At 47.3% G+C, this 71,045-nt stretch overlaps 4 protein-coding genes and 2 pseudogenes across 9 annotated transcripts in view; all 6 read left to right on the top strand.

The window, feature by feature from the left end:
* The window catches only part of LOC146182457 (dnaJ homolog subfamily B member 4), a 5,852-nt gene extending 2,085 nt beyond the window's left edge, over window positions 1-3,767 (top strand). Inside the window, exons 2-3 of the mRNA XM_084577579.1 lie at window positions 1,251-2,126; window positions 2,882-3,767. Coding sequence (XP_084433705.1) covers window positions 1,257-2,126; window positions 2,882-3,118 — 1,107 coding nt within the window. The 5' untranslated portion in view covers window positions 1,251-1,256 and the 3' untranslated portion in view covers window positions 3,119-3,767. The remainder of the gene's footprint in view (window positions 1-1,250; window positions 2,127-2,881) is intronic.
* A 9,341-nt stretch (window positions 3,768-13,108) lies between these two features.
* On the top strand, window positions 13,109-21,616 carry LOC146182456 (uncharacterized; annotated as a pseudogene). Its single transcript, XR_014700351.1, has 2 exons — window positions 13,109-17,118; window positions 20,415-21,616. The product of XR_014700351.1 is annotated as an uncharacterized LOC146182456 (transcript).
* Window positions 18,448-29,070, top strand: LOC146182455 (dnaJ protein homolog 1-like). 2 transcript variants are annotated; one of them, XM_084577576.1, is made up of 4 exons: window positions 18,448-18,660; window positions 18,895-19,242; window positions 23,898-24,685; window positions 26,326-29,070. In XM_084577576.1, the coding sequence occupies exons 1-4, from the start codon at window positions 18,459-18,461 to the stop codon at window positions 26,512-26,514; spliced, it is 1,527 nt and encodes a 508-aa protein (XP_084433702.1). In that variant the 5' UTR covers window positions 18,448-18,458; the 3' UTR covers window positions 26,515-29,070. The 2 variants fall into 2 exon arrangements, with proteins under 2 accessions (XP_084433702.1, XP_084433701.1); XM_084577575.1 differs by having other exon boundaries at window positions 18,448-19,242.
* A 2,931-nt stretch (window positions 29,071-32,001) lies between these two features.
* LOC146182454 (dnaJ homolog subfamily B member 4-like) lies at window positions 32,002-33,018 on the top strand. Its single transcript, XM_084575956.1, has 2 exons — window positions 32,002-32,301; window positions 32,641-33,018. The coding sequence occupies exons 1-2, from the start codon at window positions 32,002-32,004 to the stop codon at window positions 33,016-33,018; spliced, it is 678 nt and encodes a 225-aa protein (XP_084432082.1).
* Window positions 33,019-53,305: 20,287 nt separating this feature from the next.
* LOC146182453 (dnaJ protein homolog 1 pseudogene) lies at window positions 53,306-56,012 on the top strand (annotated as a pseudogene). The gene is made up of 2 exons (XR_014700045.1): window positions 53,306-53,776; window positions 55,532-56,012. The product of XR_014700045.1 is annotated as a dnaJ protein homolog 1 pseudogene (transcript).
* A 9,118-nt stretch (window positions 56,013-65,130) lies between these two features.
* Window positions 65,131-71,045, top strand: part of LOC146182452 (dnaJ protein homolog 1-like) — a 33,576-nt gene continuing 27,661 nt past the window's right edge. For 2 of the 3 annotated variants that reach the window (XM_084576002.1, XM_084576003.1), the window contains exon 1: window positions 65,131-65,364. In XM_084576002.1, the coding sequence (XP_084432128.1) occupies window positions 65,229-65,364 (136 nt within the window). In that variant the 5' untranslated portion in view covers window positions 65,131-65,228. Of the gene's footprint in view, window positions 65,365-65,920; window positions 66,055-71,045 lie in introns of those variants that run through there. The other variant, XM_084576004.1, reaches the window with a different exon arrangement.

Raw genomic sequence — 71,045 nt, 5'->3', positions numbered from 1 at the left:
GACTGTTGTTGCATTTGGCAGTAGTTTTGCGATGTACCAAGCCACTATGCCAGGCACACAACCTACCCAGAGCGTCGTCGCCGTTTCTCGCAGTTCGCGCAGTCGCGTGCATGCGTCTTCCCCAGTAGGCGACGGAGCGAACCATGATCGCTTTTGCCACGCCGCCTTGTCGTGTCGCTCACTTTTTCGCTCACATGTGATTCCCGCTGAAGCTGCCCCAGCCCCGCCCAAGTACATGTTTCAGTTATTGTAAACTTTGCTTCTTTTTTTTTAATTGGTTCACAGGAAGGGAAAGGTGCAGTATCAGTCAAACGTGTTTCTGTGGACACCTGAACCGCGCCGTAGGGGAAGGGAGGAAGGTGGGAGTGAAAGTGGAAAGATAGAAAGAGGAACCGCAGTGGAGGGCTACGGAGTAATTGTGTGAACAGGCTTGTCTGTTATTGGTGGCAGAATTTGCCGAGAGAAATGATCCAGGCATTCGGCTTTGATTGGCTACAGAAGGATGAGACATTTTCTATTCAAACAAACTCACTCTCAGGTTTTCCGTACTCGCGGCCCTGTCTTCCGACAAATGAAACGCTGCTAAGCGATCCATGCTGCGTGCGCCGCAGTGTTGAAACGAATGTTCTTTAGCCATACTGCAAGCAAAGGGTGCATCAGCTTGTAGGCCAACAAATATCGCCTAGCTTTCCGACACAACGAAATGGCGTCGTTAAATTTCAGCCCATTTATAGTAGTAATAGTATTGAATATTAATAACACTAAAAAGACAGAAAAAGCGAACAGGTGGGTTCGCCACGGAGTCCAGTACACAAGTGCGTTCTCTCAGCAAAGCTTACCTTATTCCTTGTGTTGCACTTTGCACACAATTTAATTCGTTGTTTCCGTTTTTGCTTATGCCGAGGAGCGTGGAATTTTCGTTATCCAAGAAGGAGATACCAAAGGGAACCGCTTTAAAGCTCGCGGTGCTCTAGCCATATTGTTGAGAAGTTTCACCCAGATGTGACCAAAATGTGTTTTGTGAGGCTGATGGCCAAGAACAGGGGGAATCTACTTCCGTCACCCTCCAAACATCGGGAGTGCGGGGACCGGTTATCGGCGAATGGTAATCATGATGACGGCTGTCCCCACTTTAACGGGTCGCGCCTAAAGTCTTAAACACAAATATTGCCTCCACACTGCACGCAGTCCAATGCGACCACTCTACACGCAGGCTTACCTCGTTCTGTCTTCTTGCTCGACTTTTGCAGGACACCATGGGTAAAGACTATTACAAAATTCTCGGCATCAGCAAAGGTGCCTCCGAAGATGACATCAAGAAGGCCTACCGGAAGCTCGCCCTCAAGTACCATCCCGACAAAAACAAGACTCCCGAGGCCGAAGAGAAGTTCAAGGAGGTCGCCGAGGCGTACGAGGTGCTGAGCGACAAGAAGAAGCGGGACATATACGACCGCTTCGGCGAAGAGGGCCTCAAAGGAGCGCCCGGCGGAGGTGGCGGCGGCGGCACTAACATGCCTGGAGGCCAGTCGTTCACCTACAGCTTCCACGGCGACCCACGCGCCACGTTCGCGCAGTTCTTCGGCACCGACAACCCGTTCGAGAGCTTCTTCAGCTTCGGTGGCGGACCCGGCGGGCCCGGGGGGATGAACATGTTCTTCGGCGGGCCCGGGGGTGGTGCCGACGACGACATGGACATGGACGGCGACCCCTTCGGCGTGCCTATGGGCGGCAGGCCCGGTGCCAACCCGTTCCGGTCTCAGAGCTTCACTGCGGGCGCCAGGCCCGGCAGCGGCGGAAAGGCTCACGGCCGCCAGGACCCGGCCATCGAACACGATCTGCACGTGACACTCGAAGAGGTTCTCCGCGGCTGCACCAAGAAGATGAAGATCAGTCGGAAAGTTATGTTACCGGACGGCCGAACGACCAAGCGGGAGGAGAAGGTTCTCACGATCAACGTGAAGCCCGGGTGGAAGGCGGGAACTAAGATCACGTTCCAGCGCGAAGGGGACCAGCTTCCCGGCACCATCCCGGCGGACATCGTGTTCATCATCCGCGACAAGCCGCATCCACAGTTCAAGAGGGAAGGCGCGGACATCCGGTATACGGCCAGGATCACGCTCAAGCAGGTGAGTTTGGCCGCCCTATGCTGAGACTCGGATGGCATTTTAAAAGCAGTAATATGTCCTTAAATGAGTATAGACATCATGTATTCATTGCGTTTCCCTTGTTAGTACTGTGGAAGGTCACCACATGGTGTCAACTAGGTAATATTTTTAAAATCTATTTTCAGTTTCAGCAACTGTGCAGTGGCTTGTGATGTCAAGTCTAGTCAATTTATTCCAGTGAATTAAAACGACACAGTACTAATTCTCTTGCCGTTATTTATTCTTTTACCCTTACGGGACATAGACTCCACTTCGATGTCACAGCAACCACTCAGCTGTGGAAACTGAAACAAGTTGGAAATGAAACTCTGTGCTAAATTGTTTAGCTGTTGTAAGCAAATGTTGTGGTGACCCATGTACAGTAATGTATTGTGCTATCGTTCATTACAGAGGATAAATTATGAGCCCAAAATTAGGGTGTCTCTATACTTCTTTAAATATACCCACATCACTGGGATGTGGATGTTTGCATATTAGGTACTAATAATGTTCGGTCACATCGGACAGCTTGCCAATCTAAGATGCTAGGTTCATCCTTAAATTTGAACTGCCTCTAGTTATATTTCTTATTAACTGATGATTGATAACATTCCTCAGCTTAGCCAGGAAGCTGTAGACATGTTTCTGCCATAGCACAGATGATGTATCCCTTCCCCATTGCCCTGTTTGCCATGCCACAGCTGTACTGAATTCCTTTTTCCTTATTCTACTTGCAGGCTCTGTGTGGAGTGACGATAGAAGTGCCTACCCTTACTAAAGGCAAGATCTCCCTCCCACTGAAGGACATTATCAAGCCAACAACAGTGAAGCGCATCCAGGGCCAGGGCCTGCCTTACCCCAAAGACCCAACAAAGCGTGGTGACCTCCTAGTCGGCTTTGACATTCAGTTCCCTGAACACCTGACCGAAAGCGCGCGGCAAATACTGTGGGACACATTGCCTCCCCACGTCTGAGCTCAGACGATTATGGGAAGAGGATTTTTTTTTTTTTTTCCTAAGTGAAAAATTTGCTCGGTCCCGGTTTTAGGCATAATCCAAGGGACATGCCGCTGGGAACTGTGTGCGACGACAAAATGGACTGGAACAAATTATTCTGCTTTTTAGTATCCACAAAGAGAGGTTTCCACATGAAGCTGCCAGTCTTCTGCAGGGGATGCAGACAAATCAGAGTGCAGCAAAGCTTGCCTCTGGCCAATCATTTCAGGGTCACCTGACCAGCTCACAGGGGAAGTGCTGGCATTAAAAGAACTGGCAAGTTCAGTAGTGTGACTGCACTCTGCCCTTTTCAAGGGTTGTGCTGCATTGTCACTATGAGATCTGGATTTTGTCTGTGAACCTCTCTCATGGGCACTGCCATTCCGGCCAGGGCCCTGGCAGATGCGGCAGTTTTGCATTTCATGACAAAGCAAGCTGCTCAAGCGGTAATGTTCCAACCGGCTGCCGTTGTCTGCCCTTGTACATAGTGTACATAGACATACGCGCGCGCGCTTTTTTTTTTCTCTATTTTTTTTGGCAGATTTGGGCGCCCACAAAGTCTATGCCATGCTTGCAAGCAACGTGATTTGTAAGAGTACTCTGCTGTAAATAAAACACTTTGCTATGATGTGACTTTATCATATGTCTCTGATCTTTTCTGTCACCACGACTCGGTTCTTTCGCAGTAACGCCGCGCGCACCTTTATACGTAAGTACTAAGGGTAACAGGGGCGCGAATCAACCGGTGGTTTTCGCTGACGAAGCGTGTGGCAGGATTTAATTTGCTTCTGGTTCTCACGACGGTCTTCCAAGGGCCCAGCTCGCTGCGCTTGGAAACGTTTGTGAATGCATTTGAAGCAGGCGTTAGCTGCTCCAGCACAATGCGATTCGCTTGCGACCCTTTCAGAGCTGCGCGCAGATAAGACCGCGCAGCAGGCAACTTCCAGACAGCACGAACAATGTTTTCGGGGCTCTGGACGTTCCGTGTGTAGTGAAAATCAGGCGAAGACGCATGATTCAAACGTCACACAGCTGCTTAGAGAGCTTGTATACTTGTTTAGCGCATGATATCGTATGTAGGAACACGAAAAGTACTCTGGGTCGGAATGAGCTTGGACCGTCGGCCCTAGTACTTGTGGCAGGAGCTGGACAGGGCTTCTGGGCTTCCCCTGGAAAATGAACGCCGGACACCTGTCGGCAAGTAGTCCTGGGCAGAGCATCGTATGTACCCACTGTGACTACAGTACTAACTGGAACAGTTTGTTGTAATGTATTGCGAAAAGCAGACATGGAATAGTGGATTCGGTAGTGTCGTACTGTAGAAGCAGAGATGTGTGCTTGCCTGAAAGTATGACACTTCCAAAGCTACTTCTCCCCTTGGTTTGAAGTGCGGATTCCCTAAATAACTTCACATATAAAGAAATGATAGCGTAAAAAGAGTCACAAGTCCTATTCAAATACTTTTTTACGAGATGTTTTGTAAAATTCAAATGACACCTGAGATCTTTAAGAGCAATGTTGCATAGGTGCAAGTAGCATATTTAGTAAAATGATATGTTGAAAAGTTGCATCTGTCAACAGAATATTACAGCAATTTGGCTCTTTTAACATTAGGATGTTTGAAATGATTCTGCAAACTAAAATGTAGCGTTCAGTGAGGGCATACTATATCGTGTACATAACATGCTTTCGTAATCTGCGCGAGATAGTGAACGCATTTGCCACGCGAAATTCGGTAGAGCCGTCTAAACCAACCGTAACAATGCATGTTCCTGGGTGAGTTCGTTAGCAGACATTTTGAAGATAGATATATGGATTTATTGAAAGGAAAGGCAGAGAGGTTGGCCGGAATGATTAAAATCTGGCCTGCTACTCTGCACTGAGGAAGGGGAAAAGAAAGAAGATCATGGTGACAATGTGGGAGAAGGCATATGAAAAAATTACGAGGGACTTTAGCGTCTAAAGTATCGAAAGGCGGAAGCCTGAAAAGCCTCATCTTGTCTAGCTTTCCTGCAATCTGCAATCCCACACTTGAACAAGCGCCAAGGAACGCCACGCGACAGCCGCCGCAAAAGCGGGACACACTTTGTCCAGAACGTGCAGAGAGCTTATTCTATTTCTGTTACTTCTCATTTCTCGTTCTGTTATTTCTCAACAGCAGCAAACGGATACAAGCTGGATCATAACATGCCAATTTTCATTTGGTTATGGAGCTTAGCGCAGGAAAGCGACATTGTCTACGAGGTACGCCGTAGGAGATACCTCTGGAAATTTCGACCATCTTGGTTCTGTAACGTGCGCTGATATCACGCAGCACACGGGTGCATTGCGTTTCTTCAATCGAAACACGGCCATCGTGGCCGTGATTGGACCCACTTCCTCGAGCTTATTAGTCGAGCGCCCTAACAACAGAGACACCCATATGGGCACAAAACAGTTTTGCACATTGCGTTGGCTCGAATAAATATTAACAAAGAAGCCAGGTCTCACGATTTGTGCAGCCAGATAAATGAGTGTAGTTTATTTCGTTTGAAAGCGTCGCGTAGCCGCTTGGGTCAGTGTCACAGAATGTAATAAAACCCTGTTTGTTTTGCTGCGACTCAGGCAAATACTAACAGCAGAATGTTACTTCACTCAGCCATTGTGCACGCCGACTCTGCTCTGACATACGGAAATACCAATTTTTATTGCTGGCGGTCGTTCTTACATACCCGTGCAATAACAGCAAAAGAAAGCCGAAGGCGAACCAGTGGCCATCAAAAACAGACTATTCGACCAATCAACCCAACGTCAATTTGGCCCAACGCCAACCGATCCGGCTATCTCCCACACCATGAAGTCAAATCAATAAATTTACTTCCTCATGCGCACGCATTGGATGTGTGTGGCCTGGGGAACGACGGATGCGCCACGGACTTGCCACTAGTGACGTGTGTGATGGCTGTGGCGCGGTAGAAACTCGAACATCTTCTACTGCGCTGCACCGCGCTAGCCGAACCACGATGTGAGTTGCTGGCGGCTTACAGAGCGCAGGGGATAATTCCGGACAGCGTAGCTGTGCTCCTGTGGCCGTCGGGCAGTGCGCGCGTCCGCGGGCGAGCTCACGTGAGTCTCAAAATAACGGCTTGAGGGGCAAGTTGGTGCATCATCGTATTCAGATATGTGGCGCAAATAAACACAAACACGTTTGTGTTTATTTGCGCCACATATCTGAATACGATCACGTGAGCCTGTGTGAGTACATCGAACAGGCGGGCTTGATGACCCGCCTATTTCACCTCGCCAGTTAGTGCGCACTGTGACTGAACGCTCCACGTGTGCTGTTTCCCACAATAACGGCCGATCGCCCACGACAGCCGTCAGTGTTTTGTACAGTGGGCCAGTGCGTGCGTCGTGAACAGTTGCCTGGACGCAGAGCTATTGCGGAGGCCCGCCCGATGTGCCGAGTGCTCAGTGAATTAAGACATTTGCGGGTGGGCCTCAAGCAAACTACTGTATACTGTACCATAGTGTATATATTTCTTTTATTTTTACCTACCCTTTTCTTTCTCCCTATCACTCACCTCTTTGATTTCATCTACCTTCTCCTCGCTATCCCTTTATTTCCGCCGCCCCAGTTCAGGTGCTGCAGATATAAGATAGCAGATACCGGGGCTGGCAAACATCTTTTCTTTCCTTTTGTACATACAAAAATAACCACAACAACAACAACAAATCAAAAGGTGAAAAACAACAGCCGTACATGCATTTCCGCACACAATGAAAGGAACCAAAAATGAAACACCATTCGCATCAGCGTGCGATTTCCAGTTCCAGTTCCTAATTTCCCTGATGGATTACGCGCGGATATCGCATCAGTGAGGAAACAACGTACTTACTTCAAATAGCCGTAGAACTTATTGGCAAGGAAAAGAAAATTAAAGTATCAATGGACAGCACACATCTCAATTCATAAGCGGTGCAGCTTGTTAACGACAAAATTGAAAAACATTTGCACACAAACACGCATTCACGCGATGCCCGCGCGACCCGCAGTCCCCTGACCGCACGCGCCGACAGATGGCGCCTGATTTCGAGAGTATTTATGCCCGCACTGGCGGCGGACACGATAAAAGCAGTTACGAAGATTAAGCGGCAAATATTTATTATAAGAACTTTCACTGCAATTTTTTTTTCACTGTTATATTTCTTTAGAGATAAGTATATATGTGCATATCTCAGTCAAGGATATCATGCTTGGACTTTCCCATTTGGGAATGTTCTGTTTAGACCAGTTAGAACCAATGGGAAGTCTAGTTGGAAGCCCAAATGGTTTTTTCACTCCCAATTGGGGTGCCCATTGATTTAGTGACTCCAAACTGAAAGTAAAGAAACCGATTGGGCGCCCCAATTGGGAGTGAAGAAACCATGGTAGGGTTGGACAGGATCCATTGGACAAACCATTTGGGATCAGCAGGAACAATTTATCCCGACTGGTCATCCCAATTGGACCTACTGTTTTGTTTTTTTTTCTTTTTTGACTGGTATGATGGATGGATGGATGGATGGATGGATGGATGGATGGATGGATGGATGGATGGATGGATGGATGGATGGATGGATGGATGGACGGATGGATGGATGGATGGATGGATGGATGGACGGACGGACGGACGGACGGACGGATGGATGGATGGATGGATGGATGGATGGATGGATGGATGGATGGATGGATGGATGGATGGATGGATGGATGGAGTGACGGACGGATGGATGGATGGAGTGACGGACGGATGGATGGATGGGATGGAGTGGCGGACGGATGGATGGATGGGATGTATGGACGGACGGACGGACGGACGGACGGATGGATGGATGGATGGATGGATGGATGGATGGATGGATGGATGGATGGATGGATGGATGGACGTATGGATGGATGGATGGATGGATGGATGGATGGATGGATGGATGGATGGATGGATGGATGGATGGATGGATGGATGGATGGATAGATGGATGGATGGATGGATGGATGTTAAGAGCGTCCCCTTTGAAACCGAGTGGTGATAGCCATGCTCAACCTTTCCTTTTTATGCTTTTTATTTTGAAAACCCTTCTACTTTATGGCTTTAACTTCAGACACCGGTTGTCTTTAAATACCATCGTTTAATTTCGTTTTAGCTTCCTTGTGTCCCTGCCCTGCTATTTAACCATCAGTTTTCTAAATGCTTCCTGATTACCTCTACTGCCGATTCGTTCACGTTTCCTTTGTTACCCCTAAACCCCAGGGCCTCGGCTAGAGTGACTATGTCCGCATCGACATCTGGATGGATGCTGCCACACTGCAGTATAAGATGTTCAATTGCTTCTGGGCATCTACCGCACATATGACAAGTTTCATCTCCTTGATTAAACTTCATTTTGTAGCTTCGGGTTCTAAGACTGTCTTGATCTAGCTTCAAAAAGAAGGCCGTTGCCTCTTGAGTTGTCATCCGTGGTCTCCGCAGCGCCCCGGGTGCAAGCACCGCGTGGGCGAGCACTTTACAGGCGCGTTCGATCGCTACTCCCAGAAGTTAACTATTCTGTATTAGTTAGCCCGTCTTGACTGCATTGTGATGCATTATGCCGCTGACTATGCTATGCCGAAGCAACTGACCTTCTAACTCATCTTTTTTTTTTTTTTTTTAATTGGGGAAAGCATTCGGTAAAACACCCTGTATTTTAGCACATTGGGGCTGGGTGCAATAAAATGCTGTAACCAAGGTATTCGGAACGAGTGAGAAATTAGAGCTGTGTACTCTCGGCTCAATTCCATCGACAAACGTCGCTGCAGGGGGGCGGCGAAAAAGAGGAGACTATATTCAGTTCTACGAAGACGCTGGTCCAGCTTGTGCAAGATGACGTGTTCGCGCATCGAAAAGAGATAAACCAAGTAAGGAAGTTGGTCTCGCAAGCTTTCCGCAAACTGCGTATGCAAACCGCTTATCTGTGCGCCGGAGTCTGTACGAGACTCCTGGGACGCAGCCAAGTGTCGTCGGCAGCCTGAAAGGGAAGCATGACGTCAGGACCGATAACAAGAGCTGTGAAGTTGAATGCCCATCAGTCGTCGACAAGATGTTCTGATGGAGGCGAAAGGTTTATAAGGGCGCTTTGCCGCTGGCAAATTACATTACGTCAACTCGTTCTTCGCTGGCAACGGGGGTAAGCTAACGGTACTTCCAAGTTTGTTTCTGGTTTCTACAGCATTATCTAAACAGTATGTTCATGTATGCAGCCTTAATCATACCTTTAGCCAACCAAAATACCCTTCTGGCTTACGTTTTCTCCTCTCTTTTGTTTCTTATCTCAGCCGAACCACACCGTGCCTATAACCTCATTGAGCATTGTCGCGTGTTCGCGACCTGCAGTGTCAACAGATGGCATAGAATTGACAAGTCCGTCAGGACCAAAGAAGCAAGCGACAAAGGTTTGCTTTATAGAGTGAAACGTTCTATTTCACTTGCCGATAATACCTGAAGAGTCTAAACGGATGCTTGCCTCCGTTAATGTCCAAATAAGGTAATTCGAATCCTCTGTTTCGAATCCTTCCAATGAACCGATAGGCCATGATCAAGGCAGCTTTTTTATATCTTCCCTTTCGCGTAAGTTTCCGCATTATATTATTAAAGGAAGCCAGGTAAATGAAATGATGCAAGTATCGCTTCTGCGGGCAGAACAAATATTGAACTGTCGGTTCATCGCGCAACACTATATCCTCGTTATAATACGACCGTTATAATTTAACCTTTAAACCTCGACGAGCCGGTAGATAGAGACATATATTTTGTATTAGATGGACTTTAGGGTTCGAGGTATGGGGTTTCAGGTTAGGAAGACGCTGATTGCATTTGTAAGCGACATCGTTTAGTTTACTGGCGCATAACAGCGCTGTTTAGAGGTAACTGCAGGAGGTTTTTGTTTTTTTTTCGAAGGGACCCAATGTGTTCCATGATGGGGGTGATGAAGCATGGTTCTGCACGACTTCGAATCGTACATTGTAATACTATTGACGACAGCTGGACGATCGGGCGACGCCAGACGTACTATCCAACCCACCCGCGGAGATAATCATGGGGCCTCTTAAGAAAAACAGCGATGGATTTGAGCTTTCAACTGCAGATCCTTTCTTTTGCTAGCGTCATCTTCCTCGCGGAAGTTGTCAGCACATCACCCGACACCCATATGGGGCTCAGGTAGGACCTCAAATGTTTCAGCTGCGCCAAAAAGGACATTTTTGATTTTACTCCTGTTGGGAGTCCTGTGATTGGTCCTTCCTGATCACGTGACTTGTATGAACTCATCATTGTCTCGACCAATCAGGGAATTATGTTTCTCATGTGTTTTATATCGGCGGGAACTCTAATGTTACTTATTTTGTACATATATGTAACTGATACATTTTTATTTATTTTTATTATTTATTTATTTATTTATTTCGATACCCCCAAGGCCCGCAAAAATTAGAGACGAGGGCCATACAAAACCATAGGCACATTTCTTGAAGGCGTCAGCTTTAGCTATGGTAGCGATGGAGACAGGAAGGTCGCCCCACACGTTGCAGGTGCGAGGAATGAACGAATTTAGCCGAGAATTGGTGCGGCACGACTGAGCCCCTACTTTTTGCTGATGATCGATGCGGGTGATTGGTATACGACGGTGGAATAAACAACTGTCGTTTAAGAGTGTTGTTATCGTAAATTTTATGAAACAGACAAAAATGAAAGTTTCTGCAGTACTTGAGGAACAAGAGAAGGGAGAATAAGCGCCATTTATATTGTAAAATACACTGGCAGTTCGAGTAGGTGAAAACACAAAAATAGAACAAGTTGCATGGATCTGAATATATTCAATGGCTTGTGATAGAATTAGGTGACTGGGGCCCCAAACCGAGCATGCATATTCCACTTTGGGCCTTATAACAGCTGTGTAAAGATGCAGTTTTACAGGCATGGTGGAAGATGAGAATTGACGGCGAAGGAATTCAAACATGTGGTTAGCGTTATTACATATATAGTCGGCATGCATTAGCCATACAAGCCTATAAGGTTATTTGTTATGTAAACGCCGAAATATTTGCACGATGCTAAAGGCTTTAGCGAATAATTACAGTGGAATTAGTTGGTGGGGTTTTTAAATAAATGACAACAAACCCGCACGTGTTTACATTTGGTAATATTGTCACGGGTTCTATCGCTACCCGGATGGCAGTCCAGAAGGACAGGGTCAAAGGACGGGGTTGGGGCGCTGAGGCACAGGAGGCAGAGAGCAGGCGCTTGACCAGGCAAAAGCAGCGGCGGCCCAGAACCACGCGCACTCCGCACGATCTTCGTCTTCTTCCCCCTCCAGAACTGACACAGTTAGCGCGGGTTACAATATTAAGGTTCACGACCTATCTATGCATCGGGAAGTAATTGAAATAAGGTAATCTTGTAGAGTAACAACGTCATTGGGAGAGGAAATAACTCGACGAAGCACACAATCATGTGAAAATAATTTTAGTTTAGAGGCAATTGCTTCTGTAAGTAGATCATTTATATAAATCAGGAACAAAAGTTGCCCAAAAACTCAACCTTGAGGAGCAACGCATGTTACGGAAATGGTAGAGGAGTTGTGGTCATTAACATGAACATTGAGAACGATTTCAAAAACAGTTCACCCTAAAATGATAAAAATGGTGTGGTAGATGTTAAGAGCACATAGTTTTATAAAGAATAAATTATGAGAAGCAGTATCGGTGAAATCCAAAATATGCTGTCTATTATATTTCATTTGTCAATCTTTAAAAACAAATCAATTGTAAAAGATACCAGTTGCGTTTCGCATGAAAGGTATCTCCTGAAACCAAGGTGGCATGACGTGAAGAATGAAATAGACTCAAGGAAAGACGCAAAGTTGGAATAGATGGCATGTTCAAGAGGCGTACATGGAACACTGTTTCATGAAATTGTCCTATAATTCAAAAGTGAATCAGTACTTCCAGATTTATGCTACGGTACTATTTTTCCTACTTTAGAGTCACTTGGGATACTGCCAGATTGCGAATATTGGGCATATATTACACGCAAAATCAGCGATAAATAAATTGTTACGTGGAGACTCGATGTATCTAAATTATATTTACGATACAGCTGCAACTGTCATAACAACGAACAGCACCAAGGAACCAATCCCACTTAATCGTCATCCATCTGTCTTTTTCCTTCCGCGAGGTAAGAGAAGGAAACATTTTGTCCTTCTCTTCTCGTAACAATATGTAGCTATTTTTAACTTTTTTTAAATTGTTATATTAGGTAATGTCGTCAATGTCACCAGAATCAATATCTACAGAACACATTGGGACAAGTTCGGAATTGTGAACAATAAGGTGATTTCTCATGCAAGCGGTCGAAAAACGCGATGCAAATACATCATTCAGGATAATACGGTAGTCATTATATTCAACAGGGATATTGGAGCGATCATAAAGAACTACAACATTATCTTTAGTAGCGCTGACCACACTCCAGAATTTTTCTTAATCGCCTCTAAGGACGGACGGTAAAGTTCTCTGGAAAATTTCATCTTCACGTTCCATGATGATATCCTTATACGCTTCATTAGCAACAATGCAAGAGTCCCACGCATCAGATGTCTGTGCTAGTTTGGCACGCCGAAATAACATTTTCTTCTTGTTAACAAGACGTTTTAATCGTGCATTTAAACCGTAGAGCAATGGAAATGCGTTTATTGCGCTTTTGAGGAATTTCTGTGCGTTGAATTGTAATCTTAATATGTATAAATAGTCTGTGACGAGTTAACACAGATACATGTGCATTTGTCACATCAAAACTATTTCAGACATAGCACCTGTCTTATTGTACATTCCTTTGCATACTTTTTTTCGCTGGTTCTAAGTTCTGCATGCATGCATATATATATATATATATATATGTACATATGTAATAACGGAACAGTTTGTTGGCGGAAATTTGTGCAGTATATTTTTTTAACAAAGTCCAGTTTTGCTCGACAGATCTAGTTTCCAAACTTGGGATATAATCAGCAATGAATTTTTTTATTTCATGGTTTATGGCAACAAAGGCAGCATTTCTATAATCGCAAATAATTTCAATGACTTCTTGGCTGAAACGGAAGCTTGAATTTCAAAGTTAACAAAATAGTGGTCATTCAACGCAAGTAGGCCAAAGAAAAAAATTAAATCAGGTGCAGTTGTCAGAACGAGATCCAGAATGCTAGTTGAAAGTTTCGCAGGTTGGGCAGGCTGAAATACGAGCTGCTTTAGGAAGAAGTCTAGACAGAAATTGCTGAAAATAGTGGTCTCGGATGAACAATCACAACTAGGAGGATGATGATCATGATGATGATGAAAACATTATTGACATTGGCTTAGATTAAGGGATGGCTTGTCGGGTCTCTAGTCCGGGACGCCGTTGGTAAAAGCCGCTGCTCGTGCTCTTTCGACGAGGGTTCGTTGTTCCTCGAGGTCCGAGCTGGACAGGGCCGCCTCCCAGCCTTCCCACGTTGGCTGATTTATTATGTCAATACTGGTATTTTGTTGACAAGCCCATACCATACGGTATAAGTTTGCCTTCTGGCCACAAAATTTGCACTGCGCCAAAAAGGATTCGGGCTCAATGGCGTGAAGTGTTGCTGGATTATTAAATGAGATAGTTTGTAACCTTCGAAGGTGATACTCTTCTGATTTACTAAGACCCTTAGCGGGCTTCGGGAATGTCTGCCTTTCAAGACGCAAATGCTGTAATATCTCTGAATATGTTGTTAACGGAGATGGGGAGCCTAAATCAGCAAAGGAGGACATAGAAGGATTCCGGGGAAAAAAAGCTCGAGCCGAGGCGTGTGCGTGTTCGTTTCATTCAACTCCCTGGTGACTTGATACCCATATTAGCTCCCTCCGTGCAGCTGAAGTCCTACATTGACTCAGAATTTTGCAGGCTAGCGGCGTGATTCTGCCACGCATATAGTTTCTATAAGCTGTCTGGGAATCTATAACTATGTATTTCGATGCGGAGTGCGTTGCGGCTAGGGCTATCGCCACTTCCTCCATAGCCTGCGTATCCCCGTTACGAACTGAAAGCTGTGGGGCCCTTGGCCCCTCTGTTTTGGAGCATATCAATGCAACAACGCAGCCGGCCGCACTCGGCCGGCGCCGACGCTACTGCGCATGTCAGGCAGCCTGGACTCTGACGCGTAACGTTGCACGTGACTCGCCGAGCGTCTAGATAAGCGACGAGCAAACAGCCGCAGGGGGCTTTTTTCCCGCTGGACGGCCCGGGCAGCGGCGTTCGCTGGGAGCTCTACGTGAGTGTGTGCGTTTTCGAAGCGTCGTGTCGTGTTCTTGTCCGGCAGCGCAGGCGTTTTCCGGCCCCGCCACATGCGGCTTGGCTCTTGTGTTTCCACCTGATTGTGTGGCGTGTTATCGATGCTCGCTTCCTTGTACGGTGCTGTGCAGCTCGCAAGATTGTTTTCTTTCACCATGCGTTTCACCATGCCTTTCATCATAGTTTATTTTTGACTGCTCAAATTAAAGCGGTTTCTTTTGTTCACGTTGTTGCCGGTCGTTTGTCGCATGGGTGGCGGCTCACGAACCCCCCTGAGTGAGGGCCCACATTTGGCGCCCAACGGGATTTTTTCTGAGCTTTCAGGGAGTTGTTACCCGCCACTTTGAGCACGCACCCGTGCCGCGAGGACCGCCAATGCAAGAGAACCACCCCCGTCCGGAGCCAGCCCAGTAACTTGCCGGATACAACTGCGTCAAGGAACGTAAGCTGTGGACCAAACATTTCTCCTCGGACAGTTCCATTTCTAATGCTTCTACGCTCAGGTAAACTTACTAATCGTAACGAGCCAACCAACCACACGACTGACAGAATGCCTGACAACGAGGAAAAAGGGGTGGCCGCGGCAGATATTACCGACGTTTTGAGCCGGATAACTACGCTGCTTGAGCGACAGGCACGAACTGAACCACCCACCTTCCGTTTGCAGCTCGCAGTGCCGACATATGAAGGGCACACGGACAAAAAATCTGTAGCAGACTTCCTACAAGAAATGCTTGACTACCGTAACGCGGAAGCCCTACCAGACGACATTATTTTACAACGCGTTTTGCCAGTGGCCCTGAAAGGCTCCGCCGCACGCTGGCGGCGTCGACAGACGTTTCAAAACTGGACTCATTTCGAGCAGTTGCTAAGGGCAGAGTTCCTTCCCCCCGACTATGCCGTCCGCATTAAAGATGAATTGTACACTCGCAAACAGGCAGAAGAGGAAAGCCTTTTGGAATATATACACTCATTTCAGGAACTTTATGAGCGTGCCGACCCCTCTGCACAAGAAACAGAGAAGGTCACACGAGCGATACGCCAAGCCCACCCACGCTTTCAGGCCTATTTGCGGGGGCGTAGCTTTTCGTCACTGGACGATCTCGCAAAAGCGGCTTCTGATATCCAGGCCGCCATGTTAGCCGAATTGACCTATCGGCCTCCGCCCCCTCCAGAAACCTCCCTGGAGCCCTCATGCGCGTGGCCTGGTGCGCTCACTGCAAATGGGGGACCTCGTTTGCCTCCGCCCCTGCCTCGCTCGGTGGACCCGTTCAGCTACCAAGCTCTTGGATCACCGGGCCCCTTCCCACTCCGAGGCCGGAACCCGGGAGCACCCCCGCGGCGTACCCAGGGACGCGGCAAGGTATGGACGACACAAACACTGACTTTCCGGTCTGTTTCCAGTGTGGTGGTCGAGGCCACTACAGAGGCCAGTGCCCAAGTCCCCGCGGCTCTCGTAAGCAGGGAAACGACGACGGCCGGCGGTGGTAAGCAGTTATGACCACTTGCCGGCCCGCAACCTACCGGTCTCGGGCGCCTCCTTGCAGCCGCCCAGCCTCCTTGCAGCCTGCCATGAAGTGCCGGTAGGCGTGCCGTGTACACAACCTGCAGCACCTGCCGACTGCCCCGCGGTGTCAGATGCAAGTCGTCGTTCGCCCCCTCCTGCTGACGGAGTTGTGAGTGCAAGTCGTCGGATCGCCCCCTCCTGCTGACGGAGTTGTGGGTGCAAGTCGTCGGATCGCCCCCTCCTGCTGACGGAGTTGTGGGTGCAAGTCGTCGGATCGCCCCCTCCTGCTGACGGAGTTGTGGGTGCAAGTCGTCGGATCGCCCCCTCCTGCTGACGGAGTTGTGGGTGCAAGTCGTCGGATCGCCCCCTCCTGCTGACGGAGTTGTGGGTGCAAGTCGTCGGATCGCCCCCTCCTGCTGACGGAGTTGTGGGTGCAAGTCGTCGGATCGCCCCCTCCTGCTGACGGAGTTGTGGGTGCAAGTCGTCGGATCGCCCCCTCCTGCTGACGGAGTTGTGGGTGCAAGTCGTCGGATCGCCCCCTCCTGCTGACGGAGTTGTGGGTGCAAGTCGTCGGATCGCCCCCTCCTGCTGACGGAGTTGTGGGTGCAAGTCGTCGGATCGCCCCCTCCTGCTGACGGAGTTGTGGGTGCAAGTCGTCGGATCGCCCCCTCCTGCTGACGGAGTTGTGGGTGCAAGTCGTCGGATCGCCCCTTCCTGCTGACGGAGTTGTGGGTGCAAGTCGTCGGATCGCCCCCTCCTGCTGACGGAGTTGTGGGTGCAAGTCGTCGGATCGCCCCCTCCTGCTGACGGAGTTGTGGGTGCAAGTCGTCGGATCGCCCCCTCCTGCTGACGGAGTTGTGGGTGCAAGTCGTCGGATCGCCCCCTCCTGCTGACGGAGTTGTGGGTGCAAGTCGTCGGATCGCCCCCTCCTGCTGACGGAGTTCGGGGGGCCAGAACCACACCACGATGCAGGATATTTTGGTCGTCGCACCATCCTGCTGCCACAAAATACAACCGTGAACGACCGCCGGTGAAGCAGACGAGAACCGCTCACCCGGCCCAGATCAACGTGGGAGCCTCCGGCATTACCCAAAAAGCTTCAGGAACAAACGGTGAGCGCTGTTCCCTCAACATCTCGTTGTAATGAGACCCACCTTGACAATATGCCGCTGGTTGCGGTGAATGTGGCCGGAATAGAAGTGCCTGCGCTTTTAGACACAGGCTCTACAGTTTCAATTTTCGGCGATAGAGTTAAAAACGCCTGTGATGCGAAACACCTCCGGTTACGGAGTGTAAGCACCAACCTGCGTATGGCGTCTACTCACGTAGCATCTGCCACCTCGGCAGCCCGTTTAACAGTCACTATCAATGGGCGAAAGATTAGACAGCGCTTCCTACACCTTCCCGGCCTTTCCTGTCCAGTGATATTGGGCCGTAACTTCATAGCCAAGGCGGGAATCGTGATAGACCTTCGAAACCAAACTTACCAGTACGGCATGAATACTGCGGCATTTAAGTTCACAGCACAACCTGGTGCTTTGCATTCACGGTTACTGGCCACAAACAGCCATTCGGACACCGTCATTGGAAGTGGTATTCTCACGGTTTGGAGTCTTTCAGGGGATCACCAGCCGAAAGGTGCAGAATCGAGAGGACACTGAGGCCCTTCGCAGCAATGTTCACGGAGGCCCCTGGGAAGGTCAACGTTCTGACTCACAGGATCGACACCAGCAGTGCTCGTCCGATCCGGTTCAACCCAAGGCCCTTGAGCGTCCACAAGCGAGCACTGTTGGATGGTGCCCTCAACGAAATGCTGGCCACTGGTGCGGTGAGACCCTCAGAAAGTCCTTGGGCATTCCCTGTTGTTCTCGCGCCTAACAAAGACGGCACAGCACGGTTGTGCGTCAATTATCGGCGGCTGAACGCTGCAACAGTTCGAGACTCCTACCCCTCCTTTCCATCTGTCGAATCGGTCATGTATTCACTTGGATCAGCAAAGTTTTTTACTACTCTTGACTGTAGCAGAGGTTTTCTGCAGATCCCGATTGACCGTAATGCCATTGAAAAAACTGCCTTTACTTGCCATCGAGGACTGTTCGAGTTTGTACGGCTACCCTTCGGTTTGTGTAATTCACCTGCCACTTTTCAGCGAGTAATGGATATTGTGCTCGGAGACGCTAAGTTTAACTACGCGATGGCCTACATGGATGATGTAGTAGTGTTCTCGGAGAGTCTAGAAGAACACCTCAATCATCTAACCAACGTTCTTCACCGAATGCAGAATTCAGGTATCACCATTAATCCCAGCAAGGTCCAGTTGGTGGCAAATAGAATCAACCTCCTTGGTTTCGTAGTGGAGCAAGGCACAGTCCGCCCAGATGAAGAAAAACTCCAGGCCATACTCAAGTTCCCACCGCCGACAGACGTCAAGAGCCTCCAGCGCTTTTTGGGCATGGTAGGATTCTACCGGCACTTCATTCCGAACTGCGCCGACCTAGCACGACCCCTCCATCAGCTACTTCGGAAAGGCGCCCGTTGGTCCTGGACGGACACTGAGGATGGATCATTTCGAGCGTTGTCCGCAGCGATCGCGGATACGGCACGCCTACGGCTTCCCGACCTCAACCTGCCATTCACGGTGCAAACGGACGCAAGTGAGTACGGCATAGGTGCCGTATTGCTTCAGGAGCATCAAGGGAAGCTTTGCCCTTTGGCATTTGCGAGTCATACCCTTACTGGGCCAGAGCGCAACTATAGCGTGACAGAGAAGGAGTGTCTAGCGATAGTTTTCGCACTAAAGAAATTTGACATGTATTTGGATGGAGCCGAGTTCACCATTCAAACAGATCACCAGGCATTGTCATGGCTCTCAAGGTTGCAAAACCCAGCTGGCCGCCTGGTCCGCTGGGCTCTCGCCCTCCAAAATTACCATTACAGGGTGGAATACCGCAAGGGAACCTTCAATAAGGTAGCAGACGCCCTGTCCAGAGCTCCACTTCCCGGAGAAGGGGGGCCAACACCTGCAGTCCTGGCTGTAGCAGCGCCCGCAGACGCCTGGGGAACATTAGTCTCTAGGCAACAGCTCCTGAACGCCCAGAACACTGATGACCAGTGCATCCAGATACGCCAGTGTCTGAGCAGGCCCAGCACAGTACCAGCCGGCAACTACGACAGCTACCTGGAAGCAGCTGACGGCCTACTCTTGCGGTATATACCTACTGCTGATGCGGACGGCGGTGAGTCCCCCTTTCGGGTCGTTGTCCCTAGGAGCCTTCGCAAAGCCTTCCTCGAGTACTACCATGACACATGCCTCGCGGGTCATAGCGATGGTAGGAAAACGTATGACAAGTTGTGTCGTATCGTGACATGGCCTCAGATGAGAAAGGACGTCCTCAAGTATGTTCGCGCTTGTCACACTTGCCAGATCGCGAAGCCGAGGGGAGGGAAACCACCGGGCTTCATGCAACCCGTAGAGAGTCGATACCCATGGGAAATTGTGGCCTGTGACGTAATGGGTCCCTACCCCCGATCGCTGAGAGGGAATCGCTATTTGTTAGTGCTCACTGATCACTTCTCAAAATGGGTAGAACTATGCGCATTGCGAAAGCTCGACTCTAAGCTAATTTGGGATAAGCTGCTAGAAACGTTCACCCGTTTTGGCTTCCCAGCGCAGCTTATAACTGACAACGCATGTTATTTCACGAGCAGGACATTTACTGACTCTTGTAAAACTCTCGGAGTACAGCACAAAAAAACGACACCCTACCACCCTCAAGCGAACATTACAGAGCGGGTCAACAGAAACCTGAAGACAATGCTGGTGGCTTTCACAGAACGCCACAAGGACTGGGACGCTCGAATCCAGGAGATGGCCTTCGCCACAAGAACCACGGTGAACCGATCCACAGGTTTTACGCCAGCAGCTATTCTTCTTGGTCGCGAACTCCGGTTTCCTATCGAGCACGACGTTACTTCCAGCTCTGAATTACCACCATCCATTTACTCCAGGTTCACCCAGGATCTATCGAGCCGCCTTGCCGGGACCTTGAAGGAGGCCAGAGAAAACCTGGACATCGCCCGCCTGGAGCAATGCAGTCAGTACAACAAGGGAAGGCGACACGGGGAATTCACTGCTGGCGACAAGGTCCTCCGCCGCACACACCCACTCAGCGATGCTGCAAAGGGGTTTGCAGCCTCAGCAGTCTAGCCTACCTTCTCCGAAACATGCATGGTGGTCGGACAATTGGCCCCGTTAACATCAATGATCTAAGACCTTACTACGAGCGTCTAAACCACTAGTAACGGCGTCTCGGACTTTACACTTTCATCGTTGTCGCTGCACTCCGAATTGGAACGTCCATACGCAGACCGATCCTTGTTGTCCCCATCCTTTTCCGTTGCTCTACAGGATGCCACGTGATCACCGCAACGAAAGGAGCCTTCCCAGATATGATGGCAGCTCCGCGGCCTACCGCAGCCGCAGTCATCGCAGGATGGTCCAGACTCCGTACAGTCGAGCCGCCTATCTTGCTCCCCCACGGCGTCGGCAAGCAAGGGACGAGGTTCCCGGGCGCTGGCGGCACGTGGCAACTTGGTGCCACATCGGCAACGGCACGGTGGCGTGCTTTGCATCGGCCTCCGCCTGGGAGACGCAGGTACGGCCGGAGAGAGGCAGTCTACCGGCACCACTGCCATTCACCGGCCATACCGTGGAGGAGCATCGCCGTAGAGACCCCATCCGGCCCCTCCCCGAGGAAGCCAACGTAGGCTGGTGCTCACTATGCGATACATGCATAATCTTTCAAGAGGCGCACTCCCTCAGCGCGCTACACCAGGAGCAGCAGCGGCTGCACGACACATTGCGCCAGGCTCTGCAGCCGGGTGCTCCAAATGACGCCAGGCGCCGCCTGCTCACAGAGTTCGCCGCAGCTCTAATCCACAGCCAAAGCCTGCCCCAAGCACCTGCAGTTCAAGACGCGGTGGCAGCTGACAACCTCCTGGACTTAGACGATGTCTAATTTGTCGTGAACACCCATGCAGTGCCTTTTGAACCTCATGAACTTTACTCTGTCCATTATGAACAATATTACAGTTCTCTTTTTAACCCCAGGGAGGGGTACCGTCTTGTGAGGGGGGGAGTGTGGGGCCCTTGGCCCCTCTGTTTTGGAGCATATCAATGCAACAACGCAGCCGGCCGCACTCGGCCTGCGCCGACGCTACTGCGCATGTCAGGCAGCCTGGACTCTGACGCGTAACGTTGCACGTGACTCGCCGAGCGTCTAGATAAGCGACGAGCAAACAGCCGCAGGGGGCTTTTTTCCCGCTGGACGGCCCGGGCAGCGGCGTTCGCCGGGAGCTCTACGTGAGTGTGTACGTTTTCGAAGCGTCGTGTCGTGTTCTTGTCCGGCAGCGCAGGCGTTTTCCGGCCCCGCCACATGCGGCTTGGCTCTTGTGTTTCCACCTGATTGTGTGGCGTGTTATCGATGCTCGCTTCCTTGTACGGTGCTGTGCAGCAACTCGCAAGATTGTTTTCTTTCACCATGCGTTTCACCATGCCTTTCATCATAGTTTATTTTTGACTGCTCAAATTAAAGCGGTTTCTTTTGTTCACGTTGTTGCCGGTCGTTTGTCGCATGGGTGGCGGCTCACGAACCCGCCTGAGTGAGGGCTGAGGCCCACAAAGCCCGTCCACGACCTGCATTTGGTGCACCACTGATATCGTTGATATCCCCGCTACAGGACCCGCAGCGTCCACGAAGAAGGCTCCTTCTTCTCTTGAATAAGATTCGATCATCTTCTTGCTTCTCGCCACTCGTCTAGCATGATGATGCTCTGGGTGCATGTCTTTGGGGAGCGGAAGTGTAAGGAATTTGCTCTTTCACTTTTGTGGTATATCTTGTCTCCCAGCCACTTGTCGTGGAAATCAAATGTTCAAAATTTCTAAGACCCTGCGATCAGTCTTGGTTGTGGCCAGTCGCATTACATGGCTTGTAAAATGGGCGCTAATCAGTTAATTAGCCGTATTGTGTACCCCCAGTTGTAGCAGACGCTGCGTAGATACTTTCATGGGTAACCCGAGCGCCTTCTTATAAGCAGTTCGAATGATAACGTCCAGGTGGTTTAGATCGGTTTTCCTCATACGAAGGTATGAATCACGGCCACGTAGAATCATGGTTCTAATTAATTACAGGAAAGTTAAACAAAAGGGAAAGAGAAGTCTGAAAGCGCGTGACGAGCTCGTTTAGTATATCATGAAAGTCAACGCAAAATGTAACGGCTGGGCGAATGTGGTGATCGATAGCACGCATAGAAGATAAAATATTTTGCATGCGCTAAACAAGTTCCAAACATGTCCCATACAAGTTCCATACACGTTTTATACAAGTTTCATACAAGTTTTATAGAAATTCCAAAGGGGGAGTTATTTCACTGAGTATGCATACAAAGCAATCACGAGCACCTATCAGTGCACCCCACCTTCAACACGAGTTGCGGTCACAGCGATAGACTATACATGCATTCTCAATCGAGCACTTACTTCATCGTCAGCAGTATTGCTAGAAAGCTAGCTCTCGGTCAAGATCACGATCTCTGTAGAGCATGTGTTAATGGCGTTTATCACAGACATTAAGTATATTTGAAAATGACATTGAAATCAGTTTGTTTTCGGGCTGCTATGGGTTCAAAATATGCGAAATGTTAATGACGGCAGCGGGCGTTTTGCTCGTGACGTCAGCGCGACTAGATGAAGCATCCAACCGGCAGGCACGGTCCGTGATCGCTGACAAAAAAAAGAAAATGTTCTCCTTTACTTTCGACGAAGCGGACTTCACAATTACGGGCCGGCATTTATCTTCCATGTAAGAACCTAACCTGATGAGCAGGTTTATATATGCTTTCATCAGGCATTGAAAGAAGGAGGAACTCCATAAAGAATATCGCAAACACGCTCCTCAGACTAAACTCAGCTGTCGTTACAGCTGTCTTTCTTGCCTTGAAAGATAAGGTTTCCCAACCGCGATCGGTCTGTGAGGTTGCGGAGGATTCCTCGCCCGCGCGCATGGTTACAGCGCAACTAATACAACGTACGTATGTACGTACATTGTCGCGTAAGCCTGATCAATCAACCAGGGACTCAACACTAGATAACCTAGTGGCCAAGTCTGAAACGTCTTGATATAATTGCTGCTGATTGGCTTTAAGCTGGCAGAGTATTGTTAACAGCCCATTGTGACGTTCCACTGACAGTGCAGAAATAGCAACAATGATTTTCGCTCTGTCAGTCAGCCCTGGTTTTAATTCGATGAAGACTGATGGCAATAACAGTTTCAAAACGTGTACAGTCACAGGCTGTATTAAAATCACTTTTTTCCTTCCATTGTTGGCGCTTTTCCAAGCAGGTATGCACGCAAGCATTGATTGACAGCCTGTCTGCGCGTGCTTGGTCAGCGATTATATAGAGTTCCAATACCGCCTTAATAAATTCATTTTTCGAGTCGTCGATTTCTTCCCAGGCTGGTGTCACGGGTGATTTGAAAAGTAATGAGACGTTTGTGCTTGAGGCAGGAAGTGCCAATTTTTCGAGTGGTGGGAGCGAGCGGCGCCTCCTTGTTCGCTCTAACCGACTGGGGTGGCCAGAGTTGTTCGTTGTATATAAGATATATGCAGCGTCATTGTCCCAAAGCATGTTAAAGCATGTTCTGACGGTAGCACCACCCTGGTTTGTAACAAGTGAGCATTCGTTGTAAGTGTGGTGATTTTAAATGGGCTATTTATTGCGTACTTCCGCAGTAATGGCAGCAGAAGGAAGCGATGGCGGCGTGTTAGCCTGAAATAAACAATGTAGCGGTAGGATGAGGCCTAACGCTCGCCCCATATCTTTCTCCTTCAGTTCCCAGGGTGAAAATGAGTAAGGACTACTACATGATCCTGGGTATCAGCAGAGGTGCCAGCGAGGGCGAAATCAGGAAGGCCTACCGGAAGATGGCCCTGAAATTGCATCCGGACAAGAACAACACGTACGGGTCTTCAGAGAAGTTCAAGGAACTCGTGGCGGCGTACAACGTGTTAAGTAACAAGGAAAAGCGAGAAAACTATGACCGCACCTTTCAGAAGAACGGCTTCCAACAGAACGCACCAGGCAGCGGCGGGGGCCAGGAAACAAACCACAGATCTGCCCAGTTCCAAGCCGACTTAAACTCGACAAAGACCTATAACTTCGGTGGTGGCTGGAGGGGAAAGAACGGGCCATCTGTGCATAGTTTTCGCCACCGTTCAGGCTACGGGTCTCCCGGTCCCAACCCTTTCCAGAGCGGCACAACTACTTCACGAACGACATGCAATACTGGAGTGACTCAGGAGCTGCTAAACCCGACAGTGGAGTGTGATTTATACGTGACAATCGACGAGGTTATGTACGGGTGCACTAAGGAGGTGTGGGTCACAAGGACGGTGATGGCAGCGGACGGACGGACGCCCAGGCGAGAGGAGAAGATGCTCACGGTTAATGTGAAGCCCGGATGGAAAGCAGGGACCATAGTTGTATTCCCTCGCGAAGGGAACCAACTTCCAGGCAACGTCCTGGGCGACGTCGTGGTTACCGTACGGGACGTGCCGCATCCGATATTCAAGCGGGAAGGAAAGGACGTTCACTACATGGCAAGAATCACGCATACTCAGGTGACTATCCTGTTATGGATTTAAACAGCCTACGAAAAGATGTTTGCAACTATAAAACCCACTCCAGCAATAGGTATCCCATCAGTCCTCTCCGCAACGCATACATTTTTAGGCTAACTTCAACAGCACCGAGCACATCAGCAATAGAAAATGATGTTCCTATCACTCCCCCCGCCCCCTCCCCTCAGCTTAACGCACACCGGCGCGCAAGACGACATAACAAAAATAAGTCGCGACGGGGGCTCACAGCGCCCCGTCCCGCCCACGTAACTTGGGAACGTCCAATGAAAGGGCACATCCAGCAAACCCCGATGACGTCATCAGGAAGGGAGAGCGCGGGAAGGTGTCGCCCGAGTCTGATTCGGACGGTCGCCAGTTGCGCCTTTTAAAAAAAAAAAATATTTGTAAATTTTAGGCTCCACGCAAAGCTTTTCAATTTGACTCCAATCCTTACAAAGACCACCTCTATGGATTTCTTTCATTTTAATATTACCGCAAGCACCGTTTCAGGAGCTCTTTAATCATAAGTCACTTACAGATTATGTCTGCTTCATAACGTTCTAGAGGTCTCTGATTTTGTGCACTGAATCTAGTTGGCCTTAGGTACAGGGCGAAGTGTACCTTTCACGACAGATCAAAATTCACTGCAGTCGCTGTGATCTTATTTGTATGCATTGATGTTGTTTGAAGCTTCCAGAAGTCTCGCTCTGGCATTAAGTTCCCATTCGATAGGACAGTGATACGGATTCCGGTAAAAACGTCCCCGAAAAAAAAAAAAAGAAAAAAAAAAACGTCCCAGGAGTAAATGTCCCCGGAAAATATGGCCCCAGTAAAAACGCCCCACTTGCAAAGTAGGAAAAAATGTCCCCGAAAGGGTGCAATTTACCGTCAAGCTTCTGCTACTGCATGGGATCGTGGGGTAAGTTGCTGTTACTATTCAGGACTTTTAGCGCTTTCACCTAACAACTTCCTGACTGCTTTTAGCTAAAGCCGTATTTTCATATTTGTTCCCAGGTGTTCCAGCTGTTTTCTTGCTTGCTACCTGCTGTAGTCTTTCTTTTGTTTTTGTTTTTTGTTTTTAGTGCTATAAGCCTTAAACTGCGTTTCCTCGTGGCGAGCGGCAATATTGTACGCTACGGCGGTTCCACCCAGTAGTTTAGAAGTGGCCAAACATTGAAATGATGCTGCGTCCGTAGCAAAAAAGAGCGTACAAACCAAAACCTAACTTAAATAAACCTAACCGGATAGCATGATCTGGTGGATGTTTTACCATACTCTTTCGCCATGCCTTCTCTACTGCCTGGACAATATCACAGGCATTCAAAGTAGCCAGATTCCAAACAATAGTTTCATCTGTTCTCAAGGGAGGAATCCAGTAAAAGGTGAACATTCGTCAGTACTCAGTTTCGGAATAATTAATTCTTATGACTACTTCTTGATTTGGGGACTTTTTTTCATAGAGGCCGGCAGGCCGCTTCCTCGGTGATTTTTTTTTTCTTCCGGGAACGTTTTTTTCGGTGTCGTATCCTCCGGGGATATTTTTTTTTTTCGGGGACGTTTTTACCTACAGCCCAGAATACACTTACACTGATTGTTCGGTATCGAAATTTACTGCATGTATTTCCAATTCCTACTTCCAGATTTTCCGAGGAGAAACGATAACCGTGCCTACGCTCACTAATGAGAAGATACCAGTACAGCTCAATGAATCAATGAAAGCGTGGCCAAGGACTGTACAGCGCATCGAGGGCAAAGGTTTGCCTGACCCCCTCGACACGACAAAGCGTGGGGATCTGCTTGTCTCCTTTATGATCTATGCACCTTACTAGCACAGAAAAAGAGCTGCAGGGGCACTGTGTGGTAATGCTGACAGAGAAAAGTAACAGGAAGCTGCGCCTTGAATAATTGGCAGACGGAAAAAAAAAAAATATTTCAAAGCGTGAGCTCTGCCGCTCCCATGCCATGCCTCAAGGTCATCTGGCTCCGAACATTTGACCTTGAACTCTCGTGTTGTGCAGCAAAAATCGTCGTCTTCATTCTCCAAGGCACTCCCGCACTGCGCAATGAACATCGTCGTCTTTATGAAATTTCCAGCTGGTCGAAAAACTGGGTCAGGTGCTGTCTGTTTATAACATTCAGATTCGCCGTTGCCGTTGTTGGTACGAAGGCCACGGAAAAGATCCCTTGCTTTTCAGTAGAAAAGAATTTAATTTTATTGAGCAATCCTCCTGAGTTATGCAAAGAACGAGATTATTATCGGGCCTCAAGCTGTTATTCTTGGCCTAAAGTTGTTATTCTTGGACTCATCTTACGTTTTGGGGCCATGGGAGTTTACAGAATTTTTTCCCCTCAAGTACATGGGCCTCGTGGCTTCTTAGATGTTGGCAAGATAAAGTTTCTCAATACATAGGGACTACTTAAGTTATGGGGTGTAGATGGACATGTCCTACTGTATATGTGTGGTGGTGTTTTTAGTGTATGACTTGTGACTTTGTGGTGATATTTGCCTGTCCAGCGTGGTAGGAGTTACTGGGCAAAGGAGAGGTGTGGATTTACAAGACTGTATAGAATTTGTGACTGTCATGTTTGGGTGTTGTTTTCGGGCTGAGAGGAAGAAAGTGTCACTATCTCCTTGTGAAAGAAGAGGAAGAATAGAAGAAGAGGAAGAAGAGATTGGTCACCGCCATGTTTGGACAAGGTTATGGTCTGCGAGGAAGAGAGTGCCATTTTCCCCTTGGCTAAGAAGAGGGAAACGAGAAGAAGAGGAAGTAGAGACGTGCCTGAGTGTAGAAGAGGAAGTGTTTTCCGGTTCTTCTTTCAGTTGGTAGTGTGCGCGTGTGGTGTGTATCTTCTCCTGTGTTTCTGTTTGTTTGCGCCACATATCTGAATACGACGATGCACCAACTAGCCCCTCAAGCCGTTATTCTGCAAAGAAGATTGACATCAATACCACACACACTCTTAGGTAACGAAATTCTCCAGACAAGACCGTGGCCGTGGATTGCATAGCTCGCGCCACATTCTTTCAGCTGTTGACGAAACAGAGCCTAGCCAGTGGACGCTGCTTCATGAAGGCTGAGGTGTGGGGCACAAAACTCGCCCGAAACATCCCGGTGCATCAACCTAACACATCGACGCAACCCCGACTGCCCGTACAATTACCGTGGCGTTTCCTGAGAGCCCCGGCCTGTCAATTCAGCATGACCGATTACCATTACAAAGGGCGATTCCACGAACCTCGCCAATGGGATGTTTGACCGCCAAACGGTGCAGACAATATGGTACAAGAACTACGAATCAGACATTACCAACTGATCTGTATCCAAATAAAAAAACAAACAACATCGCAGATATAGTTGCTGCCCTGTCGTGGGGTACGCACAGGAAAAGGGAGAAAAAGCCTCTCTCTGAGAATATGGCATCGACTTCTCCAAACGTATGCACGAGCCCTTCACTGCGGTTGACGGATACAGGGGAGTCCCTGCAGGACAACCCCCGCCTAGACAACGGCCGTAGCCCTTGAGCTTCGGCTGCGTCTTCGGCCAGCCGGATCAGTTGGAGTTGTCTCCTGATCGGAGGTGAACAGTAGTGTCTCCCTGTGTAGAGTCTTTAATGAAATGACTCACTTGTAAAGCCTGAGCGCAGTTCCAGATCATATGTAAATCGGCCCTATCATAACATATTTTTTTTTTTTTTTTTTGCATTTGTCGGAATATTGTCCTTAATAATAGAAGCTGCATAATTGGACTGAGAAAATCCAGCATGTACCGAAAACCATCAAAAGTGACGCTTTTGCAGACGCTGGTTTTGTACTTGTGCGCGATTGTTTCATTATTGTGATAGAACCCAATGTGAAGACGCACTCTAGAGTCACCGTCTTCGGTGATACACATGGTCATCCATCTTTCGCGCTAAATAATTGTTTTCACTGCCATCTAATAAACGCCATTCGTGGTTCCTCAAGCATGGAGCAGAAGGCACGCGTTCTTTGGACAGTCGCCGCTGCATCCTCTCTCGTTGTGGACATTATTGAAAAGGATCGTGACCTCGTAGGTAATTGCCTCATGGTATTTAGCTTTGTCACTGTCAGCTGAATAATTATTGTTTTTTACTTGTTTTGATGATCTGCCGCTTTCGGCAGCACGCTCTTGCGATGGGGAAAATTCGAGGTACTGACTTGCTACTCGATTGGTTGCGGTAGTACCGTGAACCTGCTCCCAGAACCACTCATACCAAGCAACTCTTCACCGAATGTGGTGCATAAAAATCAGTGCACAGGTAGGGAAGCTTGTAAAGGCGCATACCGTTTGTGACTATCGAATAAAATAGGCATCGATATTGTCGGTCCCTTTCCGAGAAGTGATGTCACGCCCTTTCTGCGTCTCCTTACTGACCATACCAAAACGTGGAGAGGTAGTTTAGCCTACCTGGTTAGGGATAGACGAGTTATTTCATTTGTCTGAGGTATGCTAAGCCGAGATTACCAAATTGACATCGTCACTTTTCACACCAATAGAGAATTACTGAATTGAAACTTCCTACATTCAAGCAGAAATGTTTAGTCACTTTCCAAAGGATTACATGTAGGTGATGAGTTCCCGTTTATAAGCCATTGTGGAATAGATGGGGACGTATCGTTCCAAACCATATGCACCTACTAGAAATGCTGGCCGCAGCGGCTGATTTTCGATGACGGCGAAAAGGAAGGCGCCCGTGTGCTGTGCGATGTCAGTGAGCGGTCACAAACCGCACGTGGTCGAAATTTCCAGAGCCCTCTATTACAGCGTCTCTCATAGGCCGAGTCGCTTTGGGAAGTTAGACTCCACAAATTAAACCAAACCTACTAAAGAAGAACGCAGTGCTGTTCTGCGAGGCCGGCATTCAGGAGTTACTACAGCAACCACGAAAAATGCAAAGTCTAGACTGAATTAGCGTTATTATTGCGCGAATAAGAAACACTAATACGCAAACATCTCAAACTGCAAGAACCTAAACACTGGGCTGAGCAGAAAAACAGATACATTCCTCTCGAGTGTCATTATGAAGTATGTCCAAGTTTTGTCATGTCTTTTTCATCTTGAGCAGGTCCTTGAATGTTTGTGAGATCTGGCTTCACAGAGAGGCTGTGACTATATCTCCACAAGGTGTGTCTAGCTACTAAGCGGATGAGTCTCGTCATTTAACTTGAAAGGCAAGTCAGTTGCCGAAATGAATGTTATGCATGAAAGATTTCGGAAAGAAGCAAGATGAAATAAAAATGAAAACAAAATGAACAGAAACTGCGCAACGCATAGAGCACAAAAGAGACGTAGGCAGAAAGAACGCAGGGAACTAAAAACTACGAGGACCTAACTCGAATGGTGGCTCGACATGCTCTTTTAACTCTTAGAACTCTTAGAAACAAGATCTGAATTAGGCTGTTGTAACATGTTTAAAAGTGAGCTACTCTCTTTGTCAAACCATTGTGAACAGCCGTTTCCTCGAGACATTGGCTGCCCGGGGCACGAATTGGGGATGCGAGAGCCTATAGTACTTTCCATCTAAGTCCTTTAAAAGTTCCATAGGCTCTCTAACACCGTCCTCGCCACTGTGCTGATTCGCCTGCAAGCCCTGCCATCACGTGTGATGCAGCCAGGTGTGGGAGACACAACACCGACGGATTGGCCCACTGCGTTGTTCCGTATGTGAGATGGCCACAGTGGACAATTAAAAGTCCCGCTCTGCTATGCCATAAAGCTTAATTCGAGCCAGCTCACGAATAAACGTCCTTAAAATGAACTCAATGCGAATTAAACCAGTGCCTTACGCCAAGAAACAAGCATAGTAGTTTCAACTTGTCTTTCCTATCATCTCTACAGCTGATACCGAACCAAAATCAACCTGATGTCGCTTTTCAGCCGCCTTAAAAGGGCAGTAGGATCAGCCTGTAAAGTTTACTTATTTGCACGCGCTAAATATTTATTTGATGAGCTTGGTATACCCCATATATCTGATGACATTAGTTTAATCTGATCGTGTATAATGATCACGTACAGTTAATGGCATTCCTTTCAGAAAAGGAATTTTGTGTAACCTTGCGACGGCACAATTTCTATACTAATGGTTCGCGAAAACTGCTAAAAAGTTATGGGGGAAGTTATGGGGAAATGATCAACCTGAACTGCCTGCTCCTTTCAACTTTGTGACGGTATGTGGTACCGTTACGTCACACAACCCATCGGCGAATCAGTGTTCGGCCTTGTCAGCTGCCAGTTAGCGTGCACCTGCCAACGCAATGCTCATGATTTCCTTCCACCGCAGATGCAAGTTGCCGTCACACAGGCCTACAGCCATTCTATAACCAGCGATGTCAGGTGACATCTGACACCTGCCAGAGTCATGCCTGCAATTTTGCTCTAACACCAAATGACGTCAGGTTTTAAGGGGAACGGGACTTTTAACGCTCCACCCGTCGTCGCGCATGCCTCGAGCCTGCGCAGATCACGTGGTGCGTGACGTCACACCCCGCGCTACCCATTCGGCTATCTCCGCTCGAACCGGCGCATCTCTGAAGTTGTCCTAGCTGTCACGAACGGTGCCTACGCTGGCAACGCTGAGTTTTCTACCACTCGGCGCCCTTACGCTATCGCGTAACAGCCTTCGTACTTACAAATACCGCCTTTACTGAACATTGACCCTAGTATCCTGGAAATACTTCAAATCTAATAAGACAGTTCCTTCCCTGGTTTGAACAATAGCTTCTTACTGAACATCAACATCCTTTTTATCTGAAGATATGCTATAGCTTTGAGATATTTTGTTGTTCCCGATCGCGTATTCTTTTTTTATGTTTCGAAAGAACGCATTACTTCCTAAGCGTTTGTTCGCTGTACTCACGTTTCGGCGGTGTGGCCTATAGTGAGACGAATCTTTTCAGGACATATCTGTGACCACTGTGTATGTCTAACATTACAAATGAAAACTACTGTTTATACGTGGTCTTTCCCAAACGACAGCATCGTGAGCCGAAACAAAAACGCTTAATGAACCAGCGTTCCCAGGCCTCTCAATAGTGCGCCAAAAGAAATATTTAGAGGAAGCTTAGTTCTCTCAAAATCATTGCTTCGTCGTATAGTCCTTACATTTTCCGGCGGAGGAAAAACAAAGTGATCGTATTCTGTTGGACTAAAATATAATAACAGTATACGGGTTAAGTGGGGAAATATGGGAGAGGCCTTCGCCCTGCAGTGGGTATAATCAGGCTGATGATGATGATGACGATACGTAGTTCTCGACTAACACACGTTTCGCATCTTTGCTTCAGTACACAGGGGGCCATGTCCGAAGACAATTACCACGCAATCCTGGACGTCAAGAGGGGTGCCAGCGAAAACGACATAAAAAAGGCTTACCGGAAGCTCGCCCGCCAGTACCATCCGGACAAAAACAAGGACCCCCATGCTGCGGAAATATTCAAGGTTATTGCAGCAGCTTACGATGCACTGATCGATCAGGCGAGATGCGAAGGCAACGACGTGCTCATGTCAGATGATGAGGAGCCTGAATGCAGCGTGCCCCGGAGTGCCCGGAAGCAAACAACAGAGAACTCCTTCCCGGAGTTCCAAAGCGACGCAAATGTAAACTCGAATTTTAGCTTTGGTGGTGGATGCCATAGTTCTGGTCACAACAATCCGCCTTTTGAAGGGTGGTCGAGCGGAACAGAGAACTCACCATTCGGGAATACATTTGGCGACACGTTGCGCGGCTGGAGCCAAGCGGCGCACCAATCGTCTCCACAGAAAGGTCCAGAAAACTCGAGTAGGAGCTTCGATTTCGGTGGCGGATGCAATGTGGCTGATCCCGCTAAATCGCCTTTCACAGGATGGTCGGGCAGACAAGATTAAGCACCATCTGGAGGCACTTTTCGCGACCTGTTGGGAGGGGAGAGCCGAACAACAAACATTGCGTCCTCGCAGTTTCATGGCCAGGCAAACGATACCTCGGGCTTGCAGTTCGGTGGCGGATGCAGCGAGTCTGGTCTCGCTGGCCTGCCTTTCAAGGGGTGGCCAGATGGACAAAGGAAAGCACCATCCGGACATAGGTTCGGCTACTCACCAGGTTACGGGCGCCCCGGACCCCATCCTTTTCGGAAGTCCACGACGAGCTCAGAAATTCCAGACAGCTATGAAACTTTCGAAAAGCTAACGGTGGAACGTGACGTGTACGTGACACTCGATGAAGTTCTCCACGGCTGCACAAAAGAGATCAGTGTCACGAGGAAAGTGATGACAATGGATGCTCGGACGCCCAAGCAGGAGGAGAAAGCGTTCACGATTTACGTGAAGCCGGGCTAGAAAGCGGGTACCAAGGTTACTTTTCACGGTGACGGGAACCAGCTTCCAGGCACCCCAGTTCCGGGCGACATTGTGTTTACTATATGCGACATGCCGCATCCGCAGTTCGATCGGGATGGGGCGGACGTCCACTACACGGCGAGAATCACACATGTGCAGGTGAGCGCCCTGAAATGGTTTCAGTGTATTGGAAAATAGAAAAAAAATAATTGAGTGTTTATCATTTGCTTAGAACTATGCTCTAGAACAAATTACACTGTATTTTATTAACTCCCAAAACAACACAAATACCCTGAAATCTAGTTTGCGAAGTTGACGGAACTAGTGGCGATTTGAGAGCGACTTCTTTTTAAAGACCTACCGTATTTACCAAATCTAAGCTGATAGGGTTTTATGAACGTGAGGTATGGAACTCTTAGGTTGGCCTAAATATATACACACACACTTGGGTTTTCTTTAACGGGTGCTGTCATTGCGCAGTACACAGGGTGCCTTGTTTTTTGCCTCCGCCGCCGCGGCCGTGATTTCATCCGGCGGCTCAGAAATCGCCTGCCTACCATTGATATATATATATATATATATGAGAAGGACAGTCTCTTTGACCAGTGACGGTGATTGCGGGGGAGTTTGGGCAGGCTCTTGGCAAATAAATGCTATTCGCTTCCTGCCGGTTGTTTTTCTCAATTTTCTCATTTTTCGGTCAACTTGCATTTGAGGAATGTGTTTAGATTTTTCCAGGCCTTCAACTTTCGGGCGTCGGCTTAGATTCGGGTAAATACGGTACTTAATACTGTTTCGTCACCTTTTCATTCGTGCATGGGTCGCTAGAATTGGTGGCCCGTTCCGTGTGATGCTTAACGATGCGAAAAAGCTGGCTGCCAAACAAAAGCCCCCAAGTGAGGTGTGGCACGATGTTTTCGGTGCGAGTCACGAGTGTTACTTGCCTGATAGCGAAGAATAATAAACGTTTTCGTCGTTTTCCCTTGCAGATTCTCCGCAGAGAAACGATATCGGTACCTACGCTGACCAAGGGCAAGGTATCGATACGGCTCAACGAATCAATCAAGAGCTGGCCCGGGGTTGCACACCGAATCAAGGGTCAGGGCTTGCCACACCTGCGTAGCCCTACTAGACGTGGTGACCTCGTTGTCAACTTTGAGATCTGTGCTACTGACAAATATGCAACGCACCAGCGATGGGACTGGGAGAAAAAGCGTGCACCCAGATCAGGCCTCGAAAAATGAACGTATATGAAGACAACAGATTTCAGCATATTTGTGAAAAAAAAAAAAAAACAATGAAAAGCGCCACTGGCATCAGCCTCGATCGCTACACACGCAAAAGACGGAGAGCTAAAGCTCGCTTCAGCATTTATCGTCCGTGGTTTCGCGCAAGTAACTCCGATTCATAGTGGGTAAAATTCGGGATGAAAGATTCCTGACACCATCTTGGATTCGTGTTCCGAGTATGCGTCGTTTTCATAAGTGCTGTGACCTCGAGTCCTATGATTGGTGGAAACCCCGGAAACAGAAGTGGTAGTGACATATGGTTCCGGTGTTTGTACCAATCAGATCACTCGAGGTCAGCGAGATAACGACACTCATGAATACGGGCCCAAGAGCTCTACGGGCAGCCACTCAGATACTCTTCGGAACCACGAGCGTTGTGTCGACGTGGTGCTCTGTCACATTTAGCAAGGCAAGCACTCGCAGATTATGACTAGCAGCTTACCGGTATCGCTAAAGAGGAAATTATATACCAGTTGCATCTTACCTGTACTCACCTATGGGGCTGAAACGTGGAGGCTAACCAAGAGAGTTCTACTTAAGTTGAGGACAACCCAGAGGGCTGTGGAACGAAAAATGGTAGGGGTAACATTAAGAGATAGGAAGCGTGCAGAGTGGGTCAGAGAAATAACTCAAGTTACCGACATTCTAATGGAAATTAAGAAGAAGAAATGGACATGGGCAGGACATGTAGTGCGAAGAGAGGATAACCGACGGTCGCTGAGGGTAACAAACTGGATTCCAAGGGAAGGAAAGCGTAGCAGGGGGCGGCAGAAAGTTAGGTGGGCGGATGAGATTAAGAAGTTCGCAGGGGTCAAGTGGATGCAGCTAGCACAGAACCGGGTTAAGTGGAGAAATATGGGAGAGGCCTTCGCCCTGCAGTGGGTATAATCAGGCTGATGATGATGATGATGATGATGACCATGACGGGGAGGGTCCAGTTTCCTCCGAGTAACTGGAGAGCGCACTCTGCCACGAATCCCACCAGCGTGATGTTGCACCAAAGAAATGTTGCTGTAGTCCCTGTTACAAGAATCGCTTATCAAATATTAAACTACTTGGCATGCACTGAAGTGCATCTTCGCAGGCAACGTTTGGCACCATGACCCTTGAATCGGCGGCGATCCGGTGGATTTTGGCAGGTTGCGCAGACATCGCGAGCCCAGGGTGTTGACTGTTTTGGCATCAGTAACGGAGGTCGGAATGAATTTGAAGAGGCTGCCACAGCTTGAACTTCAAGTGCACTTCAGTCGCGTTTGCGGAAGATGTTCGCCAAATAAACTGTTATTTTTCGCTCGCACCTCGTCAAAATATCGACACAAAAACAGGGGTGGGTGGGTGAACTTTAGAGGTTTCGCTTCTAAGCAACCCCCCCCCCTCTCTCTCTCTCTCTCTCGTTTTAGACCTAGCCATCATAAAAAAGGGGGCTTAGAATTGAGTAAATATGGTATATCGTGTCTTACCTTATACAGACACCTTACTATTATTCCTTAAAAGTTAAAAGTTTGACTGCGCAGATTGTACAGTAGTTTTCATTAAAACTCGTTCAATATATGTATTGCAATTTTCGTTACAACAGACCACGCACTATTCATGCTCTAAAGTTAAAATTGTGCGCCAGGCAGACTAAGCAGCTATTTAAATCGTTTTTGAAACAAAAGCTTCACTATGCCTTGTATAATCCAAGGTCATCTGACAGGCTGCTTGACTAGCTTGAGCGAGCCAGAGGCCACAATGTGGCTGTATAGCTCAACCATGGCATCACCTATGGTATATCACCACTTGACCTTTGACTTAGATTTTACTCTGACCTCGACTTGTGACAGCAGATACAGCATCACGTGTTCTCTCTTGTAGTTGATGGCGACCTCGACTTCATACTCTCGGCAATTCAATCGCCACAAAATCATGTCCATGCCCACCCCATGCGGCGAAGTTGACGCGGCCCCTCCACTCGTTGACCCGAACCGATGTTTAAATGAACCCAGTAACAGATTTCCTACCCGATAACTCAATCCGGCCCTGTCGAGTCCATGTAAATAGCGCTATGACGCTGTCGTAGCATAGGTCGCTGCACAAGGAAAGCAGTTAATTTTAACCGACCTTCGTGAAGATCAGTTGCAATTAACTGGGGATATTTAGCCCTGTCCTCTGTAAGCAGGAGTCACCCTGAACCGTTGTCTTATCTATCTGGTTTGTAGTAGCGTCTTGCCACATGTATCTTCTCTAAGAATCCATTCCGTTACATTACATGTTTTACCCATGACCATATTATCTTATTGATTTCAGTTAGCATCTCAACAACTCACGTCTGCTTCATAACCCGCGCTGCTTTCTACAGGTCTCCTAAAATTATATCAACAACTCTCGTCTGCTTCATAACCCGCGCTGCTTTCTACGGGTCTCCTAAAATTATATCAACAACTCTCGTCTGCTTCATAACCCGCGCTGCTTTCTACAGGTCTCCTAACATTACATTCGACCTGAGACAATCTCTGAGCATTGCGGCAAGTCGCAAGTTTCTAGAAAAATCAGTTACTGGGATGTTCGCGAAAATCATAAGCTTGCCTGTATTGCAAAGCGTTCCGGACGCCCTTGTTTAATAAAGAGCACAACGCAGTTCGCTTCTCCTTTCCGTTTGACGCATTAGGCGCCTTATCATGATGTTTGAAGCCGCCACTAGAGGACGGAGCTTCCTCTCTGATGGAGACCGTAGCTGTTGACCCCCGCCCGATCGGCAAAGCGACTGGGTGTGATGTCACAGTCGGGCTGCTGACAAGCCGCGCTCTTAACCATCGCCTCGCGAAGTAGCTGCGACTAAAGGGCTGAAAGCTTGCTCTAGGCACAATAAGTGTTGATTCGGGAGCCCGGTGAATCGAAGGTAAGCTGACGTTGCCTTTCGATAATTTATGTCGTGTTCCTGCTTGTTGCTGCACTTCACCTAATGTGCTGACTAGCCGTGGCTCGCTTGATGGGTTGATGCTCGAGACACACAATATCTAAGCATACCTTTCAAAGCATTCCATTCACTTGAACACATCGTACAGTCTTCTTCAGCGACTGCTCCGGCAAACTGCTTCAATACGGTCGGCTCAAACCTGGAGAAAAGGGAGGTTAGGGAGTGAAGCGCCTATTAAGCTCCACTGGGGTTGCAGCGGACGGAGGTGTGTAACCATTGCTACTAGCCCTACATAGAGTCCATGCTGTCCACACGGGCCTATAGTTTACAGAATGATGATGTGGCAGCGCTGGTACATGAAGCATTAAAGAACGTTGCGGCCGTTCCTCCGTACCTGACATTTTTTGTCCGTTGTGTCAAAGTCCATCGATAGCGCTTCGTGTAGTTCACCGAATAACGTAGATGCCGTCAGGTGGACTCTGCTATCGAGGTCATGTAGATCTCCTCCTCTCCAAAATGCAGCTTCTAATACACTTCCTCCTCTTCACCCCGCGGGCGACGCGCCTTATCGGCGTGAGTAATAACAAAGGCTTTCGTAACAGAGCGCCGGAAGGAAGTGGCCGTCCTGCGTTCCGTCATGGCAGTTAATTACAATGAGCGGTTCGCAGAAACACCGCGTATTTCAAATCAGTTGCATTGAAACGTCCGTGTAGGCCCTACTTATCTCTTTCCCAGTACAGTTGCTTTCTATCTACACAAGTTTAACGACAAAACATTTAATTAAGTTTATGCACAGAAATGTTTCCTTCCTTTCGACTTTAGGGCTAAAACCATATTCTTTTGGCAAGCGAGAAAACAGCGCCCATTGCCCAAACTGCGAAAAATCATTGCCGGACGCGCGCGCGCGCACGCACGCACGCACGCACGCACACACACACACACACACACACACACACACACACACACACACACACACACACACACACACACACACACACACACACACACACACACACACACACACACACACACACACACACACACACACACACACACACACACAGATATATAGATATATATATATATATATATATATATATATATATATATATATAGAGCGAAGGGTACGCTTCATTTAAAGAAACATTTTATTAGACTCGACGTTTGAGAAAGATCGGTCTCCGATCGAAACGTCGAGTCTAATAAAATGTTTCTTTAAATGAAGCGTACCCTTCGCTCTATTATTTTTTAAGCGGCCAAGTACGTTAAATGTTCTCGCATCCTATATATATATATATATATATATATATATATATATATATATATATATATATATATATATATATATATATACAGTGGCGTCGCTGGGGTCTCTTGTACCCGGTGCGGGGCGGCAACCCCCCCCCCTCTCCTCCCCTCCCTGGCTGTGCGCGTTGAGAAGATGAGAGGGAGAAGAGGATGGGGAAGGAATATGGAGAAAGAAAAAGCAGCGCGGCTCGAGGTATCGACTAACTGACGACGATGCGGCGCTCGTTCCAAAAGCCAGACCAGACGTTGTTTTCCCACGCCCCGTGGCTGGATATTCCGTACTCCCTAGCACCGCGCGTACTTGTCCGCAGGGGCTCTCTATCTTTTTCTACAAAGCCTGTAATACACCCTCACGTGTGCGTTCAGTCGCAGCTTGAAAAATAACCCATCTGCTCCTGCTCAGGGCGTTATTCGGGGCCCCTAAGCGATCGTAAGATCAACTCTTGCAAACACGGACCTTACTGCCAAGTGCCACTGCAACAATCCTTTGATCAGCGCTGCGGCTGTCCCAGGTGCGTTCCAAAAATGAAGGCGCCTCTGTAAATGTTGCAACCGGAGGTCTTCGTCATGCTGCTCGGGGTGTTCGGCTGCATTGGGTAGTACCAAGAGGGCGGTGGTTGTCAACGAGGTCGCATAATGGGAGCTCACATGCAGAGAAACACTCTTCCAGCTCACTCTGTAGCCGAACCTGCTCCTCAAAGCTTTCAATGCCACGCGTTGTAGTTAGGTCACAAGCACAGCTTTTCACGTGCCACATGCATAGGTGAAAGCCTTTTACTAAGCATTATCTACATTTAACTTTCCTCCTCTCTCTTCCTCCAAAAGATGCAAGTTGACTTCCGCATCCAGACTACAAAAATACCAACGCGCATAGATGCCGTACCAACCGAAAATATTGAGCGAGAAACGGCCTTTTGAAGCTGGCAGAGGGTGGGCATCTCCAAGCTATCTTGTTTTTTTTTCTAACGCTTTCAGTTGCCTTTCTCATTTTAACAATGCTTTTGCCTTTTTCAGCGAAAAAGGGTGAGAACCGCATGAGCATCGATGGGGTACATTTGTTTGTTTTTTTACTCTCAATTCTCCTTTTAAATAACCTGGCCTTGCTAAAAATGCCCTCCTTCTGATTATTATTTTTTTTTTTCTAGTCAGCGCGTAGTGATCGGACTTGCCATTCCCCAGAGCAACAGGCATTGCGTGCCTTTCGGCGTTTTGAAGTGTGAGGGGGATGTGTGATTGGTCCGAGGAGCAAAAAAGGCACAGGAGATGCACAGGAGATAAACGAACAAAAAAAAAGATTGCTGGCGAGATACTGCCAGCGGTCTGCGCTTGGGAAAGGAGAGTGAACTGCATGCCATACACAAAAAGAGACGATGCGGCGGCGCGGCCGCCGACGGCTGTTGTGTCTAGCTCCGACGCAGGGGTTCCCGATCGGTATCGGGTTAATGCTGGTGTTCCTAGTGTACACGCACGTACACAGGCCCGGTCCAACGTGGGTTCAGACGGGAGGACCGGAGCCAGCGCTACCTGCACCCCACGTGACGCCGACGTCACTGGTCTGAGCGACTGCGAGTGAGCGGCGTGGCCGTCCGGGGCCCCGGATCGCTGAGCGGATTGAATATGCCAAGCGCCTTTTTCAGTCCGCGCGGACCGAGATTGTTTTTGCTTTTTTTGCTTTATTGTTGCTATTCAGTTCGAGCGGGGCATTGTTTCCTCCTGTTGTGCATGCGCTGCGTCGTTCGCTCCGTTCGCCGCAGTGCATCATTTTTTGTGTGTTTGTGCTTGTGGTGTGCCAGAGTTGTAGCTTTACTCGCTTTCTAGTGTTTATTAAGGCGAAAGCCTTTAATGGCTCGTGCTGTCGTGAACAAAATATGTCCCGCTTTTGCGGCGGCTCTGATTGGCCTAGGCGGGATGACGTCATAGAGGTCTCAAACAATTACAAAGCACCACCACAGTATGCGCGAATGCGTGCCTTATATGGCCAAATGCCAATCGAAGGCGAATTACTAATTCATAATCAATTAATAAATTAATACCTAATGAATAAGTACTTAAGTAAATGATTACCTACTGAATGACTGATTAAATAACTAATACATAATTATTAATTAATTTCTACTTAGTGGCAGTTACGTAGCAGAATGCGGCACTCAGGCTTTCGCCTTTCACTACTTTAGTCGCTAATGCCCCTCGTAATTTACCTTGGGTGAAGTAACCAAAAAAGCGCTCAGTGATGAAGCGACAGTCACGTTTGTAGCGCTCGTAGAGAGCCGCCCACCGATATGGAATATTGAAGACGCTTGCAATAAGGAACTCTTTGCAATAAAGAATGCTTGCAATAAATGAACGCGGGAAGCTTCCTCGTCGTCCTCGCACACTTCACGTAGAACAGCCATAGCAGCGAGACGACGGTTTCGCTCGGCGTCCATGTTGAAACTCTCGGTAGAAAGGTTTTCAACAACGCGCGAACAGCGTTGGGGAGGAGGGTACTCGTGGATGGTCCGCTTGCTTCGTGTGAATGCTCGACGGCCGGATGGACACGCGGACGCGTGGTCACTGGGCACCAGATCCGTGCTGACGCGCGGACCGTCCGCGCTCCGGTCCTTTCGTCTGAACCCACCTTAAAACGGCGTATATAGTCTGGCATAAACTAAGGCATGTGTTTTCAAACGCTCCTCACAACAAAATAATTAGTTATACGAGAAGGTCACACTTGCCAGTCAGTAGCACCAATGCGCGCCTTTTCGCGTCTTTATTAATTCATTTCGGCCTCCGCCCCTTCCTATACCTCTCACTGCCCGGTTGCACCCCCCCCTGAGTGCTGCACCCGGTGCGAACCGCACCTCCCGCACCCCCCTCACCCGCCTCGCGATGCCACCGCTGATGCGTCTGTATGAAGAAGGAAAAGCAGCATGGCACGCAGCTAACGGCTGCAGTTAGCAGCTGCGCCGTGATGGCTTAAGGGTTTAAGTTGTCAGACTACTGTTCCAGGGTACCTGGGTTCGAACCCGATCTCCGGCAACACGTCTGGCAACACGACATAACGGTGCAGGCGCTTTTTGCGACACGCACGCGAGATTGACGCCCACGTCGCGGCAAATGGGAAAATGTCGAAAGAACTGCACCGGCGGCAAAAAAGCGCGAAAGGATTGTTTTTATGACTCGAACATTTTGTTTTTAGCCTTGATTTCTTAAATATCTATACTGAAAGGCTACTAAAGCCAAAAATTTCATTTAGGAACCAATTGCATTTGAAATCGCGCCGTGGCCTACGTATAGGACGTCAGGGTTTGGAGGTCACCAGAAAGCACAGACACAAAGTTGAATTCTGAAGTTTATTTCTAAGTAAAATGCCCATTCTGAGCTGATTTTTTCGCCAGGACTTGAGCCATCGTGTGTAGAAAGCTTAAAAATAATATTTGCGGAGGACAAGCGAAGTGCTTATTGCACTTATGGCATTTTATCGTTGACTTTCCCTACATACCCTTCAAGCTTTAATTTCGTTTATTTCATTTCATTTATTTGTCCCTTAAAGGCCCGAAGGCATTACATAAGGGGGGGGGGGGGGGGGGCGTACATACAGGTTGGAGGGTAGTAGCAGAGAACACAAAAGAAAGAAGGGGGGGAAAATACACGGGGTACCAAAAAAGTGTAAAATAATATACAAACTAAAAGCAAGAAATAAACATACAAAAAGAAAACAAGGAACAGTTGGCACTTCGGTGTCACAGTATGAATATGTTTATGAGAAGTGATTAGCCAGTTTCTCGCGGAAAAGGCGGCGATCGGAGCATGTAATTACGTTGTCGGGAAGGCCATTCCAGAGCACTATGGCGTCGGGAAAAAATGAACTGCTCATTGCGGAGGTGCGGGTTTTAATGCGTGCGATTGGGTTACTGTGGTTTAGGCGGGATGACGTACGTGGGGGTGGCTGCAGCAACAAATGTCTTGGTGAGCGATAAAAGAAAGAGTGAAAGAGGCATAGCCGGGAAATAACACGGCGAGTTGCTAGTGTTTGAAGGCCGAGGGATCGTTTTAGTAATGTTACGCTGGTATTTCTTGAGTACTGCGATGTAATAAAACGGGCGGCGCGATTTTGAATGGCTTCAAGGTCTGAGATGAGATACGATTGTGATGGATGCCAGACAGATGACGCGTACTCCAATTTAGGACGTACGAATGTTATGTATGCCAACTTTTTTACTTCAGGTGATGCAGATTTTAGATTGCGCCGGAGAAAACCAAGTGTGCGTGATGCTTTGGAACAGATGGTCTGAATGTGTGTTGTCCATGACAGCGATGATGTGATGTGTACTCCTAGGTATTTATAAGATGATGTTGTCGTGACGGCGACCGATTTTATGTTGTAAGTGCTATCAATAACTGTGTTTTTGCGGGAGAATGATATGTATTGGCATTTATTTAGATTAAGAGGCATATGCCATTTGTCACACCACGCTGAGATAGTGGTTAGATCCTGTTGAAGAGCGGCAATGGCGCTAGCGCCGTGGATGGGGCTGTAAATTACGCAGTCATCTGCGAATAAACGTATCGTTGATTTTATGTTGATCGGTAGGTAATTGATGTAGATGAGGAATAAAAGAGGTGATAAGCCTGCACCTTGAGGTACGCCGGATGTTACGTCGGAGAAAGCTGAGCGACAGTTATTAACACAGGTGAACTGCTTACGTCCTTTAAGGAACTGCTCTAGCCAGGAGAGCAAGGTTTGTGGAATGCCGAGCGATGACAACTTAAAAAGAAGAAGATTGTGGGAAACACGATCAAATGCTTTTGAAAAGTCGAGAAAGATAGCGTCGATCTGGACAAGGTTATCTAAGTATTGTAGAATGTCGTGGGTGAATTCGGCGAGCTGGGTCTCACATGACAGCTGCTTCCGGAAGCCGTGTTGATTCGGATAGAAAAAGTTCATTGATTCTAGGTGGGTCATAAGATTGGAAAAAATAATGTGCTCAAGTAGCTTAGACGGTATACTAGTGAGGGAAATGGGACGATAGTTGTTAGGGCACGTGCGGTCATCCGCTTTAAATATGGGTGTAATTTGAGCTTTTTTCCAATCGTCAGGGACAGCCCCGGTATCTAAGGATTCCGTAAAATTTAGATGCAGTACCTGGCTAGACAATGAAATGTTATTTTTTAGTAGCTTGCTGTTAATTTGATCGCAGCCGGCAGATGTAGATATTTTCAGTGAGGCAATAAGCTTTGATACACCATCAGGGTTAATTTCGATTTTAGGCATTTCTGAGAGTGAGATTTCTGGAATGTGTTCATTAGCAGTAACGTTAGCAGCGGAAAAAACTGACGTAAAGTAATTGTTGAGCGCGGTCGCACAGTCATCGCTTTTGATTGGTTCTCCATCAGCATCTAGGAGTTGTACATGGCGATCTTGTGGTTTATTAGATAGCATGCGCCAGAATTTGTTGGGGTTAGAGTGAAGGATTGATAGTAAATCTTGAGAGTGAAACTTATCTTTAGTACTTGTCAGTTCTGTGGTATACTGTTGGGCGCACAAGCGATATTTTTCCCATGCTAAGTGACTACTTTGAAGTTTTGCTGTTCGATACAGGCGCTTCTTTTTGCCAAGGAGAGACTTGAGGCGTTTGTTAAACCATTGATTCTTGGTATCTGATTTAATAAGTAGCGTTGGAACGTGCTTACTTTCCAAATGTAGTAGGGTGTCTTTGTACAAATTCCAGTTCGAGTTAGGTGTGCGATTTAGATAAGTGCAACGAAAGTTGTCGAAAAATTTTTCAAGATCATTGTTCATAGCATCAAAATCAGCCCTTCTGTAGTCTTTTATCAGTTTGCTGGTTGGTGATTTCTTCTTTAAAGGTAGCGTCATAGAGATGTGAACAAGGTTGTGGTCGCTTAATCCAGGAAGGACAGTAATGGATTTTACGTCGTCAGGGTGACTTGTGAGCAAGAGACCTAGGATGTTGTCTCCTCTCGTTGGACTTGTTATCACTTGCTGAAGGTTAAAGTCAAGGGTTAGTTCTAGAAAAAGTTTCTGTTCGTTTGCAGGTGTCGAACTTAGTGTCGAGAGCAATGGCCAGTTAATTTGTGGGTAATTGAAATCACCAAACAGAAATATGGGTGCTTTGGGATACTCATTCCTCATAATCGTTAATTCATGGCGTAGGGAATCGGGGAATGATACGTGACTGTCTGGGGGTCTATAGCAGACACCGAACACTAGCTTTCCGGAGGCGTTGTTCTATCGCTGCTGTTCTACTGAAGGGCAGCGAGCAATCTGGTTATACCTAACGTCTTGCACTGGTCTCGGTGCAGTGTTGTTCTTCATCGGCTGAAGCTGAGAGCAGCTGGATTTTCGAATAGCATCCTGCATCGGGGCCCCAGAGTCTCGGGCCCCAGTCGTGGTCGTTTCGCCGCATCGTGTTTGTTGTGCCTCAGATAATGGCACGAGAGGGACATTCATGTATCCGTCAGATCCTACTTGATATGAGATTAAAATATATACATATTGTTACGTGGCGGCAAGACGATGAAAACAGGAGAACAGAGAGGTGATGCTCGATAGTCGTGACATGACGTTTAATGAATATGTTAGCGGGCCTAGCGCGAGCGCTCCTGCCCGCGCCACTGCCCGTTTCTTCTTCGTTGCTCGTCCGTAACATGACCCGGGGCCACCCAGCGATCGTCCCGATCGTGGACGAGGAAGTTTACTGATGTTGATGATTCCATGGAATGATGATGGGTGTGTCTGGATGCTTGAAGAGGAAGAAGGAAGAATAGAACGGCTTGCCGGCACGATGCAGGACACTCTCGGGCCACATGTTGCCACGACTCGATGGCAGAGGCCAAGGCACGCATCGCATGGCATAGGCAGGGGAGGATGTCTTCAAGTGTAGTGGTGTCTTGGGTCGTAAGGTCTGCACATCAGGTCAGTGGGGTCACATTAGGTCATTCGGGTCTCTCCTTGTGTCTTGTGGACATGTGCGGCCGTCTCTGGTCACTCTCTCCTTCGTCGTGTCTCGTGGTCGGGTCGGGGGGACGGGGCGGAGGAACGGCAAGGTCTTGCTGGGTTCGGCAGGCTGGGGAACAGCCATGCGATGCCTCCTAACCTTTCGCCGACGGCGCAAAAAGTCGCAGGGCGCCGAAGCTCCGGACCAGAATGAGGGGGTGATGATGAAGTATACCTCGCACATCCAACGAAATGTTACGTGGTGACAAGCAAAGAGGACAGCGCAACATGGCGATAGGGTGAAGGATGATTTAATGGTTGGCCTAGCGCGAGGGCTCCTCTCGCGCCACTGCCGATCTCCTTCTTCGTAACAATATATATATACGATACGATAGAAAAAGTCCCTACTGATCAGAAAAAAAATTATTTCAATGCAATTATAAACTGAAGGGGAGAGACTGCGAAGTCGGTGCACCTAGCGGGGAATTAGAGGCATTAACAAATTTGTGTATCGCGAAGCGAACCGTCTCGCTCCTGAAACCGTATTTCGAGTTTGCGTCGTTATTGAAAGTGTCGCTATCTCCCCGACCTCGAGTCTTCTATTGGTGGAAACGCCGGAACATGATGTTGCCACCTCTTCCGATTCCGTAGTGGCAGTAAGGGACTAGAGGTGTAATGAATGGAAAGGCCCATTCAAGGAAGCTGATGCAAGAAACTCCGCAGATTCGTTCACTGAAATGCCACAATGACCTGAAACCCACACAGGTCTGATTTCACGGATATGAGACGGCGCGAGATCATAAAGCTACCGACGCAGATGAAATCAGTCAAGGCAGTACAAACTGAAAGAGCGTCCGTCACCATAATAATGTTGCAGTGCTGTAAATTAACTCTCCGGATGGCTAACACAATAGATAGAAATTTCGGAATAAAAATGGGGGCATAATCAGGTAGGCGGAGTGAGAAAGGCTAATCATGTTGAGTAGAAAAAATCCCAACTCATGTTATTTCGTCGCACTGTGCAGCATCTGTGGCAATTACGATATATGATGGAAAATGCCGAAAGTGGTCATGCTAAATGGAAAACAAGGTATATACTGGCAAAACAACTGACATGGTTGGGATAAATGTCATCATAGACCAAATTAAACTGAGACTAGAAATGGCTTGTAAAAGACAACACACATGTACTAGCAACGGAAGTCTGTACGGATGCGACCTGAGGCCCTTGATGGCGACGCCAATAAATAGAAAATCATAAATTAGGAGAAATAATGACAATTGTTTGTGTACACACGATAGGCAACAATCGTATATATTTAGAATGGTCTGTATCACCGCGGTCTGTACCGTAATTTGCTGGAATCGGAAATCTAGAGGAAGTACCCGAGCAGAGTGCAGAACGTTTATTGCCACAAAACTAGGTAGGCCAAAGCAAAGCCGCAATGCTTGCCGTTCCATTAGGAGAAGTGGTCGAAGCTTGTAAGCAGCGCAGCCAATAAACAAGAAGCAGCTGAATTCAAGAATAGAGCGCACATAAACTTTGTAGATCATAACAAGAAGAGATCTCCTCATCCCATGCCTCCTGTGTCTTGTGCGACACAGTGGACTCAAGGCGCGCTTCTCCTTACACTCGATATGTTCAATATGAGGTCTCCAACTCCTTCAAGAAACATAAAGAACAACCAGATACTAAAGAGTAGCAACCTGCACTAAAGGCTCTTGATATGAGAGAGAAATAGAAACAGGCTGACTAGAAAGAGTGGAATGGAGCATTTACTGACATGTAGTGTAAAGGAAAGAGTGTATAGCAAGAATTCAACGCCGATTAGGTAATTCTGTAAGGTGTGAAATGAAGTATGGATGTCTGCGGACGAGAATAAGAAGGCAATACCGTCGGCGTGTAACGCGCCTGCTTCACCTGCTCCTTCATCGCCAATGTCGGATATGCCGCTAAGTTCCCGGTGCAACAAACATGGGGGCGTTCTTCAGCGATTCAGTCTCCTGGTCAAGTAGAATAATCCAGGCGAGATCTGAATACCTATATAAAAAAGGACGCCAAATTATGGCGCCGATAAGCGAAAGCAGCCAGCATGGGCCCAGTAGCGAAACCTCCCTCGGATCGTTAACCCTTGTTGTTGTTGTGGCTGTAGGAAGAAGGAAAAGAAAATGCACGGGCCTGCTACTAGCTCTGTACCTGAGCCACCTCCGCTGCCTCGTGCAGACAGAAGAGAAAATAGAGAATAAAGAAAAGGAAGAGGGAAAGAAAGACGCGCGCCGCAATAACAGCCGTCGTCCACCACCGAAACGGTGGCGGGTGCAATGACGGCCTACAACAGATAAAAATTCTGTGGCAGTATAGCCCCAGCCGCAAGCGGCGGTGACCCACCTGTCCGAGCCCCATCAGGGGAGTACCATGGACTCTGGATCGCTAGCCCTTCAGCCCTGGTGTCCTATACAGAGGACACGTACGCCATTTACGGTGTCGTGTGACTGACATTCAGCATGAAGAAAACATTACTATATAATTTCACTCTCGACGGTCATAAAAATAACATATAAAGTTCTCAGAAGCACACTAGTAAAAATTAAAAAATCGCAAAATCTGTTTACTTTCACTGTCATATATCTCTAGAGATGTCCTAAGGCTTGTTTCAGCTTTTGTTTCGATAGTTTTGGTTGGTTTCCAACCTCGCGTGGCGTTCTCTTCTTGTGTCGATATATAGGATCAGTGCTGAATTAAAAAGTAAACAGAAGGGATGGAAGAATGGATGGAATATAGGAGCGTCCCCTTTGAAACGGGGTGGTAGCAGTAGCTATCATGCTCATTTTTCTCCCTATATCCTAATTATTGTTTTAGATTAGTTAACTATACCATCATTCTATTTATTAACTTTTTGTTTCTGCATTACTAACATTATGTCACTTCTCTGCTTTTAAGCCACCAATCTTCCAGTCGTTTTTTGCTAGCTTCCACCGCCGCTTTATTCACCCGGCCACCGTTATCTCTAAACCCCAGAGCTTCAGGAAAAGTGATTGCGCCTGCATCGACTTCCGGATGGATACCATTACATTAGAGTATAATATGGTCAATTGTTTCACTGGAGTTACCACATACAGCACATGCGTCATCTTCATTGTTAAATTTCTTTATGTAGCTGCGTGTTCTAAGGCACCCTGATCTAGCTTCAAAAAGTAGGGCACTGCCTCTTGAGTTATCAAAGAAAGCTTCCTTCCTGATCTGCCTCTTCCACTTTTGGTATAATTCCACACTCTGTTTCGTTTCCATCGAATTTATCCAATTTTTAGCTTCTGTATTTTTCACCTGTTGCTTAACGCTCTTTGCTTCTCCGCCCTTGTGACTAGCATACTTACTAGTTAGTTTCTTAGTTCTTTTCCTCCATTGTGAGTCAACGCTTTTTAAGTATAGACATTTAAATACTTTAGCTGCCCATCTGTTACTGCCCAATTTCCTCAGGCGTTCCTCATATAATATTCTACTCTGAGCTTCCCATACTTCGAAAAATGCCCAGCCCATATCTCCCTGTACCGCCTGATTTGTGGTTTTGCCGTGGGCACCTAGTGCTAATCGTCCAACGGCTCTATGATTTATTTCTAATGTCGACTGTACCTCTGACTTTGGGCACAAAACCGCATTTCCGAAAGTACGTCCGGGCACCATAATTCCTTTCCAAATACCCCTCAAAACCTCATACTTGTTGTATCCCCACAATGGCCTATGTTTCATTATCCCGGCATTTCTTCGCCCTTTGGCCTTAAGTGATTGCTCATGCTTTCCAATGTATGCCAATCCTTCGTTTACCCATGCCCCGAGATATTTATATTCTGCTACTCTAGGTATTTCATGGCCTTGTATTTTAAGACCCTGATCAGTTGAGCCGTTGAAAATCATCAGATCCGACTTAACTGCGCTAAAACTGATGCCTAGAGCGTCCCCTTCGTCTCCGCAATACTTAACTAGAGTTTGCAATTCTTCCAAACTCTCAGCTAGCAGCACAATATCGTCTGCATACATCAAACCATGGAGGCGCTGCTCTACCGCCTTTCCACCTAATCTATATGACAGGTTAAAACCTAGGTTACTGGCTTGTATCTTCCGTTCCAGGCTTATCATATAAAGCATGAACAGCAGCGGTGATAGAGGACAGCCTTGTCTTAATCCTTTGCATACTTTGACATCTTCCGTACTTCTTATCCCTTCCCATGTAATTTCTGCTTTATTATCCCGGTATATTTCCCGTAGGAACTCTATTATCTCATAACCGATACCTTCTTCTTTTAGTATGTTCCACAGGAGTTCCTTATTTACGTTGTCGTACGCCCCGTTTATGTCCAGGAAGGCCAAATACAAAGGTCTATTTTCCACTCTAGATATTTCGATGCATCGGGTAAGCACGAACAGGCTATCATCTAAGCGCCTACCATTTCTAAAGATGTTCTGAAGTTCTCCGAGTATCTTGTTAATTTCTACCCATGCTTGCACCTTTAATTTCACCGCCTGCATGGCCAACCTGTACATAACAGATGTTATGGTAATCGGCCTGTAGGATTTTATGTGCATCCTTTCTCCTTTCCCTTTATAAATCAAATTCATTTTACTCTGCCGCCAGCTGTCCGGAATTTGCTTATTCGTTATGACTGTTTCCAAAGCTTTTAACAGCGTTTCCTTACTTTCTGGACCAAGTTCATTGATCAGCTTGGTCGGAATTCCATCTATTCCTGTAGATGTGTTTTTAGGAATATTTTTTTCTGCCTTTTTTCCGTTTAGATTGGTCAGTTCTAAGCTGCTTTGTATTCTGCTACCTTGTGCATGCTTCCTGATTTGCAGAGATTACCCTATCGTTGCTCTTAAATGGCTCGGCTATAACTGATGTAATGTAGTTCACTGCGTTATCTCCCTTTAAACAATTTCTCTCGTTATCTTGAATCCGATCCTGCTTACTTTGATTCTTCTTCCCTAGCCAGATTATATGGTTCCAGAATTTTATTGCTCCGCCTCTAGAGGCATCGTGTATGTCAGCCATCCAGCGATTTGTGGACTGCTTTATTTTACTTTGGACGAGGGCCTGTACTTTAAGTTTCGTTTGTTGATACGATTCCCATTTTTGGTCGATTTCCCCCTGAGATACCTGTGTTTTCTTTGCCTCTCGGCGTTCCCTTGAAGCAGCCGCCGTTGTTCAATGGCTTCCCTGATTTCCTTATTCCACCAGCTCCGTGCCTTCTCTTTCCACTCCAGCGGTTTACTACTTTAACCTCCTTAATTTTCCTGCTTATGAGTATTTCTACCATTTCATAATCCCAGTCTTCCATGGGGCTTTTCTCTTTTGCTTCCTCTATGTCTGCTGCTATCTGCGCTATTTGATCGTCGCTTAATTTTGCGTTTACTTTTTGTCTAAGTTCGATTTCTTTCTTCATCGCGGGCCCCATCTGCAATACGTTTATGGTCACTTCCCAGACTACACTCTCCTTCTTCGTCTATTTCCATTTTTGTGACCTTGTTGTAAATTCCCTGCGACATTAGACAGCAGTCAGTGGTCGTCTGCCTGTTGCGGAATTTCTACGTAATTTGTCCTTCGCATTTTGTTCCTCTATTTACTATAAATAGGTCGTGTCGCTCACAGAAATCTAGCATTAGCTTCCCATTACAACCCTTGTATCCAACGAGATCGTCGATGTGGCCGTTCATGTCATAGAGTTTCTTACTCTTCTTAGTGTAAGGAACTCTATGGTTCATGTCCCCCAACAGAATAATATCGGCCCCGTCTCCAAACTGGCTTATATCGTCACTAAGAGATTCAACAAGCTCCTTGTTTTCTTGCCTGCATTGGTGTCCTGTTCCTAAATAAACTACCCCTAGCCATGTCCTAATGCCGGCAATTATTCCTGATACCCAGATATGTTCTTTACAAGTTGATTTTATTATTTGCCAATTTGTTCCCTGGTGTAGCAACATACCTACATCCTAACCCTTTTTTTCCGTTCTGGTTCTGTTGCACCCTTCCGAGGCGTAGCCTTCTATAAACGGCGGATTTTCTAGATTCCTGAGATGAGTCTCGCATGGAGCGTACACACCTATTTTGTCATCCTTCAACTGCTGTTCTATCTCTAAGGGTCTCTAACGCTGCCCCGCCGCGGTGGTGCAGTGGTTAATAATAATAATAATAATAATAATAATAATAATAATAATAATAATAATAATAATAATAATAATAATAATAATAATAATAATAATAATAATAATTGGTTCACAGGAAAGAAAAGGCACAGCATCTGTCACATTAGTGGATACCTGAACGGCGCCGTAAGAGAAGGGAGGAAGGTGGGCGAGAAAGGGGAAAGAGAGAAAGAGGAGCCGTAGTGGAGGGCTACGGAGTAATTTCGACCACTTGGGGATCTTAACGTGCGCTGACATCGCACAGCACACGGACGCCACTTCGTTTCGCCTCCATCGAAACGCAGCCGCCGAGGTCGGGTTTGAACCCGTGTACTCCGGCACAGTAGTCGGGCGTCTTACCATTGCACCACCCCGGCGGGGCCAGGTTCGAACCCGACCGCCGGTGGCTGCATTGGCTGCGTTTCGATGGAGGCGGAACGAAGAGCCGTCTATGTGCTGCACAATGTGAGTGCATGTTAAAGATCTCCAGGTGGTTGAAATTAATCCGTAGCCCTCTTTCTCCCTTTCCTTACAGCGCGGTTCAGGTGTCCACAGAAACAAGTGTGACAGTGCATTTTTCCCTTCCTGTGAACAATTTATTATTATTATTATTATTATTATTATTATTATTATTATTATTATTATTATTATTATTATTATTATTATTATTATTAGTGCCTATAACCCACGCTAAATGCGAAAAAAATTGTGTCGTGAGCGACGCCATTTGCTGTTATTTTAAGTAACGATAAATAATGTTGGTAATTAAAGAAATTTGCGGTAATTAATAATTTTTGATGCTGCTTGGTGTTAACCTGATCTTGTTTATAATTAGTGGTAATTAGTTATGGTAATTTGTTATTTGCATTGGTATCGGTACTATCTGAAATTTTTTTCTGTCGTCGATTACAGCTTGGCTGACCTTGTCTTCACTACGGATTTTTCCGATGCAGCTACTTTTGTGGCGATACGAAGTTTCTGCGTCCACGAGCCACGAAGGCTTTCACATTAACAAATGCTCGCGGTACTGCAGATGTCGTTTTTTCCCGTGCTAGGAACCTGGCAGCCTAGTACGTCAGCCACGGGAGAGAGAGAGAGAGAGAGAGAGAGAGAGAGAGAGAGAGAGAGAGAGAGAGAGAGAGAGAGAGAGAGAGAGAGAGAGAGAGAGAGAGAGAGAGAGAGAGAGAGAGAGAGAGAGAGAGAGAGAGAGAGAAGGCTCTTTAATGAAAGCAGATATTTTAGCCAGCGTTAGTATTCGCTGACATGCTACACTGCATAGGGTAGGCCGGGGGGATTAGGTAATAAAGATGGAAGAAAGGTTAGGAAAGAGTGCGGTCATTGAAAGTGGATTGAAGATGGATAAATGGTGGATTGGGTCATGCGAAAGAACTAGAGCGCTATGCTGTTGCCATCTGAAACTGTCCTAATCTTTACGGAGGCCTGGCTGAACTTGTTCTTTTTCCTTTTCAGGAAGCGATGGGCAGGGACTATCATATGTTGCTCGGCCTCAGGAAGGACGCCAGCGAGGACGAGATCATGGAAGCCCTTAAGAGATACTCGGAGGAGAAAGACAGAGAGGTAGCCGAAGTGTACAAAGCCTTCCTCAATATGAAGAGACATGACACAGAAGGGTGCTCCAGCAAGGAGGGTCTCAAGGACAATGTCAGAAGCGGAGGACATGACGTGCCAAAACATCAGGAGCACAAGAACACTCCAGACGGTTCCTTTGTGGCTGCGTCCGAAGGTTTCATGATCCGTTCGCAACTTTCTTTGGCAGTGGTGGGCCCTTCGGGTCTAACTTCTACAATGGGTCCTCCGCTCAAAGAGGAACAGAAGTCCTGGTCAACAGAGCTACCGAGCTCGATATTCATGTGACGCTAGAAGAGGTCTACAGTGGCTGCACCAAGAAAGTAAAGGTCCGCAGGAACGTAATAGCCCGCGGCGAGCCCACGCTCGACGAAAAGATGTTCACGATTGAAGTGAAGCCCGGATGGAAGGCAGGCACCAGGGTCACATTTCGCCACGAAGGAAACCAGTTCCACTATGGGAGCGTCCCCGGCGACCTGGTGTTCGTAATTAGGGATAAGCCGCATCCACACTTCCGTAGGGATGGAGTGGATGTCCGATACATGGCCAAGATAACTTTCAAGGAGGTAGGTTCGTGATCTACTCTGCTCCAAGTGCGAGGACAATGGCAGTGCGGCTCTTTGTGAGGCATTTGGCGTCACGGAAAGGAAAAGAACTTGCAACAGCATGCTGTGGACCGCAATACTGTCACCAATAAGTATCGCTGGTATATAGCGTTTGAATCTACGATGCCAATCAGAAAATCAGATTGACAGCGATTGAGAGGAATAATAATAATAATAATAATAATAATTGGTTCACAGGAAAGAAAAAGCGCAGTACCTGTCACACTTGTTTCTGTGGGAGGGAAAGTGGAAAAAGAGAAAGAGGAGCCATAGCGGTGGGCTACGGAGAAATTTCGACCACCTGGGGATCTTTAACGTACGCTGACATCGCACAGCACACGGACGCCTCTTCGTTTCGCCTCCATCGAAACGCAGCTGGCGGCGGCTGGGATCGAACCCTGGTACTCCGGCACAGTAGTCGGGCGTCTTACCACTGCACCACCCCTGGCGGCGTAATCGCAAGCCTAAGCAGCCGGACAGAATAATATATAGCATATATTGCCTGGTGTGCTTGGCAGTAAGGTGACTGGCTATTATTCAGATAAGTATAGTGAAGTATGAAGAAAGCGTCGTAAGATAAAATAATTCCTGCATTTGCCTTGAAGACAAGAGCCCCCGACTCCAATGCAGTGAGAGAGGAAAACGAAAGAAATTGAGGAACTGACCAAAAGCAAGGAAATCCAGCGCTACCTATGAGCGACTGTACGTTTATTCAATCTTATGCCCTGTAGCGGAATGGAAATATGACGGGAGCGGTCTTTTTTTTTTTTTTTTTCTCAAGGAATTACTTCAGACACTATCGATGAACAAGCTGTGGTACTTCGATGTTCGCAAATAAAGGAGCGTATACCTTAGATGTATTTACGAACAGTGTATTCGCACGTTTTCCGTTATCAACAGACATAAAATGCTAATTTAGATACGTGGTATTCAATAACCAATTTGAAGGTGCCCTGGTAGTCCTCGAATTACACCAATGTTATTCGATACTTTCAATAATTTCCGCTGTTCCGCCGAAAGCTATCAAATGTAATTTCAGAAAGCACGTAATGCTTCAAAGGATATATAATAAAATGTTGGAATTCATTATCAGCTGAACGGGATGATTCACAAATCAATCCAATCCGTCAAACCCTTTGATATGTGGTCATTGTCAACGCATTTAACAATTCCAGTACCGGGTCCCCCAATTGTGAGAGATACCAGAGCAACGGATTATTACGGATTAATTTATTTTGTAGCCCGGCGTAGTAGCTCAGTGGTTAGTGCGCTAGGCTACTAAGTTCGGGAGACCTATATTCGATCCTAGCCGCGGCATTCGCTTTTCGAAGTAGTGGAGAGGCGCTCGTGTACTGTTCGACGTCAGTGCACATTTAGAGAACCCCAGGAGGTCGAAATTTTTGGAACCCTCCACTATGGCTTCCTTCATAGCCTCGGTAACTGTACGACGTTGAGCCCTATACTCCAAAATTACCATTTTTATGTTATCGGCGTATACGTCCTCCACGGCCAGCGCAAAACCTGCGACGTCGATCATGCGTTGTGACGCCTGTGTACAAGCTGAACTTGACGTACCCTAGTTTCCTCCATCTGAAGGACAGAAAACTGGGCGAGTTGATTTGTACATTGTACTGTCTCACCTCTCCTTTGTTTATGTCGCTCGCGCTGTAGAAGTACGCGTTCAGTTCTTACCTTCCCTCATTCCTGTACTTACAGGCTCTCCGAGGAGGCAAAGTGGAGGTACCCACGCTGACACATGGCAAGATAACTGTACCGCTGACCGACATTGTTACACCCACCACCGTGCAGCGCATCCCTGGTCAGGGCCTGCCTCATTCCAAGGATCCCAAGACTAGGGGCGATCTCCTCCTCAGCTTCGACATCGAGTGTCCACGCCACACAACGGAGGGCGAACGTCGGCTACTATGGGACGCGCTGAGTCCCTTCACATGCCCCGGAAGAACACCTCTTCTGTCATGAGTCCCTTCACCTCCGCCGTCAGAGCGATAAAGGTGGCCATTGTGACTTGTACCCGTGTGCCAACGATCCAACAATTCTGTTTTGTGGATGAATGTGACCCCAATGTTCAGCTTGATCTTTGCCATTTGATGCTGGTGCTGATTACGAATGTGTGTTCAATATGGTTTCAGGACTTCACTACGCTCTTCCTAGCAGCGTTCCTTTGTGATTATTAGCATTAGCATCCGCTTTTTAATGGTGTGTCGTGTGGTGTCACCTAGCTCGTAATATATCGAGTGCTCAATAAGGCGAAAGCTGTTCTTTGGTTCATGGGTGGCGTCGGCGAAAGTGCCCGCAGCGTCCGCACGAACTATCAATCATCATAAATTAATATTGATGTAGGTATAGTGACAAAAAATGACATAAGTTAATGACTACTGATAATTGTAATGATAGTTAAAAGCTGAAAATAAAAGATGGTTACAATGAAAGTAACTGCTCGTTACAGACAGTATATCGTGATGCCTTATATGTTAGTGATAGTAGTACTGAATAGTTCGTAAAAGTGATAGTGTTGGCTATTGACAGTGCTGATGATAGTGGCGGCGACGATAATAGTGATATTTTGCGATAGTGGCGATGATAAGGTAGTTAATGATAGTGGGTTGTAGTGGTAGTTAGTTATAGTGATGATGACAGTGCCGGTGAGGATGACGGTGCAGATAGCGATGATGATGATGATAATGTCGGCAATGATATAGATACTGATAGTGATGATGACGATACAGTGTTAGCGATGGTGGTATTGACGACGATGAAAATGTAGTTAGTGATAACGATGATAGTGGCGATTACGCTGTAGTTACTGATAGGGATGTTGACGATGTTGTTAGTGATGATGACGATACTGGCGATAACGATGTATTCAGCGATAGTGTCAATGACGATGACGATGCAATTAGTGATGGTGATGACAGTGGTGATGCAACGTTGGCTGATGATACAGTTATAGTGATGATGATGATTATTATTATGGTATTTAGTATAGTTATGATGATGATAGTGATGATTACCCCTCATGGGGTTTGGAGGAAAGAGAAAGGCTTTCGCATTTCCGCATTTAAGCAGAATTGGGCGCAATCCTGTATTTTTAAAAATAAATCGATCATTTCCTCTCCAGACTCAAAAACTACTCTCGACTTCTTCCACCAATCCTCAAGTCGCATCTTACTTATTTCCACTTTTTCATAATCGAACATCCCATGAATGTACCGAAACCCTAGTCGTCTTCGAATCCCTGCGTCGGCGTTTTGCACTGGTAGTTAAAGTGCCTTACATAATATAATAATAAGTTCAATCATTTGCGTGCTTGGCATGCAGCAGCAGCAAATCTCATTTGTGCTGTCAAACTTTTGCCGGTAGCATATTGCCGTCAAGCACTCAGCCCTAGCCTCGAAAATTAAACCACTACTTTTGTAATTGTCAAAAAATATTTTCGTTCTTTAACCTTAGCTGCCCTATATTGGCCCATCGTCGGCTTGTACCCCATTTCATTTTTTTTTTTTTGTCAATGGATATTTTCGGAGGACCGTACTTTTTGTTTCATAGTGGTTTTATTTCTTTCCTAAGATATATTTATATGTTTGAAATCCATCTAGTTCTCCTCCATGCCGCATCAATACTGCACCGACATAAACAACTGAATATGTTTGCCGCCCAGCGCTTCTCATTCATTTGCCTCAACCGTTCTTTATACTGCGCCTTACTTTTCCCCCCCGCGCTTCTAAAGTCGACCATCCCGTATCACCATGACCTGTCTCATTAATAGCGGCTCCATGTGCCTCCAAATCAAGTCTACCGAGTGTCATCTGCTTTATTTCGAGCTCCGAAGCGGTGGCAGATCCCAAGCACAGCACATCGTTAGCAAACGTCAAGCCTGGTACCATGCACCTTTCCAGATTCCTCGAATAACTTCATATTTCTCATATCCGCAGAGCCCACGATTTTTCATGACAGATGAGTTTCTTTTTGCTTTCTGTACAACTTCCCATCAGTGATCTCGCAACCAAAGACCACTATTCAACAAGGACAGCGCCAACCACGTCTCGTGGCACGTTCTCTCAAATGTCCGTTAGTGGTAGTGAACTCTTTTATTGCGCCCAAAAACAGGAGACCAGTCAAAGGACCGGTTGCGCTGACTTAGAGGAGGTCGGCGGGGATCCCTTGGGATGCCGCGGCCTCCACCGCGCGCTGGATAAGCCAGCGTTGGTCTGCTGGCTCGGAAGTACACAGGAGAGACTCCCACGTCTCTGGGGTGTTTGAGTTGTCTGTGTTGTAATGTGTACAAGTCCACACCATGTGTATGAGTGTGGCCGGAGTTGAGCAGTGCTTACACATGGGGGCTATCTGATCCGGAAAGATCCTGCTGTATAAGAGGGGGTGTGGGAAACTGCCAGTTTGTAATTTGCGCCATTGGACGGCCTCGCGTCTTGTTAGATCGCGGTGTACGGGAGGATATGTGCACCTTTGGAGTCGGTAGTGCTGGAGTATGTCCGTGTAAGTGGTGAGTAGAGAAACGCGTGAAATATTAGTGTCGGCGGAAGCAGGGTGGCTGATCATATTCTCCATTCCGATGACGCCAAAGAGCACAGTGCATCATGAAGGTGTAGGAGATTGTGTACTGTCGGCCACAAAGGTACACGCAATTGGATATCGAAAACAAAAAGAAATGACGGATAATTTATCGTGGTTAGGTAAATTTCGAATGAGATGCTGGCACTTCGGTTTTTACTTTGATTTCGATTCTGAATGACACATAATCGCAAGCATACAGTGTTAGTCTATAGCACTGCGTGAAAAGCCGCTTCATAAACGCGTACAAAGAGCTGTGGCCTATGGGTATGTCTGACTCGGGATCGAAGGGTCCCAGTGGGTTCAATTCCTCACTCAAAAGTACTACCCAATATATTCAAGAAGGGGTCGTAAACTGTCAGCTTCTTCCAAACTATTCAGATAAACAAACATCGGGAAAATCGGTGAATGTGTAGAAATTGCAAGTACAAACATTCGCGCTCAAGACTAGGGACTAGATATTACAAGATGTAGACGAGCTGGGAGTTCTTGGAATATGAATACATAAATATTCGATTGATTATTCAACCAAACAACATAAATTATGATAATAATATTTAGTTTGCAAGAAAGAAAAGGCACAGTATCTGGCACAATTTTTCCCATGGACACCTGAGGCACGTCGTTATGGGGGAGATGGAAGTGAGTGAGTAACTTTTTATTTATCCCATAGGGGAAAAGGACAGTAGGGTAAATTATTTCGGATTTTGGGCAGTGCGTAGAACCACGTGGCCGAAAGGCGGCCTCCATTGCCTGCGGCCAGACAGTGAAACCTCGGGCGCAGGCGTGAGCCACCTCGGTATACCATCTAGGCCCGCACGTGCGGAGGCCCAGAAAAGGGTTAAAGGGTGGTTTAGGAGGAAAAACAGGGCTGGACGGGATATCCGACCGGCGCCGAAATTATGGATCAGAATACCCGGGTTCGAACCCGACCGCGGCGGCTGCGTTTCGATGGAGGCGAAACAAAGAGGCGTCCGTGTGCTGTGCGATGTCATCGTTGTTGTTGTGGCTGTAGGAAGAAGGAAAATAAAATGCACGGGCCTGCTACTGGCTCTGTAGCTGAGCTACCTCCGCTGCCTCGTGCAAACAGAAGAGAAAATAGAAAAGAAAGAAAAGGAAAAGGGAGAGAAAGACGCGCGCCGCAACAACAGCCGTCGTTCACCACCGAAACGGTGGCGGGTGCAATGACGGCCTACAACAGCTAAAGATTCTGTGGCAGGCCCCCGCCGCAAGCGGCGGTGACCTACCTGTCCCAGCCCCATCAGGGGAGTACGCCTCCCAAGATGTCAGCGCACGTTAAAGATCACCAGGTGGTCAAAATTACTCCGTAGACCTCCACTACGGCTCCTCTTTCTGGAGTGGAGGGCTATGGGGTAAATTCGACCACCTGGAGATTTTTGACGCGCAATGACATCGCACAGCACACGGACGCCTCCGTTACGTCTCCATCGGAACGCAGCCGCCGGCCGTCGAGTTCGAACACGCGGGTACTCAACGAGATAGGAGGTGGGTGTCAATTACAAAGATTGGCGCAGCTGTGGCCTTTGTATGCCTTGCTGCGCCGATTGGTCACTCAAGTTCATACTTTGTATATTGCACGAAAAGCCATTGTGGTGGATCTTCGCCAATGTTTTCCGACGTGTCCAGGTATTGATGCCTCAAGAACTGGACAATTGCAGGAGTTTGAACTGCCAGGAACGAAAACCAGCCTCTATGGCTTGTATATACAGACATATGCTAAGAGCAGCAACCTGCGCAACCTGGAGCGGCTCGTGAAAGATTATATAGAACCCACGACCTGCGCTAGCTTATCGACAATCTCATCTTATGCCAGATTGCAAGCCCAGGAAAAACTGTCAAAGCAAAATCTCTATACTGTAAAAAGCAGCTGGCAGTTAACTAATGTTCTGGAGTGCATATATCTGTCGCACTGGTTTGCACCCTAACCACTACCACGGAGCGCTCATAGAGCCCCTCAGGGTATATATACTTGCCGCTTTATGAAAATCCTCGTCCTCACCTTACAATGCATCTAGCGCTGCTCTTCAAAGAAGGCGTTGAGTTGACATAGCTCCAAACCGCGCCGTTGGACGCCAGGCGTGCGCTGCACTTAGCAGACGAACGCCACGCTAATATGCCTTCATCTCGCAGCGCATTCAAATTGCCGCTTGGAATGCTCAAGTATGAGAGATTTTGTTTTAATAAAGTTATTACTACTACTTGGCCAGCCGTTACCGCTCGCGACAGCAACAAGAAATTACGTCGTAAATGAACGCCATTTCGTATGGGCAACTGCAAGAGAAGCGGGTCCAAAAACGTCGTCTGCTACTCGAAGCGCAGATAATGGTCAGTGGCCGCAGCGCTGCAATGAAAACAGGAGCTGGAATTTGGAAGTCTTATTGTTACCACACTAGAGAAATATATATATATAGGGTCTTGAATATTTGGGGGCTGGGATTTAAAAAATTCCTATGCAAAATCTACTACCCCATTCCAGCTGAAATAACGTTCACGAAGTAGCAAAATATCGTCTACGTTATCTGATAAGTGATTCAACATTGGTACTTGCCTAGATTTTCCGAAATCGAGGAAAAACTTCTCTCGGCGGCGTGCACAATTTTCGCAGAAGAGAGTCGAAAAGCTATTTTGACATGATACGTCATCTGTCGAGCAGTGAGACAAGCTCCATCCCGGCCGTTGGCGCGCTTGCCTCGCTGTCCGACAGATGACGCACCATGTTAAAATAGCTTTTCGACTCTCTTCTGCGAAAACTGTGCACGCCGCCGAGAGCAGTTTTTTCTCGATTTCGGAAAATCTAGGCAAGTGCCGATGTTGAATCACTTATCAGATAACGTAGACGATATTTTGCTACTTTGTGAAAGTTATTTCAGCTCGAATGGGGCAGTAGATTTTGCATAGGAATTTTTTAAATCCCAGCCCCCAAATATTCAAGACCCTGTATATATATATATATATATATATATATATATATATATATATATATATATATATATATATATATATATATATATATATATATATATATTTAATGAGAAAGCATTACTTCGCTATATTCATAGATTTCGATCCGCAGCTTTTCGATGGAGGCGAAACGAAGAGGCGTCCGTGTGCTGTGCGATGTCAGTGCACGTTAAAGAACCCCAGGTGATCGAAACTACTCCGCAAAGCCTTCCACTGGAAGCGTCTCTCGTAGCCTGAGTCACCTTGGAACGTTAAACCCCACACATAAAGCAAACCTTGTTTTGCGACCTCGGTTCGAGCAGCGCTAACCTGAAGCGAATGTGCCCCCCCCCTCCCCCCATCCTCGCCCCGCATTATTTAAGTGACGTTTATTTGCGGCGCATTTTGCGTGATTATAGTAATACTTATTAAAGGGTTTTAGAGAATGGGAACCCTATCGTTTAGGGTTATTAGGGAATAGTGAGACGACAGTGCGCATGCGCGGAATGCTGCGCTGAAAGGACGATCGTTGAGGCCTTCCTTCTGGCCCTTGCTGTTCCCCTAACCAGTAAGGTCCCCTTATTCTGAATTTCGCTATTGTCAAATACCAGAAAAACGTCATGAAATTACAGTAATTTCATTACAGTAATTATAACACTAACATGTCTACGTGAGAGAAGAGTGTTTGTCTACAGTCTGCGCCACAGTGTTGAGTGTTCGCTACCGAGAGAGGTGGAGTTTTAAAACCCTGCCTTTATTTATTTTTTTTTTTTTTTCATTTCAATCGCGGTGTTCTCCTCCTTGTCATGCTTGATTGTGGTAATAATTATTGGGGCATCCCGAATAGGTGGGACTCTGTGCCCCTAACCAATAGACCCCGCCCCCCTTATTATAAAGTTTAGAATTAGACGCCGCCCATTTTTGTCTGCTCAAGAGCCTTCGCTTTGAAATGAAAACTATGCATATTTCGAAGCATTCGCTGCAGCGTTCTATGACCGCGCGCCCCTCGCGATGTGAAAGAAAGGGATATCAGGAGCGATGCACGAGCTGCGCTCACGGATGGTCCTCTGATTGTGGTTAACAGCTACACTTGTTAATCGCAGAAGAGCCCGCAAACACAACTATAGAGGCTAGAAAACACAACCGAGGCAAAGCGTCGTTGCCAGAGCGTCGTTGGACGATGCAAGGCAAACATCATGAAACGCCCAAATCGATGCAGCCATCAAAACTCCCTCTTTTGTTAAATTTCGTTCCTTCGATTTTTCGACGATATCCGGAGGTTCCCCAAACGGCCTTCTTACATAGACGCGAATATATTGCCGAGGAGCCTTGTTATCTTTATTTGTTGCAGCTGGCAGCCGCAGGCGTGCGGCCTTATCCCTTGGCTTGTACCGAAAAGAAAGATACTTTGTTCTTTGTTTGTTTACACTGAGCTTCACTGAGACGCGGCTTTATCATTTTCTTTGCCAGTCAAGATGCGCCGAGATATATCTTAGCCAATGGCGTTCGTTTCCCCAATGTTCCGCATTATTTTATCACTTTTTGCGACTTTGTCTCGGTGTTCCTTGGCCGACTTTAAATTGAGCGTTGTCGAGTGCAACTGGATTTCATAGCTCGATGAACTTGCTCTTATCGCCATCGCAGAGTTGGTTAACTATTTCGCGGACGCAAGTCAGCCTAATAAAGACTTAAGTGCAGCATCAGTCTCTCCACTTCTGGCTTTCGACATTGTCACCACTATGTGACGATACGTACTTGACCCAAATAGACAACTGACGCGATTTTAGAACACAGAAAGGAGGACACAGCTATCAGTGGGGAAAATATAAAATCAGTTCCCCCTGTTGTTGACGCATTCGTTTGATAGCACAAAGCGGAGATCGTTTGTTTCTGAACGGTAATATATCGTGGAAACCAACCGAGGCGTCGGGAGCTCTAAACGAGCAACAGTATCTTCAAAACGGCTATGCTGCTAAACTAAACGGATACGGGCTTTTTTTCTTTTAAAGCGCAGGCATTTTGAGGAAGATAGTTTCATGGTAATCGGACAATAGCGTTTGAGAACTGCTCTCGTTTTTCCAGCATTTTTCTGAAATTTTCAGTTATTTTAGCCTCAGTTAAAGAAAGCGCAGTAGAAGTAAGACCGCGCGATTGGCTATCTGATGTTTGGCATCAGAGCTCCGATTAAAGCACGTCCATATTTTCCATCTTATATTCCCTTATCTTCGTATAATGCTTTCGATCGTAGTCGTCTCACTTACGGGATTGTTGCTCGGGGAAATACCACTGCCATTTATCGTCTGCACAGCATTTACAAAATCAGGCCATCCACGTTATCCCACGCAGTTGTTTTTCTACTAACGCTCGTTCTTTATTATATGAACATCATATATCTTATCAGCGCACCAACTCAGTATCAGCTTGGAGTCATGTTCTTTAATCTATTAAATAGCACCCTGCATTTTCAGTTTATTAATCTTATACTCTTGCTCTATGCTCTAAGGGCCTACCTGCCGTTTGCCATAAGACGTTTAATTGCACAGTCCTTGGGATATTCTTTGCTGAGATATGGCATGTGCTGTTTCTTTAACTGTTCTGAAACATGGAAAAATAGGATAAACCGTATTCTCAAGAATATGGCTAAGAGTGTAATCTATTCAACACCCCATAAACTGCAAAGTGTATTCCTTTCTTCAGGTCTGCCATCCTTTGACACTGTTTTCAAACAAATCACTGTACTTAGATATTTCTGGAACACCGAATTTAGGTTGCCTAATGTTAAACCTATTCCACTACGGAACATTCCTACATATTTCGTGCCTACAGTGCGAACTCATTTTGGTATGTCTGTGAGGTCATTTTATATCCCATGTATATTCAATGAGCTGCCTGATGACGTTTTCAACTTGAACACTCGCAGGCAGTTACGGGGTGCTATTGCCGAGCTTGAGCAGCTCTAGTTCATGCTGTTTTCGTCCACAAAAAAAAAATAATAATAATTCTGTGATTTGGTAACAGAGGTTGTTGCTGCTGCCGGACGGCGCCCTACAAGCCCAATTGCGGCTTTGGCGCGTCCGCGTCCTGTATTGTTTTTTTGAAGTGAATAAAGTATTATTATTATTATTATTATTATACGGCTTTCGAACTACAACCCTACAAGATTTGCGCAATAATAATTTTCTACTCAAACAATCGTACTAATTATGAAAAAATGAATTAATCTTTTGCAGTAATTTCATTTTGGAACCAATCACCTTTAACACTAAAAACATCAATCTGCTTGCCCATATATAAGAATACCTTGAAGATGTATTTGTTGAATTACTGATTTTTTACGCATGTTGTAGGTCTGATACCTGTGTTATATTGTTTTTGTGTAAAAATACTGACTTGGCATATTTTGCATCTTGTAACAATTCTCTAACTATGCTGTTATTATTTCTGTTGCTGTAATGGTCTATCGAGGGTCTCGGTATACAATCTTCTGACTATGGAACCCTCGTCTTTATTTTTATGTGTTCTGTAAATTGTTCGAACTAAACAAAAAATAACTGTCACTCTTCAAAAAAAAAAATAAACAAAAATGCTGGGAACTGTGCGCCTTCAAAGCTCAAAGTTAGATAGGCTTTTTCGCGCACGCTCAGCCTGAATTCCGGGCGTCGCCAAATATAAGCGCGTATATTTCACGTGCAAATATGTCACGCGCATTCTTCCCGAGACTGCGATAACCATAACGCGATTCTTTTCGCTATTTGCACTTGACCCGGGCTATGTAAGCACGCCGCGCGTTGCAGAACTTTAGTAAGGCTCCTCAGCTAAGGCAGGTTAACAGGTTTCTTTGATCGCCTCCTGCGTAGTGGACATGGGTGTCATGGCAGGAGGAAAGCTGCTAAGCGACTCCGTCCTCGCTGTTGCTCTCTTTCCACTCCAGCAGCACAGCCGTTTGTCTCCCAACCCGCAAAGAGAGGGCGTCGTCGATGTCTGTCAACGTCGTTCAGGTAAGAACGCATTGCAATACTTGTTCACGTCTCATTACTTTATTTTCTTCAAAAAAAAAAAATATATCCGTTAGTCGAGTATCACGTAAATAGTGGGGTTTAGAAAATGCGACTGTTTAGAACAGCAAAAAATATTGATGGACAATTTTGACAGAGTTATGGTGGCGAAGGCCTTTCAAAACGGTCGCCGGTCGAAAAAAAAAAAAACTTAGTAAAGATGGTATAGCATGACACATGGGCGCGAAACTTGAAGAATGTTGTCGATGCGATTATCTCTGCGTGGCGGTGCTGCCTGTAAATATGGTTCCTGCCGTATAGTGGAGAATAAAAGAACATGTTGAACACGACATGACTAGCGCTGTGCGACGGAAAACGGAAAGATGAGAAAAGCATTACTGCGTTTGAGCTCTTTTTGGAAAAGATATTCTATCACTATCTTCATCTCTATCGCGAGCCGGCCTTAACGGCTACCCCACCACGGTTGACTATCATATCGTGAGTGATGCGACGACCACTGGCTGGACAGCCCTTTCGCCCAGCAGTTGCGGGCTGCACCAGTTAAAAGACGCATGGGAAACTGTTCTCGCGAAGTGGTCGTGGCAAGAAGGAAGTTATTCTCTGATCGCTAACGTGCCGTCAAGCTCACGGAATCACCGGCGCTTGTTCACCAGAAAGGCCACGAGAACTACGGTAAGCTGTTTTTTCTTGTCGATATGCTCCTTCTTTCGAATTGTTGAGGGAAAAAAAATAAACAGTACCTCCTTACAGTATAGATGAACATATCTCTTTCTTCTCGGGTTAGCAGAGCGTACGGCTGCAGGATCTACTGGCTGCTGAAAAGCGAAGTGAGATGGCATGTAAAACGAATTGAAGGAATCGAATTCTCAGTGGTTTTAAGGTATATTATTTCGGTGATTAATCTGATCATATTGTAACGAAGTGTTCACACGTTGAACTTTCTTGACGGCACGACGGCTCCGCCGCATTGAAGAAAGGGACCAGGCGGTTTCGTTTGATAACACAAGTTAACTGAATTTAATAAAGATGAACTCAAACAATTAAAGCGAATCCAGTAGTACCAAATAAACAACTAATTCAAATTAACAACACATCAGTCCGCCAACGCGACATCTTCCGAGCAGGGGTCCCGAGCAGCAGCTCGGATGGTCGCCGTCCTCCCTTACTTGCCGCCAAAAAACCCCTCCGTCAACGTTCTTCAGGATTCTCCAGGCAGTGTTTGTTACCAGGCGGAAATGCGCTTATCGGAGCCAATGAGACGACTTTCTTTACAGCTGAGAAACCAATAGGACGCCGGTGCCCGCGAGGTTGTTTCCTGGCGAGCACCGCGTGAATTTCTAGAAGACGCGGCGCATCTCCGCCTGGCACCCAAACACACAAAAGGTAAACCAAAAACACATGGGCCGCAAGGACGCAGACGGCACAAAACACAAAGCTCCGTCCGTGCTCTCAGCCGTCGCCCCCAAGCCCTCAGGCGTTAACCGGTTGGGACGCGAGCTTTCAACAGCTCGCCTCCTTCACAGCCGTTAACCATTTTCCGAACGGCGTACATCGTGAATACCCCCCCAAGAAGAAGGGGAAAGCACAGCGACGCCGTGCAAAAGAAAAAAAGGACCGCTCCCCGGCTGTGCACGGGTCCGGAAAACGGCGCATAGGGGAGAAAACCTGGGCCAGGGGGCGCTGCGCCGCTCTGTGCGTCAGCGCCCTCCATGGAGACCCGGTCAAAATCTACGCGCAGCCCGGCCGCGTCGTCTGCTAGCCGCCGCATAGAAAAGCATGTTGTCGTCTGCTCCGCGCTGCTTTCTAGCACGTGTTTGCGCGCGCGCTCGGTTGTTTCTCTCCTCCTCCGGCCGCATTGTGGCCACCTTCGCGCTCTAACAATGAGGGGGGAAGAAGAAAGAAAGAAAAGAACTAGAAGGAAAATAATGACGGCGCACTTTTTTCGCGAAGCTTGTGTGGAAACGGTAACGGGATGGTTGTGGGCCTTTCTTTTTTTCTTTTCTTTTTTTTTTTGGGGGGGGGGGGGGATATCTCGTACCGTTCTTGTGTCGTACTTCTCTAACTGGCGGTGCTGAAGCAGCCATCACGAAACCAGGTCGGCCTCAAGAAACAGATATTCGTCATTAATGCAATCACTTTACGTCAATCATCCTATCCTCATACGCGATCCTGCTTCGGGAGCTCAAAACTGCGCGTTCGCTATAGGAGATAACTGAACTAGGAATTGCGCAGCGTAACAGTGGAATTAAAAAGACAAAGATTTCAGTGGAGAGATGTCCCCATCTGCATGGAAAGTCGTCAGACATTTCCTCGCTGTTCGTCTCGTGGAGAGGAAACTGCCGCTAAAATGGCATGCCTTGGCTTCTGGGGAATGACCGAAGTCGTTAGGAACCCCTCATCGTTAAAGGTAGATAGGCCATTGATTTCGAACGGCAGCGCCGCAGCAGCGAACTTCCCCCTGGCCGGTGTCGGCAGGAACCAAAGGGTAAGGCGGCATGCTTTGTGCCTTTGTAGGGAACGCATCCTAAACGCGCCGAAAACAGGCCCCACGGCGCCGGCAGTACTGCCTAAAACGTTTGTCCCCAAAGAGCTGAATAGGCCCCTTTCCAGTGAGCAGTCACAAAGGGAAAGGAAGGAGCACTCGAAGGCTGGACCCTTCATTCTGTGAACATGGACAGAGGCATCAAGAGGTGCCGCCTCAAGTCCTTCAAGATACCTGTCGTTTTCCTCCCGCCTTCAAGCAGCGAATTCGCGTTCATTTTTTTTTTTATGTATGTCTGAGCCTGCCAACAAGCGCTCTTTGAAAACAATGTCCGGCGATCAATTAATCATAATTTCTTGCTTTCAAAAGCACCGATAAAAAACATGCCTCCAGCCAGCCTCTATGTCAGCCGGGGCACAGAAAAAAGCAAAATTAAGAAATCCCACTGGCAAAGAGCGCCGGCTTTGCGCGCGAGAACGCGCCACCAACCCCCCTCGTCCTCACCCTCCTTCTCCCGCTCCGCGTGCACGCGCGGCTGAACGTAGCACGCGCTCCCGAGCGAGCGGGCTGCGCAGACTCCGCAGACAGCCACGCGCAGCGCGGGCGCGGATGCGCGTAGGTTTTGTAGTTCCTCTCCGCTCCGCTGGAAACCGAGCGCTGGCGTCGCGGAGCAAACTCCAGCTTTGGTTCCCTATAGCTCGCTATGCGACAATATGCTAATGACGCTAAGCTGTCTGTTTCATGCCGTGGTTTCAATGCTGTATTGTCACGTGGTGGCTACAATGCCGTAGACGACAAACAAACCGACAAGTATTGGACTGGAATCAAGTCTTTATTGGACTGACTTGCACCCGCAAAAGAACTAACACGACGGCGTCGATAGCAGCAACTAGTGTTCGGCAGTTGTCAGACTATACGAATACCCGGTGCACATGTCAGGGCTCAATTTAAAGTCGTCACTGAATCATCTAGATAAAGACGCAAACTGTATAGCGCAACTGAGAACACTGTAGAAACAAACGCGCGTGCCTGGTTCCTTTCGCGATACATCTCGGCGCATCTTACGCAATAAATAAAAATGATAACACCCTGTCTCGCGACAACAAGCATGAACGAAGAGCAAAATCGTTCCATGCGCTAAGTGATAAGGCCGCATTCTCGCGGCAATATGGTTACATGCACCAGAACGGCGACGTACTTTTGGGAGAGAAAAAAAATTAAATCCCCGCACCCCCTCCCCAAGTGCTGAACCTTTGTCGGCCCGGCACCTGATGATACACTCCTTGGGTCGAGACCGGTAGGAGCCCTGTGTCGGCGTGTTAATTTTGCTCGTTATCGTGCGTGGCTGTGGCGATATAGTTTCGGAATGTAGATTAGAAACGTGCGCTTTTTTGTAAGCGGCCATATATATAGTCCTGAAATGTTTAAATCAAGCTTGAATGCTAGGACGGCGCAAGCTCCGTGGTGACCACACAAAACGTGCTATCGTAGAGGGAAAGGTGACCTGCTGTCAAAGCGTTTGCCGAACCTACGAACAAAAGAAGTGAACCTGACATTGCACAGCCAGATACAAAATGGTTGTTTGCTGCGCTGCTATGAACGAAGTCTCATGTTTCGAGCGATTTTGAGGGTTTGTAGCGCCTACGGAAAGTGCTTGTCTACTTTAACGTATTTGGCTGATCTCCTTTTATCCCCTTTCATCATATAAATGAGTTTGGTTTGGTTTGGTTTATGGCGTTTAACGTCTCAAAGCAACTCAGGCTATGAGAGACGCCGTAGTGGAGGACTCCGGAAATTTCGACCACCTGGGGTTCTTTACCGTGCACTGACATCGCACAGCACACGGGCGTCTTGCTTTTCGCCTCCATCGAAAAGCTGCGGACAGAAATCTGTGAACATAGCGAAGTAATGCTTTCTCATTTCTCATTACCATTCCTCTACGCGTCACAAACGGTAAAATCGGCCATTGCAGTACTTTCCGTCTCTCGCGTGCAGTGCGAAAATAGCATAGCGAAGCTGGTCGTGTATTTTTAAGAGGCACTGAAGTTTTCAAAACGCGTCCGTTTTTAAAGGGAACTTGGTGATCGAGCGTGTCTGCGGCATCTGAGGTACACTTACTATACTCGGGGACACCTTTTCTTGGCAATGAAGCCAAAGCTACAGAGCCAAAACGCACCATCTTCCTACGCAGCTGAATATAGTCCGTAGTTACATGAGTAGTTTCTGCAAAAACAAATTGAAATCATAGCGCTAGTTATTTACGGTGTATTTTTTATAACAGAATTTTTCGAAATGAAGCTGTTATGCCTAAAACACTTGTCTTAGTTCCACCAGGTTTTCTTCTGCAATGTCTGTCGCAGGTTTTAGAGACGCCTCGACTTTGCAGACAAGATTGCGACTGCCGCCTGTTCGCGTCGTTCCGGTTCTGGCTCGTTCACTCCGCAACGACTTGAAGCGTTTTCACCAGACAGGATTCGAGTCAAGTTCAAGAGACGCTGGCTGTCGAAGCAAACGAAACAAATGATCTGCAACGTCTATGCAGGCCGAAAGCCGCGCGGTCGAACTACATGGCGGAGCGACACGTTTAAAGGCCCCGCCTCCCTACCTTTGCGCCCATTGCCAAGAAAAGGTGTCCCCGAGTATAACACCGCAGAACATCACGATATAAGAAAGACGGGCCGAAACGAAGCGCTGTTATCACCCGCTATTCTTAGAGAGGAAAGCCCATTTAGCCACGTTTCGCCAAGGTCATCTGGTACGATAATTTGACCTTCAGTTGGAGGAGCGCCGGGGGTGACGTGACGTCATACATGCATGTAGAAATCAGGGCAACCGCGCAATTAGAAAGAATTGAGAACATTGAGGAATGGACGGAGGCACTCAAACGCCACGTTGGTGAGGCGACAAAGACGCTGGTAGGAGACGACGCTCCCGGTATAGCAGATAGCCGACTGCTTCACATGTGGGACGCTAAACAAAACATGGAACGCAGGCTGAAGAAACAAAAGTGGAACAAGAATCTTAGAAGACGAATCGCGAGGCATAACAAGGAAATTGAAAGCTACGCGATGAAACTGTGCGAACAAAACTAGCTCAGCAGATGCGACGAAATGGAGGGAGGCATGAATCTCTCCAAAACGTGGGGCATGCTCCGGCATCTGCTGGACCCAACAAATTCAAA

This window comes from Amblyomma maculatum, chromosome 8, assembly GCF_055883805.1.
Source record: "Amblyomma maculatum isolate TAMU_Amacu chromosome 8, ASM5588380v1, whole genome shotgun sequence".
Taxonomy (NCBI): Eukaryota; Metazoa; Arthropoda; class Arachnida; order Ixodida; family Ixodidae; genus Amblyomma; species Amblyomma maculatum.
This window is presented reverse-complemented; position numbering and strand designations above follow the sequence as displayed.

What these genes read in the sequence shown, in the direction of transcription:
- LOC146182455 (XM_084577575.1), top strand. Translation starts at nt 18,459, where the DNA reads ATGGTAGGATTCTACCGGCACTTCATTCCGAACTGCGCCGACCTAGCA. An exon ending in TACTGCTGATGCGGACGGCG is followed by an intron (nt 19,243 to 23,897) that starts GTGAGTCCCCCT and finishes TTTCTCCTTCAG; the next exon opens with TTCCCAGGGTGAAAATGAGT. An exon ending in CAAGAATCACGCATACTCAG is followed by an intron (nt 24,686 to 26,325) that starts GTGACTATCCTG and finishes TCCTACTTCCAG; the next exon opens with ATTTTCCGAGGAGAAACGAT.
- LOC146182454 (XM_084575956.1), top strand. Translation starts at nt 32,002, where the DNA reads ATGTCCGAAGACAATTACCACGCAATCCTGGACGTCAAGAGGGGTGCC. An exon ending in AGTTCCAAAGCGACGCAAAT is followed by an intron (nt 32,302 to 32,640) that starts GTAAACTCGAAT and finishes GCGTCCTCGCAG; the next exon opens with TTTCATGGCCAGGCAAACGA.